The sequence below is a fragment of the Stegastes partitus genome, unplaced genomic scaffold (assembly GCF_000690725.1).
Source record: "Stegastes partitus isolate 25-593 unplaced genomic scaffold, Stegastes_partitus-1.0.2 Scaffold62, whole genome shotgun sequence".
In the NCBI taxonomy this organism is placed as follows: Eukaryota; Metazoa; Chordata; class Actinopteri; family Pomacentridae; genus Stegastes; species Stegastes partitus.
The window spans coordinates 396,395-468,483 of NW_007577793.1; the positions used below are offsets into that span (position 1 = coordinate 396,395).

Below are 72,089 nucleotides of genomic sequence, written 5' to 3' on the forward strand. Positions count from 1 at the left end.
AACGATATAATTGCACACCTCCTCCGGTGTGGTATTTCTTTTGTGCATGCTTTTGTGCGTCTTGATTTTACACCCTTTCTTTTGAGGAAATGAAAGTCGTCAGAGAATCACCCTTTCTCCAAGAAACACTGAGCTGACAGACTTTCTCTGCTCTGTTTTTTTTTAAACTTTCTGTCCTCAAGCAGCGTGAAAAAGCTGCACTAAGTCAAACAGAATCTTTGTTTACCTCCAAATGGAACTCTCTGATGTGTCACCGCACTGTCTGAGTTTACCTGACATTTTCAGACTCACAGCTTTTTGTTATGTAACTATTCTCGTACCAAAATTGCCTGCTCTCTGTTATTTCTGTTTCTGGTTTCCAGCAGCATGAGGCAACAAAACACTTTCACATAATGGAACATCTGCTTTAATAGGTCCATAAATGTAGTTTTGGTAATGTAAGAGCTGTTTAAACATTCCTGGCGTGACAAGAAGGAATTTTACATTTTGTGGAAGCTGACATTGCTTCTTCTCTATAGCAGCAGAACTCTCTCTTTGATGCTTTTATGTAATTCTTGCACAAGATGATGATAAATATCGCAATAACCCTCATTTTTCTACTAAAAGCCACAAACATCTCCTCCCATCCTACTTTGTGCTCACCACTGGCCTGGGTATTTAAAAAAAAATTGCAATGAAGCCAAAACAGAGAAAAACAAAACATCAAATACTGACCAATTTATGTGTCTGAAATATTGTAGATAAAATATTATTTTGGATTTGTAGCACATTTAAATCCTGTGGATCCAGCTAAAATAGTAGGATTCTGGCCAAAATGGATGGAATAATAGAGAAGCCAATGCATTTGTTAAAGTGCATTTGAAAGCAACAAAGGCTGAACAAAGGGCTTTTAGAAAAACACAGTTGAACTGAAAAAACAAACAATATAAATAATAATGATGATATTAAATAATATAAATAATTGTAACAGACAAAATACAGCATGTTAGGTTTGTAGCAGACTCACATGTGCTCAAATTGCCTCAGTAATATAGGAATGCATGATGATATGAGTGTCATTATTGGTATTGTACAATATACCGGTAAATAGGTTTCAAAAGGAAATAGCAGCATCAGTCCTGAACAGTGATTTGGAAGAAATGCTTCTCAGGCTTAAAGTTTACAGTTTAGTTTAAAAATGTTAGATGCAAATAAATATGGTATATTTTTCATGTAGGCTAATTAGTTTTCTTATTTTGCTCATTGAAGGTGAGCATTAGAAAAACATTGTAAATCACTATGTGCCAGTGGTCGGTGGGACATAATAATATTTTAATTCTATCACACTGGTTAAACAAAAATGAAAAAAAATCATGAAAAAAAATGACAAACAACTAGCTGACAAAATATCCTGGTTCAAATTATGTGCAAAAACAGTTATTTTCCATTTTCATTAGATGCTTTACAAAGAAACACTGTAATTTCACAGATATGGCCTCAAATATTACACTCATAAAACAAAAAGGGATCAACACATGCTCAAGATAGTTGAATATGTTAGAAGACACATAAAGTGCATGCCACTACAACTTCCAAAACACTTTGTTTATTTCATTGAGATTAAAATGTACACGATCAGAACAGTTGTGCAGAACCCCCCAGAGGAATTGAAAAATTAAAAATGGCATTTGTCTGTGTTATGACTCTGCTTGTGGGCTGCAACATAAAGTGAAGACCAGAGATTAAAAAAACGAGTGTTAGTTCAGTGAATAAATACATGAAGCAGCCATGAGAGCATGTTGAGCTCCAGCAGCAGAAATGTGGTGACATGACAAGACTCCTGAGGCCAGCCTGAAATCCACACATTGTAAGGTGTGGACAGTAAAAACAATTAAGCCCATGTAGCACCCAAAGACACTGCCACTGCAAGACCTGTGGGGCTGTGGGGGTGCAAATGAGTGCAACATGTCAGAAAGATTCAACCTGGAGAGCAGTTCATCTTTGTACTGTAGACTCTATGCATTGTGTTGGATTTAATGATTGTTATGATTTTATTTTATTTTTTTTACAGTGAATAGAGGAGATATTCTCTTATGAAGAGACGATATGTGCATATAATTATACAATTATGTAATATATTTGTTTAACTGTTACATAGCAACCCAGTCTCACACCAAATCGTGTAATACCTACGTTTGTCAACAGCGCAAAACGTAGCCATGTCACAATAAGGGCTCTGAAATTGTAGCATATGTTTCATTTTCCGAGTCATTTCTATTCATAAAAACATGAAGGAATATTAATTTACAAGTCACCAGTCAGACTTACAGATCATATGACATTTGTGTCAAAATATCAGTCTGGCTCACTTGTGATTGGTCAGAGGCCATAGCGACTGTGTTGTGATGTAGCCTGCCACTGTTGATTGGCTGGAGGAAGTCATGTGATTCTGTCCCCTGCCAGTTTTAAAGCCTGTGGAGGTTACCATATACGTTTCCTTGCCCATTAAAGGGTTAACTCATTCTAACTAGCAAACTCTAAGTCCAAAGTTGACACTACTTCATGGAATTGTTAATCAAACTATAATGTCATTCCCAACATTCGAGCCCATTTTGTATGACATCATTCAAACCAACCCAGTCTCACACCAAATTGTTTTATACCTACGTTTGTCCACAGTGCAAAACGTAGCCATTTCACAATAAGGGCTCTGAAACTGTAGTATGGCTACATTTCATTTTTTTTGCTCACACTGGTTCCGTGATGGGCTGTAGGGTGGCGCAGTTGGTAGCACTGTTGCCTCGCAGCAAGAAGGTTGCCGGTTCGCGTCCCGGTGGAGACACCAGAATCTTTCTGCGTGGAGTTTGCATGTTCTCCCCGTGCAGCGTGGGTTCTCTCTGGGTTCTCCGGCTTCCTCCCACAAGGTCCAAAAACATGTTGAGGTTAATTGATGATTCTAAATTGTCTATAGGTGTGAGTGTGAGTGTGCTTGGTTGTCTGTCTCTAAGTGTAGCCCTGTGATAGACTGGTGACCTGTCCAGGGTGTCCCCTGCCTTCGCCCTAAGTCGGCTGGGATAGGCTCCAGCCCCCCGTGACCCCATTGAGGATTTAGCGGTGTATAGATAATGGATGGATGGATGGTTCCGTGATTTGTTTATAAAGCCGTAAAAACCAATAAAAATAATAATAGAAATGTAAAGAAGACAGAAAAACAACTGAATCAACTGACCACAAAATTGTGTAATATAACAGAAAATTGTATTAAATACTACAGGTGATAAAAAGAATAAGTTAAAGTTTAAAAAAAGTATGCCTATTCACATTTATGCAGAACAGGATTGATACCAGACCCCCTTAATTTGTAAACTAAATGAGACACTTAGCATAAAGACTGGAAAGTAGAGGAAACAGACAGACAAATAAAATCTGACTACCAGCACCTCTTAACTAAAGTAATTACCACATTATGCCTTGTTTATTTAAGTCTTAAAACACTGATTATATGGAGTCTGAGCTCAGACTTGAAGAAAACTAACCATCCCCTGACTGCAGATTTGACAGACAGATGAGTGTTATTATCTTCTTGTCGATATCGCTGCAAGAAAACAAATAGTTCTCATTAAGTCAAAGCATTCCTGTGAGGATCTGTGCTTTTGCATTTCTTCAAGCTATATTTTAGTTACATTTTTTCCACATGCATCTACTCCAGATTCGTCCTCCGTGAGTCACAGAACTCCCCCCGATTCTCAAATTGACTTTGAGATCAAGTGACAATACAGTTATCCTTAATTTGCTATTGATATACACGATGAGAAGGATTGGTTTAAGATGGATTCAGTTACCATCAATGTGGTTCTCCCTGTTATGAATAAACAGTACTATTGCCAATATTCCCACACCAATCCATCTGTGTGCAGGTGCTGACAGTGCACATTGGTCTGGCTCTGCTCCACTTGTAATACAATTGGTATTGATCAGCAGCACAGACAAGGCAAGACAAATTGAGTCCAGATCCCACCAGTAGGCAAAGATCGAGCGCTCAGGACATCAAGTCGAGGGGTTCCACTTTATTCATCGCTGTCTCTCCCTGTCAGGCAGGCATTCAACTGGCGCCTGACATGTAGACAGCCTATCATAACTTTCCTTTGACTGGCAACGTTCCTAGTAATTAGGCACTAATAAGTGCAGTGTGCAGAGCTGAGACATGAAATGAACTGTCTGTACTCTGCTGGAGATCCCCACTGGGCATGGCAGCTGGAGAGCTGCACAGTTGGAAAATTGCATGTGTAGAGGGTGTAAGTAAAGTCGGTGTGTTGATGGGAAAAGGAATCAGATGGGGAGGGAGCATGTGCACATGGACTGTATGTACATGCAGGAATGTTCATCTTTCTGAGATTCACATGACTTACGATCCACATTGTAGGCTAGGTATGAATTAATCTGACTCACTGGATGTAGGTTGTGGGTATAAACTGGCCATTGGCTTTTTGGCTGCTTTCTCCTCCCCTTCTGCTGTCTACATGTTACTGTTTTCAAATTCCCTTCACGATGCAAAACAACACCTAGCACACTGAAAATCATAAATATTGCCAGAGATCTGGATCATGCAGTAAGGCAGTCCTGCTACTTTTTTTTTTTAATTTATTTTTTTTGTTGTTGTTTTTAGTGATTTGGCCATGTAAGTGCCAGTGCTGCACCAAAACAATTTCCCCCTTCATTTTTGTGAAGGGACACCATTGCTGCATCCTGGGCTTTGCGCCACCTAAGACAGCTGTGATTGCTTTAAAGAAATACAAACAAGCCAAAGCATTTATTCCCCCAATAGCAGAATGAAAATGAGGTGCCTATGTAAAACTAGGTATGAGTAGACTTTTATTTTCCAAATACTACTAAAATGGCCAACCTTTAAATAAATAAATATCGTGAGAAATAAAGTATGCTTAATGGCTTTCTTGACAAAAATTTGATAAGAAGATTGCTCCCACTCTCATATGTATCCATTAAATATCACGTGACTACTGAGAGGACAGTCAGCTTAGTTTAGCATAAAGACTGGAAACAAGAGAAAACTTTAAATAACTTCAAATATTGTTTACTTATGCATAAAGGGAGTAGCATATAGGGACTACTTTTGTAATTTTATTACATAATCTTGTGTTGCATAATGATAATTCAACTAGATCTTGAATCTTGAAAGCATTCTTCTATGAATCAAAGCCTTGGCTGGTTGCCTGGCAACCGCACAATGATGACAAAGCTCTAGTAAAACATGGCTCCTGGATTGGAAATATTCAGGCATATGACTTTTTTTAAACTTTAACTTGTCCCTTGCCCAAAGTCAGACTTGCTGTTTTATAATGTTTCACTTTATTTGTATGGACTCATGCACTGGACAGTTATCTAAGTTTGTGGAAGCTACTTGCATAAAACAGTCAAATTTCTAGTTTTTGGTGGCTGAGTTGCCCTGTGAGTAATGTAGGCACTGGGTTTTGACAAGGAAATATAACAAAAAATATTTCTGCAGTATTGATTTTGATGCTTTTTAAAAATTTATCTCATGGGTCCACCAACCTGATAAGAGTGCTCCTCTCCCACATCAATACATGGTTTCTGTGCTTGAATTTCAATTAAACCGTATTGTGATATGCAGTAGATCACATTGGCTCCTATCATCTTTCTGCACTGAGCAAGTGTATCTGTGTTTTTCCTCTCCTCTCACAAACACACAGCATACATCTCATTAGCTGTACCTTACTCTGTCTTCAGCGAGCTGTGTGCTAATAAAAGCTGATTGGCTCTGTGGCTTTCAGTGCCCAGCAGCTAGCACTTATTATAAAAATGGCTCTGCACACTCGGATGAGGAGGAGTGTTTCACCACGCAAAGGTCCTGGTCACAGCGGACGACCGTCACCGAGACGTGGAGCATCACAGGAATGGACAGTGACGAGGTGTATGACAGTAGGCCTGCATAGGAGGGGACGTGAAGGGGAAGACAAAAGAAAAGTGTGGAAGGAGAGAAGGACAATAGCTGTAGATCATGTAGAAGGCAGGCGGAGCTGTCAGGTTTTCCCTCTGAGAGATTTCATTATGCAGCTGTCTCTAGTAGCCCTGCTTGCTGTGCTCATAGGATTAGATTAAGTTGCCAACCACAGTCATGAAAACAAGGAGAATGTCTCTAGGCTCTTTTGACACAATGCTTGTTTGGAGAGTGTGAGGAGGTGCACACACTTTCATACAAATCAGTGATGGTGGGCAACATGTAAGAGCTGCAGAATGTAATAAAGCTTGCATGTAGAGAGGAAGCAGTTATGGCCAAAGAACTAGGTGTTAATTCTGCTTTGTGTTGGTTTTATCATTATAAAATACCAAATTCTGTCAAAAAAAAAACAAAAAAACACTGCTACATAGAACAGTAGGTTTTTCCCTCAATTACTTCAAAACATTACATATTTGCCCAGATAAAATGTCATTGTTGCATACAGCAGCTGACCTTTTATTTCAATTAAAAGAGCACAGAGAAGGAATGTTCGACAGGTTCATTAAGGATGGCGAAGATGTAAGGAATTCTTCTTGGGCTGCAGTGTACTTTAAATAAATTATATGCATGCTAGTTATGAGCCACATAAATTGATTATATGAGCGCGCCGCAAAGCTGTCTGTGCTATTCCAGCAGAAACAGCACAATTTTAACATTACATTGCACTCACACATCCCAGCATCCCTGACCAGAATTCTAAGAGCTGCACTTGTAATGTGCCAGTGTTGAGCGCCGTGTGGTTGAACTTTAATCAAATGTGTGGAGACAAGAGATACAGAGCTGATACAATGGCCTGAGGCTTACAAACAGAACCACCTTATACATGAGAAACGGGGCTGTCTCTCTATACCTTCTGTCTTTGTATTGGGAACTGGCCTGCAGTCAAACAGAACAAACTCTTTTCATATCAGGCAGGTCAAAAATTCACCAGTCCTGAAATCCACTATTGATGGAATTAGCTGTATGTTATTGAATGTCCAGGTGGGAATCGTGTTTGTACATGTGAAAAATCATAGTAAGTACTGAGAGGTGTTTTTTAACCTGTATGTAACACTTAAGGTTAAAATTTGGTCAGAACACAGAGTTTCAGTGCTAAAGAATGCGATTAAATAAACTTTTTTGTGAGAAACTACATTGTGGAACAAAGGTTAATGGACAGAAACTTAACAGGACTGTCACTACAGACAAGCAGAAATCTGAAAAAAGGTATGCAATAGCAGATTTGTCAGATGTGTGGAAGCATTGATATTGGACGGTGCTGAAAAATCCCAGTTTAATTAATACATTTGTACATCTGGTTGCAAAGAAAGTCTTGTTGCTGTGACGGAAACTAAAACTAATGGTTAAGGCATATAGAAAATAAACTAAAACACGTAGGCAGGCTTGGGGACAAATTGTAAAATAATTAATTACAAATGTGAATATTTCTTTCAGATCTGTGACAGGGAGCACAGCCTGATCCACCTCCTCACCTGCACACCAAAATCCAAGAGATCTATTCCCACCGCTTCATTAAATGGAGAATTGCATGACAAAAATCCTGAAACAATAACTGTGATAAAGCTTTTAAGTTGCAGATTTTGTTTTATTGGTGTGGGTTGACATAATAATATTGATAAATGCACCAACCTAATATTGTGTGTAATTTAAACTCCAACTTTTAAGTTGTAATGTGACCAACAGTGAAGTTTCGGCTACACTTATTCATACAGTGGATGGAATATGTTGTAATATTGCACAGAACTAACAGTTGTGGGCCGTTCTACCATTCTGCAAACTAGTGGAAAAGAATGGTGGCGTTTCATTCGACAAATCTACTCAGAGAGAGAATGTTTTTCGTACTTATTTTTAACTTGTGGGGCAAGATTGAATTTGTGTTTGCCCTCACGATGTAAATATCAAGTGTTAAAATACAGAATTGCAGGTTAAAATTAAAAAGCTAAATTGCATTTTTGTTGTTGTTGTTATTGAATTAGTCAAACTACATTTTTATTTGTTTATTTTATTTTGAACCAAAAATTTAAAACAAAGTCAACATCTGATACAAAAAAATCTAAGTTTCAAGTTCGAAAAGGGTTTTGGAAGAAGTTGAACACTTATGTAAACCAAAACCCTTATGACAATAATAACTTAAATATGAACACTTTCACAGTGTCTCACCAGAATTAAGCAAACTACACAACACACATTGATAATACCTTCTCAAAATAAATCATAATACACAATATACACAATGATAACACTGTCTCAGAACAAATCATAATTACATTGATTTTTAATAAGTCTCATGAATAGCAGCATATTTTTAAATTATATCATCTATCATTTGTTTAAATGTCCCTATTGTTAGACATGTTTTTATGTTCTCACTGCAGCTGCTTCATTAACATGAAGGAGCAAAAGACGACTGAGAAAAACTTATTTGGAAATTTTGAAAAATGTTTTGCAACTTTAAACCTTGTGTTTTGTGTGGACAACACACAAAATTCCTTTTCAATAATGCTGAAAAACTAGCTGGAACAGTTTAAATTTGTGTTTATGCCATCAATCATTAAGTAATGCAGTAATTTAAAATACATTTGATTGTAGAGGAAACAGTAATTCCCCTAACGCAATGTAGTTTGTTGGTTAAACATAATTTCATCAGAAGAAAGACTGATATAAACTGTTGTATTATTTTGTTGTTGTTGTTGTTGTTTATTAGTGTTTATCAGCCTCGCTATATTCAGGGAACCTTATTTCCTGGATTGGTCGTGAGCATTGGCATTCCACATCGATGCTAATGCATAACATCGTCCAATAGGGAAGCATTTCATCTGGGCTGTGTTTGAGGGAAAAGATGATCTTTTGCTCAGCTGAAGCTACACAAGCAAAAGCTTCCTAAATAAGCCGAAAGGAGAAAAATAACATATATATATATATATATTTCATTTATTCTGAAGTGATTGGACATTTCGATCTGAAGAGTGAGGTGCCGAGGAAACTTATCTGAAGATGAATGCGCTGAACGATCAGGAGTTTGATTTCCACCATTTAACTCAGCGCTGCTTCTCTTTTCATCTTCCGTTGCAAGCTACATCAGCTCCAGTTTGTGCTTCTCTTTCTCCGCCTCCTCCATGTTCCCTTTTAAGTTATTCTCATCTTCTGTCTGCTCTTTCCTCAAGCTCTTCTCCAGAACATCGCCTTAATTTTTCCACTCTCTGCTCTAAATCAGCCCAGCCTGCCGTCCCAGTTTAAACAGGATCGGTGCATGCAGATCTTGTTCAAGGCTCCCGTTCTTCACAGCTTAGCTTTTTCTAGTTTCCTATTCATTTTATTGTGTTCCTTTAAGTATAATCTGTAGCTCAGTATCCTCTTATTCCCCTCACCAGTTCTCCCAATTTACCTTTGCTTCTTTTCACTCTTTCTGAAAAGGCACCTTTGATCCTTTCAGGCAGCTCTGATCTGGTTCTTCTTCTCCTTCTGAGCACTGAGACTCTCCTGAAGGGAGGTGATTTCCTTTCCTTTGTTTTTCATCTCATCCATTTCCTCCAATCCTTTCCCTTCTGTTGACTCTGCACGTCTTTGGCAGATGAATTTATTTCATTTATTTATCCTTTCATTAGCGGCACAAATTAAAACCCTTGTTAGAAGATGATGAAAATGGACCAGCATCTCATTTCTCAAGATCCAATTTGAGCAGCAACATTTACACAACTGGAGAGAGAAGATGTGCTGAAAGAACCATCCATTTTAAATGAACTAGCTGCCAGTCAGTGCAAACAGTATCTCTGTACACTATCTTTGTGTAACTGAAAGTCACAGGCATGTTCTTCTTCACGGTGGGAGTGATACACATCTGGGGTCAGGTTAACTGCAAGCAGCAGTCTACAAGTGAAGTTCAGCTTCCTTCTGCGGACTGTGAAATCACATATTGATGAAGATAAATCACCTTCTTCTGCAGATACAATCGTATCTTATGGCACACTGGGTGAGAACACACAGTGCGATACAGCGCAATGCCGCAGGGTGGTTGTGTCTGTGAGGACTGATTTGCACTGCGTCCTCAGCTGTGTATCGTATATCTGGTGATGTCCCCTGCAGTGCACAGTGACTGCGAATTATACTTTACACTTTGCTTCTGTTGTCCTGTGGAACTCTGAGAACTGTCACCAAGACAAATCTGTATGCGTCTGTGGTACTCAGTGATCCAAGGGACTGTAAATCTTATTGAATGTGAATAATCCAAAACAGACTTTCACTTCAACAAGCTTTTGAAATTTAGTTTTTAAACTGCAATGTTGAAATCGCTGCATTGCTAGAATAAACAACCCACCTCGCCCCAGTACAGCATTAGGGCTTATTAGATCTTCAGGTTGTATTTCTGTGCTGAAAATGTAAATGTTCCTCCCAGTAAGTTGCCACAGACCTTCCTAACTCAGCATTTCACGTGTAGTTTCACCTGATTTGACTTTGCTATAAACTGCAGGTGACCTGAGGGACTAATTCCCACTGCAGGTGGACAAGGCTCTCACAATACTGATGGTGCACACAAAAAGTCTTTTAGTGCTAAAGCAAAGATTTGCAGGTTCTCTGCACTTGTACAATTCAGACAGTAAAGACCAACAATACTTTCTGAAGCAATTTATAGTGTAAATATGTCCTTGCTAACTGGCCAGCTCTCTCAGTCTGCGCTCACAGACTGTTGGATCTGTTCTGTATTTTTCCTTTTGTCAAATACAACTCAAACACCAGAACAATTTTTGTTTGTCCATCTCTCAATATTTTCTGCCCTCCTTAACTGGTTGTGACACTCAGCCTCGCGGGGCAAACTGGTCACAGATGTCTATTGTTACTTTTTAAAAAGCTATAAAATCATTTAATAGCAGGACACTGCAGTTTAAGTGAACATTAGTCAAATAGGAGCAAACTGTGCATTAGCTGATGACTGTTTTCTGCAGATTGATGCATATTTGGTGTTCTTGAGAGAATTCACACCAGAATCTGTTCTGCTCATGATATCAAACTTGATTTTCATGTGGTAAAATTGTAATAACAATGAATGTCAATGTAATAACTGTATTTATAATTCCAATAGCTGCTGAACAGGCTTGATAGCTAAATGACCTAAAGCCAACTCAGATTTTAAAAACTGTAAGATTTCAGTCAATAGCTTGTACAATCATGGCAGCTCTACATATCATTCACACAGTTTGATGTAAGTCTGTGAAGGTGTTTATTTTTATCCACAGCATCACCCTGCAGCAAGAAGGGCACTGAGGTCACTCCCTTTGTTCCTGTGTACCAAACCTGCTGGGCTGAGATTGGCTTCTTCAGACACACAGATGAAAGCAAAAAATCTGTCTGTGGTCCAAATGCTTCTCTGTGTCTCCTTTAATAAAGATGAGATTGATTTTGCGTGTGAGTGAAAGCCCGTACATGTTTTATGGAGGAGATATGGAAGAACACAACATGGTCGAACACACAGAAGGCTTGTTATTCGTCACGTGTTTGGTGTAAGATAACGCACTTTCAGGATCCGTCTCATTCGTGTTGTTTCAACCAAGTGGAAAACTGCAGCCATGAAACAAAGACAGTGTAAATGCACATTTTTATAGCAGCTCAAGTGTTGCTTTTTGAATTATAAAAATTAAGATCAATCCATAAACACAGACATAATAAGACTTTGATCAAATTCTTATGATTTTAATGCCAGACAATTTTGTACTTGAAGCACAAATGAGATTCTACACCACATAAAAATAAAGAATAACAAAGAAGTAGTTTTGTCTCCAGGCCAAATGACAGACAGCACAGGCTTTCTGTGTGTATTTAGGGCTTCCAGACAAAACAGCAAACTAAATTTAATCTTGGAGAAATCCATGCAAACTTCTACAAAAGGTCTAGTTAACATACATTTACATATATATGCACACTGCATCATCCGTGCACACAGACACAATGTAGAGTACAAAAATAGGTTCTGTGCAACTCTCTGAGGGAGGAGAATCTACAACAACACAAAGCAGAATAATAATTCTGTTTCATCAGAATGATTTATCAGTCAAATCCCTGATGGAAAACATAGCAAAACAGCATCAAAAACCAACATTGAATAACGTAACATAAGGCAGAAAAGATATCACAGAAAGTCACAGTGACACGTGCTTCATCACATCCCAGAACTGCTTACATCTCCAGTGTCCTGTGGATGACGTTTGACCTCAGATTACATGTGCTTTAAAGAGACAATTCACTGAATCTAAGCCGGCAAAAGTAGACTCTATAGTAAACCTGCAAGATATTTCACATGATCAGAAACAGATTCCACATTTTACACTGTAGCAATCTCCAGAGTCCTAAGAACTCAGATCAGATATTGCCTAAATGATAAACTGTACCAGTCTACAGAGAAATGGCTACGAATCCTGGATGTTTGTTACATTACAACCAGTTAACGAGAAACTGTTTTATTCAGGAAGCTTAATCGGCTGGGATAGAAAACCAATCACACACAAACACACACACACACACACACACACACACACACACACACACTGGACATACTGTCAGTACAGTCTGACTTAAACATAATTTCTTGCCTCCAGGTGGTGTTCCTGTTCTCCCGTGGGACTGCCAGCTGTTTCCCAAAATGTTCATCTGATGTCTTTTCGCCACTAGCTGACCAACAATATGTCCCTGCTCATAAACATTACACTCCTGTCTTCCCGGTGGACAAAATTAGTTATATTCTTCTTTTTCCTTTCTATCCTCCTGGTCTCAGCTTCAATCACTTGCCTTTTAACTGCTGCAGTTAGACACTTCAACATTTGGTTGTGTTGTTAGGCGCATTGTTCTCAAGCGGAAATAGATTGACATCCGGAGGAGGAATCTGGCGGAACCGGAGTGCACAGAGACATGATTCCGATTTTATTTGGCAATGTCCTCATCGAGCCTAATTGTTTTTCTCAGGCCGTGTAAGAGTTTCCACATTTTTTCACATTTTGAAACAACATTGATTGAAAAAGGAAGTTCGCTAATGCATAGAGGTTATCCAGTAATCTTTATATGTCTAAACACTCTGACTGGTGTTTTATTTGTTAAGCTTTTTGTAGAGCTACAAGGCTACTCAAAAAAATCCTCGTCCTCACCAGAAAATGCCACAGGAGAAAGATTGTTCTTGCATTATTTTTTAACATAGTCTCCTTTTTATTTAAATGCACTTGGTCCATTGATGTTCATGCCTCACTATGCCTTTGTGGAAGAAGGTCACATCTTGAGCCTCCAGATATCAACAGCATGCATGACTTTATCATCACTCTGAAAATGGGAACCACATAAGTGAATTTCCAATTGGGAAAACAGATAGAGGTCAGACGGTGCAGGTCAGATGAGTCAGGTGCATGGAATTGCACTTCAAAGCTGCATTTGGTGTCTTCTGCCACCTTTGCTTTGTGGACATGTGCATTATCCTGCAGCAACAGTAGCCAACTCAAAGCTTTCCTCTTTTATTTTTTTTGATTTCTTTGATTTCAGACATTTGAGTTTTTGTGAACAGTGACAAAAGGCTTTACAGTATACAGTCATGCCCCTAAACGGAAGTTACATCCCTTGTTTCCGGGTGAGGCCGAGAACTATTTGAAGTATCATATACACAAGAAGAGTGTTGTGAGTAACTGTGGGTTGCAGATACTCACGCAGTAGCTGATATGCAAACCTGCCAAATCTATGAAACTATAAATAAAGTCACAAAAATATCAAATCTGTCTTCATGCATGTTTGTTTTTGTGCAGCTGAGAGAAGTCCAGTCATTGCTTCGTGTGTGGGTCGGTCTGCTTACCTAACTTCTCTGCAGGTGACTGTACAGTGGGTGTCCTGCACACTGTGAAGGGCAACATTAGCTCAGCACCTCACAGATTGCTCTGTGTCTTGCTAACTTCCCTAAAAACTTCCACACCATCTGCTGCACTTGGCAAAACAAAGCGACTTCATTCCCTAGAACTATCTTAAGCAGAGAATTTGAAGGACTGCAAAACAAAAGACCCCAAAGACATTTTCAGTACAAATCCACTCCAGCTTGTCAGATGCTTTGACAGTTACCCAGAGACACACAGGTCATGTCAGAGCAGCAGAGATGTTAGGGTTCATTTGTAATCGGTTTCCTCTTTTACCGTCCATCAAAACTGCACTGGGACCTCATCGTGCTCCGATAATAATCCAAAAGAAAGCTGAACAAACTTCAGCTTGCATCCACATCAGAGCTTTGTAAACACTGGTCCTGTTCCTCTTAGTCTGAAACTATTTCCATTAAGATGTGCAGGAACCAGAGAAAGATTACCTTCCAGATTTTGGATTGAAGTGCTGCTTGCGATTTAAATGCTCAATTTGAATAAACATTGTCTGTATCAAATTTTACAAATGGATCTATGGATTGAGGACAAATAATAATTAGCTACAACAATTTAAAATTGACATTAAAGGGAATGAAAGGAGGGGAACGGATAGGGTCTGGGATGAAGAAAAAGGATTACACAACTACAAATAGGCACCATTCATTCTGAGAAATCACTTTTACTTTCAGCTGAGAAATGTAATAAACTTAAAACACAAAGCTCCTACTCTCTGATGCAATAAATTCAGCATGCTGTTGTTTGGGAATGCACCAGAGAAAATCTAATTAGCTTATTATGCCACAGTAAACCTTTACTAGACATAATTAATCCTATAACAAATGTGAGAGGAATGTCAGGCGAATATCACAGCAGAGTGTTGTGAAGAACTCCTCTGAATATTACGGTGGTGTAACACTGGTTTGTTTCAGTAAATGACGGCATATAAAATGTAAAATGTAGTTTTTTTTTAAAGGGAGGATGGAAAAAGACAGTGAATTATTTGATTTTAGAGCTTATTGCTATGAAGCACACCCACACATATGTGCACACACTCAGGTGGAACTGACAGTGGGACAGCTTGTGGTGGTGAAATAACAATTTCTCCCGATGACATGATGACTGGTGCATGAAAATGCCTCCCAAAGCTCATATTTGTAAGTGGGTGTTGATCACCAGGAGAGAGCCGCTCCGTTTGGCTGATCATCATGAAAAGGGCTTACACAGCGTATGGATGCTCGAAGAAGTTGGGTGGTGACTTGGGAGACACATTTGCCCACGGCATTCCTATTGGTTTATTAGTGACGTGATGACACGGAGGAGTTGGGCTTAACACTTTATAAAGCTTCTCTGTCCGCGGCGAGCCACTCTTTTAAAGACCACTGTGGCTGAAACTTCCTCATTCCGCAACTCACCTCCGGGAGAAGCAGGCGAGAAAAACCCCCTCGACGTCCATCATGAGCGAGGTAGGATTATTTTTTTAAAATGTTTTTTAAAGCAAAAGAAGCGTCGGGATTAACCCAATTTTTACGCACGCTCCGTACGCTTGCGCGCAAATGGAGGCATCGTTAACGGGAGGTTTAGCAGCCAGGAGAGCTGCTGTTGGCGACGGATTTATGTTAGCTGATGAGATGTTTTTTTCTTCTACATTTACTGTCTGTTGCGGCGCGAATATGATTCATCAGTGAGTGTCAGATGCTGCACAGCTGCGCTGCCAAAGTGCGCCGAGCGGCAGCAGTGTAGGGAACACCAGGGCGCATCAGTGTGCCGAGGGCTACTCCCCCCGAAGTGACGGTGGATTTACGAGAGATGTCTGTGGTTTTCACTACAGTGGTTCAGAATTATGATTTCAACCTTACAGCAATTACACCTGAATGCAGTGTGGCCAAATTTGAGCAGCTTTAGGAGCCGTATTGAACCAAAAGTGAACAGTTTTTACTTTGCCACTCTGATCTTATATTGTAGGGATGTAGTGAGCCTGTTGAAAAAAATATATATATACATTTTAGAGATGATTTATTTTACAGTGTGTGGTTGGTAATGCAGTGTGAATGATTCTGCCAACCACACTGTAGGTTTATCTCTTAGTATAAAACAGCCAGCAGTGCTGTGTATAAAGCATCACGGGGGGTTCAGCTTGCAATGGAAAACCGCTGTTAGGTTTTCCCACAGGGCACTTTCTTCAATCTGATACAACCACATATGTTTCAGCTCCTTTCCTTTGAAAGTGGACAAAAATTGTCACCACTAGTGTTTTGGTAGTTTGGTTTTTAATATGTGGCAGTTTATTATAGAAAATGACTCTAATGCAGCGATGACATGAAGCTGATCACATCTTAAAAGAGCTGATGCTGATGACAACTCTCTTCAGAATGCTTTTGATCTGCTTTCTGCTCGTCAGTTGAGTGACACTGTCATAAGACTAATGTGCATCCCAGTGATGCCTTCAGTTGTTGTCAGTTTTTTGAAATGTCCCGACCTGTCAGCAGATTGTGGGACATCAGAAAAATATTCAGCAAGCACCTCAGTTCAGAGACAGAAATGAATGACAATCAGCTTTTGGAATAAAAAAATCTGTCTTCTTAATTTGTTTCTTCTTTTACAAAAATCTTATTTGTAATGTTTGAAAATACTGGAGCTTGAGTTTAAATAACTGCAGTTTCTGTTCTTAAAACCTGTAACAGTGTAATATTGTATTCTGCTGCACATCTTAGGGTAGAGAATAGAATTGAGTGAAGCATTTCACAGAGATATTTAAGTGCATTTGGAGATGTTGGAATATTCTTGTTTGTGCAAGGTATATATTTGCTTTTGAAAAGCTTACTTATACATCGTGTTTGTGTTTCACTGTGCATGTGATAAAGTTGGAAAAACAGAAGCATACATGTTTGCACAAAGGATAAGTTGGAAGCCTGAGACCTTTGTCTTCAGAGTGTGTAACTTAAAGAGGTTGTGATGTTTCACACTCAAAAGTACCTCTGTAAAAAATGTCCAAACACCTCAACAGCAGCTTTCAGGCAGAGAAGGCAGCAGTTCTATCAGAGTTCAATCCTGCAGTCTAGTGGGTATGCAGTTTGTCATCCTCTCAAATAGATTGGTGGTAGACAGCATCTTTACTTTCCCGCAAGCTGTTTATAGGAAGTCATTCACTAGCTGCCTCAATAAAAAATGAATTCAGGGTGCACACACAACGCAAGCTATAACAGCTTTTGAATAATTGAATCCGTCGCCGGCATTGAAATCACCTGAGCCTTTTGTTTGGCAATAATGTGCAAAGTAAAGAGAAATTGCCCTGTTGATTGAAGGGTTGTAAGTTTAGGGAGAACAGGACCCTGGTGAGGACTCGGACGAGGGTAGGGTCTGTGGCAAAGGGATTTTTGTGCTTCGCTGATATGTTTCGTGAAACACTGTGCAGAGTGAAGTTGTTCTCAATCAAAGTCATAAACGTATTCAGTCTCCAAAGTTGACTTGACGCCAGAAACGCCAAGCAGAGCAGCTCAGCATGTTCTGGATGGTTGAGTCTCGCAGTGGTCAGCACTGCAGTGGTCCCTCCCTCACCCTCCCTGCCCTTGTTCTCTCCACCTCCCTCTTTCTGCCTTCGTCCACCCACACCTGCTCCAGAGTACAATACTCTAAAGTAATACTATTTCACACTTTTTACCTTTTGCCCCTTCTCTCATAGTCTCCAGGTAAATCAACGACTTATACATAAAACATTTAAAAAAAGCTTTAAAGTTCCAGTGGAACAAGCTATTGTAAGTTCCCAAAGCTTTCTTACTTCTGTCACTGTGTTCATGTCAGGAGGAAAGAACAAGCTGACAAGAGAGACTGAAAACTGTCAGGTGCTCCAGATGGTGGAAAATGGCTGACTCAGAGGCTGTAATACTTTACTGTTGGATACAGAGTAAAATCGAAGCTACTGACATGGCCACTAACCATCACGGCAGTTTGTCTTCCACATTCTCAGGTCTTCTGCTCTTGTTCACTTTCTGAGTGGTTTTCTGTTCACCAGTTTGACATTGTTCCAACTTTCCCTGATAACACAGTAACATTCTGATATCCAGATGAGATATATGAAGCACACTCAAGATATGGCTTTTGAAAACAGTTTCTTTGTCCTAAAAGCAAAAGCACTTAATCATTGTGCTGTCTGACTAATGCTGCATTAGGTTATTCTTAGAAAGGTTCATGGGGTTACATGTTTGCAGTGGTTCATTTACATGTGAAACCAAATACAAACTGTGTATGGCTCCTTTTAAATGAACTAAATCACCCATTTTACTCGTTTACTTTGATGCAACTGCCAGCTATGGTGGCTTTGCAGATATTTTCCTGTTTTTTGACACCTCTTGTAGTTTTTTTTTAAATAAATGTATTTATTTTTTATCAAGTCGGGTATCTCGTCATCATTCTGAATTTCTCTGACTCAGAACTTAGAGGCAGATGCGTGCAGTTTTTTCTAAATCATTTGCTTGTGAGTAGGACTTAATAATATGATGCGGATGCTGCATAAGCCTGACCAGTAAGCCAGTCCTCAAAATGTCACACCTAAATGTAAGCAGCCATCAAACCCTTAAATACATGAGCAGTTTTTCAACCACTATTACACACCACTTATATAAGGCAGACAAAGCCATTTATTAAAATCCTGCTGCTTATAACACTTTAAGGACATGGTACTAACAACACAGAATAAATGTTTGTGATTGATGAAAAGTTTACATTAATTTATAATGTCACAACGTTTCCCCCCCCCCCCAAAATTTGTTAGTATTTCTTAGTGTAGACAGATATACAGTTGGGTCCATAAGTATTTGGAGAGTGACACAATTTTTCTGATTTTGCCTCTGTACACCACCATGATAAGACACTCAGCTTAAATTTAAAGAGTTAAGCAGTTTCACAGTCTGGTGTGGCCTGTTTCCTCATTATTTCCTGACAAATTAAGGAGATAAAATATCTGGAATTGATAGAGTGTTGAAGTTGCATTTGACCAGTGTTTAACTCTTAAAATGCTCTCAGATGAGGTGATAATGCAAGCAAAGGAGACCATCATTCAAAAAAAACCAGAACAGACCAAATTAGAGAGATAGCAGAAACTTTAAGGGTGACCACTTTAATAATTTTGGATATTCTTAAAAAGAATGACTGAACTGGCCAGCTCAACAGCACCAAAAGGCCTACAAGACCTTGGAAGACAGCTAAAGAGGATGGTCACTGAATTCTCACCTTGGTGAAGAAAAACCCCTTCAGAACATCTAGCCAAGTCAAAAACACTGTCGAGGAGGTAGGTGTATCATTGCCAAAGTCTACAATCAAGGTATGCTTTTATGAATGTGACTGCAGAGGTTTCATCTCAAGATAAAGAACAAAGAGACTGTACTTGGTTGAAATCATATTTTTAAAAAGCCTGATTAGCTCTGAAAGAAGATTTTTTGGATCTAAGAAAAAAAGATGAACTTGTTCCAGATTGATGAGCAGAGGACAGTATGGTAGAAAAGTAGGGCTCATGATCCACAGCACCACGTCATCTGTCAAACATGGTGGAGGAAGTGTTATGGGATGCATATGTATGGCTGCCAATAGAACTGGGTCACTGGTGTTTATTGATTATTCTGAAGAGAGATTATTCTGGCCAGACTTAGTCAAATGCAGAAAAACTGGTAGGACAAAGCTTCACAGCTCACATGAATAATGACTGAAAACATCCAGCAAAAGCAGCGAAGGAGCTTTGTAAGGAAAAAGAAATGGCATGTTCTTAAATGGCAGTCAGTCACCCAACTGAGCTGCTTCATACTAACTGAAGATAAAACAGAAGGCAGAAAGACCCACAAACAGACAGAGCCTGAAGGGAGCTGCAGTAAGGGCCTTTTAAAAACATCTCAAAGGAAGAAACTCAGCAGTTGGTGGTGTCCACAGGTTGCAGACTTCTGACTCTCTGCAACATTAACTGCAACGGATTTGCATTCAAGAAAAAAAATAATCCTTATATTTATACAAAGATGAGGAAAGCATAAACATTTCAAGCTTCTATCAGCTTTTGTAAGTCGGCACCTTTTTTCTGTTATCCAGCTGCAGCCATAGCTGCCAACATTTCTAATTTGCTCTCTGCATAGCTTTGTCATTTTCATCCTCCTGATTTGTTTTGAAATGATCATTTTCATGAATGTCACAAAAACTTCCTAAAAAACCCCCAAAAACCTAATTATTGGCTTCACCTTCGGAGCTGCTCAAACATGAAAGTAAACGCTGTTTTGAACTAAACCTGCAACCAGCTGCAGCTCTATCATGGTACTACGACAACAAGTCAAATAGTCCGATTTTTGTGCCAGTGTGTCTGAATTGAAGCGTTGTGACACTAAGACAACACTGCCCCCATGAGATCAAAGTGGAAATTACAGCATTGTCTACTCTAAATCATCCAGCATACTAAACAATAAAAAACAATATTTATAACATACTTACTCTTTGAAAATCAATTGGACACCAAAACTTGGTTAAAGACAAATAGTTTGAGCAATACCAGGTCGTTGAATGCTGGATAATGATAAAAAAAAAAAAAAGAATGAATTGCCCAAGGGTAGCTAATGACTCGATGTGTTGATATCAGGGTAAATGATACTGGGATACTGGAACAGGTCCTTTAGCTGACCACTGTTCAATCCTTGCTTCACCCAGAGGTTGTCCATCATCATGAAGGCCATTCCAATGTGCTTATTTTTGCACTGAGGAATCCCTGAGGACGCTTGAGTAACGATACAGGAACTAAGCCTTTATGGAAGCGATTTTTCAAACAGAGACACACCTTAATTGGAAATCTGTTGGTGATTGGACGCTGATCTGAATCAACATCCCAACCTTGCTGCAGATTTATTTAAAAATGGACTAACAATAGCAACAACTCAAGAGTTTTAACACCAAGATTTTGACTGTATTTTGATTTTATTTCACCATCTTATGAAAAACAGAAAATCTGTAGAGGAAAGAACCAAACTGAAGAAATATTTTTCTTTTCATGATGTCTTATTTCCCTTTTGGGTTTGTATCATGAATAATAACATAGTCAGGGAGAGAAAGAGAGTCAAACATGTTTTAATCGTCTATCTATATTTTCATTCAGTTACATGAGGCTGAATATCCCAGTGTGTTATGTAGAACTATAGCCTGTCTAAAGCATTTAGGCAAAAAAAGAAAAAATAGTGTCTAACTATGACCTGAAAATATATATGAATTTATAAACCAAACATCAATAAATGCACATGCAAATAATTATGACATTTAGAAAATGCGCTGCTGCCAGTAGAAACATGCTTCATGTGTGTTCAGTGTCTGAACGGTGAAGATCATTTACACACTGTGGTTTGACTGATCTGAGCTGTATAAATACAGAAGGATGCAGTAATTGTGAAGATGTTTGTCAAGCTGTTTAAACATATTCAAATACACAAAGACTTAAAAAGAAATTGCTGTGGTACAGTGTTAGGATAGAATCCTGATTAATATTTGGACAGTGTGTATAAGTAAATATAAACTACACTATAAAAAAAAACAAACAAACATTAAGAAATAGTAAAATTCTGTTAAGGGGGTGCCAGATTTAAAATCTACAAATAAGATTGACAATAACGGCAAACATCTGTAAAATAGCTATATTTATTCAAATTTAAATTCACTGTAAAGTGTAATTTTACACTCAAACACACACACAAAAAACTAGTTACCATTTGTAAATTGTCTTTTTAGCTAGTTATTTAGTTAACATGTAAATTTATAGTTATTTTGTAATACTTTTTGTCTGTGCTTTTACCAAACTGAGAAAATCTGTAAAATAAAAATATATGGCTCAAAAAGTTACTCTTAAAAACAGTTAAGTTGTTGCTGCTTTGTTTTGTTTTTCTACCGTGTAAACCAACAGCAGTCACTACAGACTTGACAGCTGATCGAGCTGCTCTGCGACTATCAGAAAAGGTTCAGAGGTAGGAAAGGAAATATTTTCTTGTTTTTTTGGGGTTTTTTTCCCACTCCTCTCCTCATGTCTGTAGCGGGAGGGACTAAGATGCAAAGGTAGGATGTGGATGCAGTTAAGGGAAATATGAGGTGACCTTTGATTACACCTGTGCTTCTTCTGATATGTTCCGCTGCTTAAAAGACCCTTTGCATTCAAGAAATCATTGAAAGTCACTACAAAAAAGTAAGCTATGGATAAACCTTTTGCAATAAAACAAATTAAACTAAAGGTTAATGTACAGACAGCGGAATGCGTCCACATCGAATGTTTCACAGAAGTTTATGGATCCCAACGTGTTTCTGTGGAAAAAGCCACTTTAACAAGTTAATGCACATTTCATGGAACAATTTTCAAGGGTGCTTGAACTCATATTGACACACAAGTATTTTTGAACTACATAATGTTGTTACATTCCTGCAAAACTGACTCATAACTAAGCCGTCTTCAAGCCAAAGCAGCCCATACAGTAACAGACAGTCTGTGGTTTCTTTGGCTTTCTGTCACCGTCACATCAGCTCCATCAGTTCCGGTGAGGGCTGCCGAGGCTCAGTTCACACTTTGGAGACGGTGTCTAAATTAAGTCAAGATATTCTTAGATGTTATTGATCTTACTTTGGCACCTCCCATCCGTATTCTGCTGGGCTAATTAACACCAAAGGAGTTTTGTTAAGTACGGCTATTTAAAGTACCAACACAGATGTGGTGGGTGTGTTCATAAGCAAGTACAAGCAAAGTTGTATTAACAGTGTATACATTTAAAAAGTTTTTTTTCCACTATTAATTTTTGCGACGTGCAGCATTTTTGAACAAGTTGGCCCAGCTGGGGATGGACAGAAATACTAATTAGCTTGATTAGAAATTAGCATAAACTTACCCTTGATTGGCTGCCAGATCATTACTACAAGTACCGGCTTCTTTGGAAGGCTTTGAGCTTTTAATGATACGAAAAGCAATCGTTCAGTGACTGCAGTGAGAAATCATTTACAGTATTCAGGCTGCTCTAAATTAGCCCTGTCTTACTTTGGAGTTGGCTAAATTCAACAGTCCATGGACAGGAAACATAAATATGACAGAAAAAGCTGTTTAATCCACTTTAAGCAGAGATTGGAATTTCTCTAAGTACTTGGACTGAAATAACCCCAAACCAGGGATGGAGGGATGATGTCATTACTTTAATAGCCATCACAATTAAAGCATTTCTCCACAGCTTTTCAGTTTTTAGCAAACTTAAGACTTGCTTACTTAAGCACTCATCTAGAGTAGACTTCCCTTTGGCCTTTCTGCTCTTGATCAAAGTATTTCCTCCAAATGCAACACTTAGTGTAGTTTTTATGTGGAAAGCAACTGTAATGGTGTCTCACAATTGGACAATATGTGTTTTGAAGCAATGTCTCCACATCTTCCATTGTCTCCTGTAATGCTGGACTAACATCTTATCACGTCATCACTCTTTCACTCCTCAGATTGGATTGTTTAATGCGATTCCCGAGGCTCAACACTGAGCTTTAGGTAGGAATGGCAACAGGAGTTGTAATAAATCCACCGCGTTTATGTCTCCAGACAAAATTAAATGCATTATCCGCCACAGCTTGATGCGTTGTGTTTATTAAAGCAGCCGCAGTAATGGCATCCATTTTCATCTTTGGTCATTATCCAGGGTAGATATGAGGAATACTTTCGACAGTGTTTTTTCCCCCTCCCTCTCTTTTGTTGCACTCAACACTTTTCATCTCTGTGTTCAAGCGTTTGCGTTCCATCTCATTTGAAAACCGACATCAGCAGCTTTTACCATGAATTGCATGAAATGCTTAAAAGTTGAAATGTATCCTGTATCTGGGGCTGGAAATCTGCATCAATGCTTTGCAAAAGCCAAGTAACTCTGTCCTGGTCACTCCAGATTGGTAAACCGACAACAGGAACTGGTCTGTCACTACGTTCAGATATTAAGCAGCTTTAGAGCATGTACTGCTGGATTAGGGGACTTTTGGGGATTGCGCAGAGCTGCAGTGTTGTGGCCTCCAGTGTTGTTGGCCAGATTTTTGTCCAATAGGCAGAAGGACACTTGGAAAGATTGTTTTTCATCCTGATGGTACACACTGTCAAATTGGCTTGGCTTTGTAAATGGAGTAAAATGTAAACTTTGAAAGCTAAATACTCTCCCAGCTGGGCGTTGTGTTGTCAGTCTGTCCAGATGTTTGTCCTGCAAATATAATTTTATGCATTTAAATATCTTTAGTAAATAAGTTAGGTCTAGCAACTTTCAGAGAGATTTCCATGGCCTTTTTGCCATGTCCTCACACATTCATACTACCCAGAGTCTGGGTCCCAGAGGATGAATCTGACTGACTTTGGTAAACCTCTAACTTTTCCCCTATCTTTCTGAATTTTTCGTGTGTGAGGTATTTTTGTGCTTTTTTGTATGAAATGTCTGTCCTGTGCAAGGAGAGATGAAGAACTTCTGAAACGCTCCCTCAAAGTCCAGTTCTGTAGGCATGTCAACAACCATTGACAATATGCATCACTGTGTCAAAGCTAGCGGTCGAATGATATGTTTTCAAAATACCATTATCAATTATTAGCAAATTTAGAAATCCATAAAATAACATAACCCATAAATTTGGAACGCAGACATTTGTTGTAAAAATTAGAATCTTCACGTCAAAATTCAGACCAACACTAACTACAGACAAGACTTTTTTCGCAACCTAACTTTTATCCTTCAGTGTTAACAGGCCATTATATGAAGTTGCAGGGAACCAGATTTGGCAAGTAAGGAGACGTGGAAACCATTGAGCTGGTGAAGCCAAAAAACTCACAGATAGTCATGGTTCTATGAGTAGGAGCACGCAATCAGACAGAATGTTCTCCCTCAGACACCTCAGGATATTAGAACTTGGCATTAACAGTCTGATCCTGGGTAATGAATTCATATTGCAAAATGTCAAAGAAAACGCAGATCATTGTCTTGATGCACTTCTGACCTGACATGCTGTCCCACGTCCTGGAGACTGCAGGCTCTTCCATTGTGAAGACTGCTCTCTGTGTCGTAGCTGTTGATCCAACTCCTGTCACTAATGATGATCCTGGGGCTCGTTGATCGAGACCCTTACAGACTTCGACATGAAATGCAGACAATCAAGTGGTTACAAAAATGTGTGACAGATTTCAGTCAGAAAACAGAATTGTTACATACACATGACCAGACTTTGATTTTTTTTTATTGTACCTGTATATGTTTATGTGTATATCCTAAAGCAAAGCTATATCCGTAGATTTGTAGTCGTGCTAAGAAGAACTTTGAAGAAGCTAAAATCCATTAATTCAAAGAAAAGAGAAGGTACCCAAAATGGTCTCGTTGTGTGTTCTCTTTGTCTTTATTTAATGAAAGCATTCATTTTTAGCATTTCATTGTGTAACTTGTAACTTAATCAACCAAACTGAAGCAACAAGTATTTAATTTAAACCATCTTAGGTCACAAGTGTAGCAGTTACTACGCAAGAGGGCTGTTTTTTTTTTTTAACCTTATTTTCCAATATAAAACTTTAGAACCATCTTTAAACAGTCATTTTAATTCTATTATTTCCATTGTCGCATCCTCAAGCTAATACTATTAGTGTGTTTATTATCTGCATGTTGATTCATATCAGGCTTAGCTTCCCTTGTGGGTCTAATCAACAAACACTCTATCAATCAACACAATCTTTATCAACAGCAAAGAAGATATGAATGGCAATTTACTCACCCGCAACATCGTAAATCATTTGGACTGGTGCCGAACGCACACTGAAACTGTTACACACTGGGTGGATAAGTGGCTGGGATGAAAACAGTTTTTGTAATGTATGTGCACTTGTTGTCTGATTAGTATGCAGCCATAAATTCACCAGCTGTGTACACAAGGCTGATAGGCCACTGTTTGTCGGCTTCATGGGCTGCGTCTTGCCCAGCCAATACACAATGCAAAGTGAATCAATAAAATAAATTGACATCTTTATTAAGCTTGGTGCTTTGGAAGGTGTTTACAGAGGTTCTTTGATCCTGACGCTGATGGATGAGTTGCTGTCATATTATGTGCACGTAAAAAAAAAACAAAAAAAAAAACACATCCTCTTATGCTCATCTACTGTTGACGTAAAAGAAAAATGATCACATTTAAAGTGGTGGGAAACTTTCAAACATTTAACATTGCATGTATTTGTTAAGCATTACCACAGGAGCTCTCTATATTCACGTTGTAACACAACAGATCGGAATGTGAAAGGACAGTTTGACAACCATAAAATGTGTTAATGTATGATAATAGGTGTCGCTGCTGTGCGGAAAAAGAAAGACCACAGTCATCTTTGCTCTTGGTGCGCACCGCAGTCATGTAAATCACACATTTCAGCAGCCTCAGCAATAGTGCGCCATGCGTGCATGCTGGTGTCTATATTTCAGTCATTCACCTTACGCGTTGAGCGCGTGGGAAGGGCTGAATTAGCAGAGCGACATTACTGCTGCAAGCTGCAAATTTTCCTCCCACAAAATCATTAAAGCATCACACTCCACAGATGTGAGACCGAAAGGAACACTTCAGGGACTGCAGGGGTCTGCAGGCCAATCTAATAAGTGAGGAGGTAACAGAAATAGGTTTGACTGCGGGGCCTCCGGTTTAGATATCTGGACAAAAGCTGACTGGAGGCACATAATGACGCAAGCTGTTTTAAACTCTAAGTCATTGCTATTGGTGTGCTTTTGAGCAAGTCAGTGAAACCTCAAATTCTGGATTCCCCATCCCACCAACTCCTCCAGCTTTACAAGAACCTGTGTTCTCATTCAGCTTGAAATCTGGCACTTTACTGCGGTTATCTCACTGTTTAACCTCGTAGTGTTTTGAAAAGTCCTTGAGGGGATGGGATATAACATTTGCTATAAACACAATGAAACTTGCCCTGGATAGCTGTTTTTAGTTTATTGATGCGTACTGTAACTGACCCAAAAAACATGCAAAAAGCATAAAAAATGCTTTCTTAAATAGGATTTGACAGTGGTATACATGGTGTTAGATGCTGCCGCAGTAGGGGTTATCTCTCTGTTCGTGTCTCTGGTATCTGCTTTTCCTTTTTTAATGCTCTTCAGTTTTGTGATGACAACCACAACCAGACACTTGTGTTGTAAAATGGCTTGTGAGGTTTCTGAAACCAGCTGGTTCTCTGATGAACAGTGGAGTAGTTTGATCTCCAGATTGAACCTTTCACCACATTTAGTGCCTAAACTGAGGTCATGCCAATGTAGATGTTATTGGGTGTTTTTATCATAAAGGAAAAAAAAAAAAAAAGAAAAGGCCTACCGAAGGGTACACTTGATTGTGAGGCGTGAAATCAGCAAACTCCACAGAATATTTTGAACGTTGCTTTTTTGCTCTTGTTGCTTAATGTCCTGTGTCTTTGTTCTCAGTGATTATTATGAGCTGCTGGGCGTAGAAGTACAAGTAGCTACAACAGAAAGAAGATATATTTTGATGATGTATAAAGAACATGAAATGGGCCATTTGCCTTTTCTTTAATGCATTCTTTTGTTTTGTTTTAACCAACATGACCGATCATTCACAAGAAATGCTCAAAGTGAATGCTTTCATTAAATAAAAGAAGAAAAGAAGACATTAAGAGACCATTTTGGGTACCTTCCCCTGGTTTAAGTTGTTTAAACACAATTTAAACTCATTATCTGCTTACTGAAAATGCTTAAAGCTGCTGAACTACGGAACTGATCTTAATGTTTTCCTCAGTAAATACTATATCTCAGTAATGACATCACAGAGAAGGTCAGGACAGCTGCTGGTTAAAGTTCCAGAGCTGTAACTTTATTGATGGTATTTTTAAACTTCCCATTATGGACTAAATGGAGCCTAACTTGCGTGCTTATTTCTAAAACAGCTCATGGGGAATAAAACCTGCTGCTCAAAGTTAACATTATGTCTCTTTGGATTTAACAGTAACAGCCAAAGATAGAGACAAACTAGCGGTGTGAGAGGAGATTTGCAGCAGTTGGCTCTGAGGTGAAATATGGATTTACTTGACAAGCAGACATAAATCATGAGCTGACAGTGAAAGTCTGCCATCCTGCATCTCAACACTTAATTAAATTGGGATTGACCTGCCTCCTGAATGCCCGGTAGAGCCATATGCTACTGTTTATGCTCCTGGATATAGATGCCAAAATATAAACACAGGTTCTGGATTCATTCCTGATAAACTAAAGAAGCAAGCAGTGAAATAAACAGCATAATATCATCGGCTGTGCCCAATAAACAAACAAAATTAAACACATTATTGCTCTCAGAGGGTGTTAGATGGAGGTAGTGAAATTCTGTTTTCACCGTATATCCCATGAGCCTTTTCTTTGACTGTCTTTGCTCAAAGCAAATCTGTCCGAGACCCCTCTCATCTGAGCAGACACAAGCCAACACTCGCTAGAAAACTCACTGCAGCTTTTGAGGGATTTTTTTAATAATCCAAAAAGAGAAACGATGTAAGACAGTTCAAGCAGTTGGTTCTGCTGGCATCCTGCAGCTTTTTATTCTGGTCGTGATCTTGGGTTGGTGGTTTCTGCAGCTTCTCCTCTCACTGGAAGACCAATCTGTTTCTGCCCTCAAGTTGAAGAACTGAAAGAAGAAGAGCCGCATTGGCCTTATGTTCTTTCTGCTTGAATTGTCTGTGGCCTACTTTTGCTTTTTTAAATTCTTAATGTCCATTGAGTGTGGCAGAGAACTCTTGGACAGAGCAAGCTGCCAAGTCTGAAAATAACCCCAGAAACAAATGAACACTGTCATTTAATTATTTCCCCAATTCCTCAGCCTTCATTTTTATCCACTGCTCTGCTTTGATTATAATTACTAAGCAATACACTTCAAAATGAGTGTTGGTGTTTCGGGATCCACTGGGCATGGAGAAAAGATCTGACTGAATGGTATCCAAACTATGAATTGATTCAACACATTATTATCACATCAAATACCACCACTTCCCTGGGAAGTTGTTCTGTGCAATGTTTCTATCTGGCAGTGTCTGATGGGACAGCACAAGCAGAGGACAGATTCGTCATTCCACATAATTAGAGTCTTAATTTGAACACCTTGCTCAGTTCATTTGCAAAGCTACTCTCCTGCTGCCTGGCCCACAAAGGCAGACTGGAGCGCTATCTGGGTCGCCTGGATATGTAGTGAGCTCTCACAATGTCACGTGGACCCCCCTACCAGCTTCACAGCTGATGGCTTGGATCGGAACAACAGTCACCCGCCAACAGGTTGGCCCGCCTCTGAACAAGCCAGTCTCTGTGGGTCTTAGCTCTTCAGCCCAAAGTGGTCAGTGTTGCTGAGCCAGATGAAGCAGCTGAAGCCAAAACATCAATCATCGCATTATGCCAGCCATGCTTTTGAATCAACTATCACAGATTAGCAAACTAAGAAGCTTCCAGGATGCACAATATTGATTTTCTCATTCTCATCTCATCTGCCACAAAGAGAGAGATGCTTCAGTTTTCCACACAACACAGTTAATCTGGGATAACTCCAGGTTAAACTTATTTATAAAATTATTTTGCATGAAGAAGACAAACCAAGACTTAAGTTTTCTGAGCATAGAGACAAGAAATGGTGATGATGGATGACAACTGTCTGACAGGACTACAATAAAATTCAAGATGTGATGCACCAGAGTCTTTTGGACTCAATCCTGGCAAGGCTAACGTGTCGTAATCGTAGTAGTTATAGTTGTGGTATTAAATACAAGAACTGTTTTGCTGACAAAACAATTTCAACTCCAGGTCCACTTATACCAATCATCCACAAACCCCTGACAAGTGAAGTAAAGAACCTGCTTTACAATGCAAAGCTCTGATGGAAAACCTTGAGTCCTGGCATTTGTGTGGACGTTACTGTGGTCCATACCACCCAACCTAGACATTGCTGCAGACCAATCCAACACCCGCCACGGCAAAGGCAACAATCCCCCGCACCACACTGCAAAAACCATTCAAGAACAAAGCCCAAGGCATTCACTTGAGCTTCAGTCTCTTCAGATCCCAATTTGATTAAACAGAGGACGCAACAGAATGGTGGCCTCACCCAGCAACCCACCAGACTCAAAGAATTCGGCAGAAATGTTCTGGTACCAAATGCTGCAGGACACCTCTAGAGGTTCTCTGTCAATGGCATGTCAGGTCAGAGCTGTTTTGGCAGCACAAGATGGACCTACAAAATATTAGGCAGGCAGTTTTAATGTTGTGGAGAAGGTGGCGATTGCACCTTTCTGTTTTTGTGAACACCTCTTGGAGCTACCTAAAGCAGGAAAGTTAGTGAAAAGCTCTGAAACTGTTGAACAATTTTGAGGTGAGATTGTTTTGTCAACTTGTGTCCAAGGTCAGGAATGGATAGAGAACCTGAAAATACCTTTGGGTCACAATCCATATCGGTGAAGTGGTGGAATCAGGCAAATCTCTGATTAGTTTTGAAATGTAGTTTTCACTCAGCTTCCCGCAGGAGTCATGAATAATGAAGTTCTAAATTCATCAACACCTAAAACTAAAAGATAGAGGCTGTTTTCTCATAGCAAGGCCTTCCTCTTCTACTCATAAAGGAACCATTTGATACAATCCATCTTTACACTTCGAATGTGTGGTTTGAAGAGACTCAGCAAGATGTAACATGTTGATTAGCTTTAGAGGTGCTGAGGGGAACCTTGCTGGGAAAACAAGTGTTGCCACTTCACCTCATTGGCAGATTGTTTCTATTGCGATTTAAGTAGAAAACAGATTTTCATTCTCTCGCTGCACAGCTTTGGTAAATCAGCTGGCTGATTGAACCGAGCATCCAGCTGATCACAGGGAACTCCCTCATTTATTTACCGCCTTACTGGTTAGTTCGTTGCCGCTTCCATCATTTCAGTGTGCTCTGTGGCGGCGCGCTGCACAATCCCAAAGTGAGGAAACCAATCCCCCTGAGATTGGCGACACCCACACTAATGAAATAAACACAGAAAGATGTAATCTCGCCAATTTCAAGGCTCATTAAGTTGTGTAACAGACGGGAGTTTGAAAAAATAATTTGAAGAGGGGTTGTAATGTATTTCTCCCCTCCTTCCCACACGCTCCGTCCCTCATCTCTTCTACCCGTTGTAGGTGCTATGAATCAAAGTTTTTTTTTTTTTTTTTTGCCGCAGCACCAGCTGTATTAAAATGAAAACAAATTATTTTTTATTCTAGAGGTTATGTATAGTTTTGTGATTCCAGGATTTTTTTCTGGGCACTAAGGCGTTATCACTTCTTGGCTTGGTGTCGATTGCATTATGTGAGCCGAGAGTTTTACTGCTGCAAAGTGAAAATCCTCCGAAATAATGTTAGATTTGAAAAAAAAAGAAGAAAGAAAAGGAAGTTAGCGAGTCAGTGAGAGGTTTGATCAGAGCTTTTCTGTCTGCGGATGGCTCCTTGGTTGCATGACAGCTGGCCTGCTTTTTGCTTAGACTGGTAATTTTTCCAAAAGCCCTCCTCAGCTTGAACCTCGGAGGAATACGCATAACAACCGAATGTGTGTCTCACCACTGGCAGGCGTTTGCACCATGTTGAGGTGGCTTGACAGTGACGGCGGTTGTGTGCACAGGAAAAAGAGCAGCTAGTTCATTAGTAAATGGACTAAAAGGGGGAGATTAACTAAACATCATCACCCCTACTGATGAAATGGGACGTGAGCTGCTGAGTTTGTGTGCCCCGTGGTTCACCAGGCTGACCATGCAGACGTCGCCAGGATTGCCGCTCACCGTCAAGCAGCTTATGCCTGTGACAAGCAAATCAGCAGCTCTTCCTCCCCCGCTGACTCGTTCTACCCCAAGGCTCTGCTGAGGAGAAAAAAACATCTTCACACTTTACTTGTAGATAGTAAAAGATACCCCCCTGCCTTCATCTTAGTGTCATTCCCACTCCCACACTCAGCACAAGGATTAACAGCAGCCATTGTGGTGAAAAATGGTCTCACTCTTCCAAAAAACTGCTGTAGGTAAACTCCCTGAAGGCATCAGAGCAGAACACATGGCAATCAAATAGTTTAATGAGTAATAGAAATGAGTGATTTCACCGTTGAATATTTTCTCAGCGCCGTGTGCTGCAGAGGTGGATTTGAGCATAAGCGCCGCGTGCATTTAGATACATTTCAACCTTAATTTATGCTTCTCTGTGGCCCACAAATGCCTTTTTCTGTATATGTTCTAATTACTGTGGTCAAACTACTTGCAGAGAAAAAAGTTCCCAGGGAAACTCAGTAATTATGTTTCATGGTAATTACTGACCTCTGTGGTGCACTGCAACAGTAAGAACCCACCCACTTCCTCCTCACTTTCAACCAGACGTGTTCTGGCTGTGCAACAAAGGAAAGAAAATCCCAAAAATCTGCAGTGGGGAGTTATTGACCCAGCACTGATTTGGCAATGCTTCACTATGCCCTGTAGCTTTTATGACAGTATGGTTTATGTAACTGCCAATGGAGCTCATACAGATGAGTGGTCTGTAACACACAACTGCACACACACACACACACACACACACAAAACACTCGTAGTAAAGAGCACACACAGACACCCACTCCCACTGCCTTCACGGTGAGGACGAACAGACTCATTTCTGAAGAGCTGAAGAGGCGGGAGGAGAGTGAGGTTAGAGGATCAAAAGGGAAACAGTGTTCAGGCTTTCAGCAGAGCAGCATCCTCCATACACTGAACGCGTCGCCTCGAAGGCAGCAGAATCACACATCTATGCCTTCATGGATGATATGGACTTGTCACTGTCATGGAAACAGGGCAAAATCTGCACCCCCACATGTATTCCTCCATGTTACTGTGCTAAATTTGTGTTGATGTGTTGCTATGTGTCAGTGAAACACATTTAGTCAACATGGAGACTTTGGAATTTAAAACTAGAGCAACACAGGAATAGTGTATTACATTCCTCCATATAGCCTTTTGTGACATTTGTTCCTTGTTTTGGGAAAAAAGCTCATTGATGTTTTTCTAGATTAATTAGAGCAGAAGATTGACACCACCGTCAATTCTGCATGCTAAATTTGCAGGAACAGCAGCACAGCAGTTCAGCTTAACATCAAGGCAGCACCAGAATCCCTGAAGCTCACCATAACAAATGATTTTCCAAACCGCATCTTTTTCCTTTCAGTATGTACTGCTTACATACAAAGCATGTACTGTTGCATACAGTGTGCATACAATTGGGTCATACTACTTGGGTTGTCTTCCTCATATATCCGTTGCAGTCTGTAGTGCAAAATGAGCTGTCATCTGTCTGTGTGCTCGGCAGCTCAAGCTTGTTTATACTCATGTGAGACACTGTGACGTATGTGATGCATCTGCTGTTGCGCAAAGGATTGTGGGTTAGAATGGTTAGAAAAGCATGCTGGCTTTCATACTGCAAAAGAGCATCCTGATATTTTTGGCATTTAGCATGCTATATATTGGGACATACTAAGTCTTTTTCTGGCTAACTATATATATATTTGAGAGTCTGGGTGTTGGAACGTATCTTGTATCTTGTTCATTTAATTTGTAATTTGCAAATCAACACTTATAAATTACTTGTCATAGTTAGAAACCAGTATAAACTGCAGAAAGCCACTGTTCCTATCCAAGATAACAAAATGCCATAAGAACATAACTTGTCAGTTACGCTAACGTTACACTAACCGGCTGTTTCTGTCCTCTGCTAACTCCACAAGAATGCTAATTAAGCATATTTCCGAAAATGTTGAACTATTCCTTTTAAGTCTAAAATAAGCTTTGGAAAAACACGAGCTTTTCATTTAAGCTGTTAACTTGCACGAGTATAAATTGTGGAATAAACACACTAATTTAAGGCCGCATGCCTGCTTGGATCTGTTCTATTAAGACGCAACAACATGCAGATTAAATCGGAGAGCTCAGGCTTGATTTTTGGCATGAATGCTTATTAATCTTGACGTCCACTGGAAAAAAAAAAATTGTTTGGAAACTGCGAGTTTAATGACTTTCATTTCCACTCAAATTTGCCACACATGAACTGAAAACATGATGGAGGAAGAAAAATCGCACAAAAATTGGGTTCAAAGTGGCAGCTTCCGCCGGCATCCTATTCTGCTGGGCAGAAATCTCAGTTTGGCTCAGAGCGAGGAGAATAAAGGCTCGCTCTCAGCAAAATGAAAGGAGAAGAATGTTTTAAAGGATTCTATGTGAAAACCTCCTTGCTCTCTCTCCGTCGCCCGATGAATGCCCAGAGATGAAACATATTTACATTTCTCTGATGTGCAATGTGCTTACAGTATATGCTTCTGGATCTTCTGTTATTCTGCTTGACTTACCATGTGTTTAGAAGAGTGTGTGTGTGTTCATGTCTGTACTGTATGTGTGTGTGTGTGTGTGTGTGTGTGTTTTCCCCTTATAGTATCCTAATTGAAAGCCTGGAGGCACAAATTCTGATGCAGCCACTGTGGAGTTTGCTACAGTACATTACAGTCTGTGCACACAAAAACACACACATGAAAACATTGTTTGCTGACCTTGTGTCCCTCTGAGTCTGTTAATGATTAATGAGAAGCACAATATGTATCTCTCTGCGCTCCATCTCCCTTGTCAGCGTCATGTAATTACTGTTCTTTTTTTTTTTTTTTTTTCCTGCTTGATTGGTTTCTCATTTACTTGCTTCTCCTTTTCGCAGTCCTGGAAATTGTGTATCTCTGCATAAGCCGACGTGTCTACAGGTGTACTGATTTGTTCACCAGTGTGAGTGTGTTTTTCCCTCGTTGGCTTTATCTGCAGAGTGAGGATAGCCCCCTTTCCCCTCTCAGTAATCTCACTCATCGAGCTGCTGTTATTGCAATTTACACTTGGCTCAGCTCCAGAGCTGCTCAGCCGTAATGGTTCCTCCTCTCTCTCGCTGCCCTCGGGACTGTTATAGTTTCTCATCACCCCTGTGCTGCGCTGAGCACACTCGCCATAAACACAATGACCTCAAAGTCGCATCTTGAATTTTAGCTAAATCGTAACCTGTTAAACTCAGCAGAGCCTGTTGTGAGTATAACTTGATTATCATATCCGAGCAGCGTTTACGTCTGCAGCGATGATATCTGAGAGGAGAGATTCAGAGGGTTTCTAATGGTGCCGCAGAGCATCACCTTCATGTTAAAACCTCATAAAAGCAGTTTTGTTGGCCATCATGTTTTTACTGAGTGACTAAAACTTAACAGAGAACACTTTTCTAAAACATTTCAGGCATTCTCAACAGCAATTTTGTGTATTAACTATTGATTTTTAACACACATTCTCAAGCTGAACAGAGTGTATTAATTTATAAGTGTTGATTACTGAATCAATGACTTTTTCCACATGAGCCCCTCTCATTCTGAGTATATAGTTTTTTTTAAATGGCGTTTTTGGGTTATTGCATTTGCTATTAGTGCTTATAGGCAAGCAGCAACAGACCAATCAATAAATAGAAAAAATGTGATAGTATTGCCTCTTTCAGACATTAACTCTTTTTCATTAATCTGACAGTGTCTGAATTTGTCGGCTTTATGTCTGAATGAGCAGCCTGGTAACTTTTGTGCAAGAGTTGCAATGTCAATCTCATTAGGTTGGATCAGATAAAATTTTTGCATTGATTTTAACATATGGCGCAAGTCTGAACTGCACTTCCAGTCATAAAAGGAATTTGGGAAAGACTTTGTCCACATTTGAACACCACAATTGGTCCAAAACATCACAGAGAGTGCCAGAATCACAAAACACATTTTTTCATTCCTGCTACTCTACAATTTTACATCTATTACAACGTGAAATATCCATAAAAATGAAGCTTTCCTTCGATGAAGAACGAATCTAACTAATGAGACTGAGCGATAGTGATGTAATCTGGGTTTTCCTAGTGTTTCCTCCAAGTTGATGAAATATCTGCAGCATCAAACTGGAACAGGATCCATACAAGTATCTCCAACGTAAGAAAGTTGCTGTGACATGAAGAGTCACAGTTTACAAGGTGAAGGTAAATAATTTGTCCACAGGTTGAGTCCTGAGCTCCATCACAGCTGTCGGAATATTTTTTAAAATTTTAGTCTGGGTAAAGTAGTCAGATTATCATCACATGGATGGAATTTTCAGTGTTTTAGAAATCAGAAATAAACTGAGGTAATAGTTATGCCAGTTTTACAGGCTTGCTTTAAGCTCAGTCCTTTGTTTATTAGGGCGCTATTTTGAATTATACACCACTTGATGTTCTATCTCAAATGTAAGACAAGTACTACATGCATACGTTGGCTCTCTCCATCGCTGTCTGAATGAAGCCATGAGGAACATGAACAACAAAGTGTCTGAATGACAGAATGCTGCAACTTTAACAAACCGACAAAGCCACAATATTACATATCACATATCTGAGAAGGGCTTATTTTAATAAGCAGTCATTTCTAATTTTCAAACAAAAATACCAAACAGGGGCGGCAGGGTGGCGCAGTTGTTGCCTCGCAACAAGAAGGTTGCCAGTTCGCGTCCCAGTGGGGGCACCGGAATCTTTCTGCGTGAAGTTTGCATGTTCTCCCCGTGCAGAGTGGGTTCTCTCCGGGTTCTCCAGCTTCCTCCCACAAAGTCCAAAAACATGTTGAGGTTAATTGGTGATTCTAAATTGTCCGTAGGTGTGAATGTGAGTGTGCTTGGTTGTCTGTCTCTAAGTGTAGCCCTGTGATATACTGGTGACCTGTCCAGGGTGTCCATGTCTTCACCCTAAGTCAGCTGGGATAGACTCCAGCCCCCCATGACCCTAGTGAGGATTAGGCGGTGTATAGATAATGGAAATACCAAACATTACCTAGATGCACCCTAGATATTATGATGATTTACGGTATTTCTTTGTCTTGTGTGAAAGTAAACTAATTATCATTTAGGATAGGAAAAAAACAAGGATATTGACACTGTTTGGGACATTGTGACGAGAATTTGTCATTTTAATTTTAATTTTAATTTTAATGATAATGGTCCCCGTATGGGGCTTGAATTGGGAATGTGTTGCTCAGGGCATATGTGCCTTTATGGTTTACCTTTACCCTAACCACTCGACCACTGGTTTGATCCAGCATTTTGTTATTTAGTCCAAACAATGCTTATAATGAAAATAATTAGTAGAATCTAAAACTAAACTGGAACTGCAATGCATCTTTGTACTAAACCGATCCAAAGCATATAAATAAGCAATATTGATTTGCAGTTTGTCACAGAAGTTTGCTGTTTAGCAACACTAAAATGAAAGGAGGTGAGTCCGATGTAAATATAACTTCACTTATAATAACTCCAATGGACTGCATGAATCTCAGGATGAAGGACATCAGTCTGTAAAATATGGATAAAGCTGGTTTTTCATGCCATTGATTCTCACTGTTGGCCGGTGGGAATATTTCAATGATGCAAAAGAAAAACTGTCCAGAATGTGCAATTGGTCTTGTTTGCAATACAGCTGCAATGTTACATCAACATTGAAGCACTAAAAGCAGACATGAACAACGAAATGAGCTTGAGGGCAGTTTTGTTTGTGGAGAGCTCCGTTGCAGCGCAGTCTGACTGGTCTCCTCTCGCTCAGTCATCTGGTGCCACAGCAATTTTTTGGGAGCCACATTAGTGTTTTGTGAAACGGCAGCTATGAAGGAAGCAGTTAATTTCATGGCCATTACTAAAGGCTGCTGGAGAGACTCAGTTTCTCTCTTTGAACTGGGATTAGTAACAGGGAAGAACAAAACAGCGCTCTTATCTGGTTCTGATGTTTGTGTTGGAGCTGCAGGGGGGCTGGAAGAGAGCTCAACTTGGCTACTGTGAACCACCACAAAGCAATTTGATAAGTCGCTTCACTTCAGGTTTTTCCTGACAGACAAATGAAAAGAGAGAACGGGTATCATTCTGATAGGCATGACAGGTAAATATCACCTGCAGTGTTGTATGCACATATCTCCACACTTCAAGTTATGAGTTGTTTTTTTGTGTTTTTTTTTTTTTAAATGCAGAATTGCATCAAAGACCAACCTCAAATTAGACATTTCTTCCCAAAAGGCGCAGGAGTGTTGTGCTCTGAGCTAGCGAGGATGCCTCATGCCCTCTCACCACCCGTGCCTCTCCCCAGCATCAAAGCGCAGCACACGCTGTTTGAAATTCATTGAAAGCAATGGATTAATAATGCAGAGAGAGAGGCTCAGAAAAAGAGGACACATAACACGATGCCTTCTCGACTCCTCAGCTATTAAAGCACGGAAACCCTTCTGACATGACCAAATGGGAAACCTTTGAACGAGCAGGGGAATAACCGTGAAAAGGTTGCGGTGAAAGTAGCTGGAGCTAAATCCCCCAGGAGGCAGCCAGATACATGCTACCTAAATGAAACCATTTCCCTTTCTATGTTTTGTTGCCGGGCCTGTACTCCCCGGTGCTTCCATCTGAATTTGTTCAAGGGTGAGTGAAAAAAAAATAGCAACCAATATTAAATGATTGATTGAAATTCAATACAATGATAACAAATCTCACTTACATAGTGCGTTTCATCCATTAGCTCTACCTGCTTATCTTGTTAAGGGTCATGTGGGACCCCAGCTTGTACCATTTGTGACTGGACGAGACGTGGTGGACGCCCTGCACAGGTTGGCAGCACATCGTAGTGCTAACACAAAAAGACAGACAAGCATGTAGCCCAGATTTTCAACATGCTGTGCATTAAGTCCACTTAGATAATGTGCAGGTCCGATCATAAGAACAATAGGATGTGTTACTGCTGTAAATGAAGCCCCTATTTTATCTCCTGCAGTCTTCTCTGGCTTTCTGTCCTCTCTATATAAGTGTTATCGTGTATCCAGATTATTAAAGCCATACTTCTACATACTGTGAAATGACAGGTTACTCTTGTCTAGAGTTAGATGAAAAGATGGATAACACTCTCAGGTCTGTATGTTGAATATGTAGCTAGAACCACACTGTAAAAAAAAGCTAAAAAAAAAATCAAAAATTAAAAAATTTTTAATTTTTCACCTTTTAATTTGACATGATCATGATCAGGCTCATTTAAATAATGCAGGTGATGGAGCCCAACCTCTGAAAAATCATGTTTCCACACAGCTAAATAATAAGCAAAAATATTTTCTCCCCGATTACATTTATGACACAACAGTTGCTGTAACACTGTCTTTTTAGCATTGCTTCCACAGAGACAATAAGAACTCTTCTCTTCTCTTCTCTTCTCTTCTCTTCTCTTCTCTTCTCTTCTCTTCTCTTCTCTTCTAACAGAAATATGTTTCTTGTTGACATATCTTTGCCATTTATTATTTTGCTTCTTTTCAGTTGACCATTCATACAGTAAATGGGGTGAGACTCGTCACCCAGAAAATGGAAGAGAAGCTTCAAGCATGTTGTGAATGAGTGTATCTTTGTAGCATACTGCCAAATTCTAAATTTGGACTTTTGTGATTCTTTGAGAATGAGAAGGAGAAGATGTGTTTCTTTTAAATCAGAATTGAAGATGCAATTAAGCCATGTAGTAGAATATATTTTCGGAGGAAGTTTTAACATAACTTGTAACTTGATTATGTTTAAAGGTAAAGCAAAGAATCACCTGCAGTACACATGCACCGGTACAGTTGTGACCTCCTGCTACAATACCACAAACAGACACTTTCATACACATGGTCAGTGCATCCATTTCCAATGAATTTCCAGCTAATTTGTTTCAGTGAATGCTTGTGGTGGAGCAACACAGGCTGCACAGACAGCAAAAAAATTGTTCTTTTTTCTGTATTTCTGTCCTACTATACACTAATATGAGCCCAACAACAGCAGACCTGGACCTCTGTGCTTATGCAGGTAACCAAAGCCATGCTAGCTGCAGGCTGCCGCAGACATGTCCGCTTGTTAAATGTGAAGCATCGAGGTATCGATATTTCTCCTGGCAAGAAAGCGAATAAGAACATTTCTCAAAATGTCGAACTATTCCCTTAAAGTTGAGAAGCATTTCAAGGTTGGATAATTTAGCTTCTGGTCACTACCACAGGGCTCCAGAAACACATTTAACTCCAAAGACTGAAAGTCTAACTCTCCCTCTCTACCCCATTTACTTTTTTTTTTTCTTTCTTTTTTTTTTTTTTTCCTGCAGACCAGAGGAGGCAGTCAGAGAGTTGATTCTGGTCATTTATCTTCCCTGTGCCAATGTTTGTATAGTACATCTTAACTGCAGAGGGAGGTATTGATCCTGCTCTCCTCACTTCATCCCCCTCCTCTTCACTACAGAGAGAAAAATCATCGCAGCTCCCACTCCGGCTGCGCATATGAAAACACAAGCTGAGAAATGGTATGCCGGCTGGTAATAAATCGTGCAAGTTGATGATAAGGTGGCACTGTAATTCCTGCAATAATTTCATAGGAGAGATATTTTTCCCTGCACAAACGTGGTCAAAGCTTAAACTGACTCACACTGATTGCACAGGGACTCGGAAGCCTCTGACTATTGTGTGTGTTTCCAGACAGAAAACACATTGCGAAAAATTGTTATTAGCAACATCAATTTCAACTTACTCTAGTGTTTGGACAGTTTTGGGGAGTTTCTGTAGAGAAGCATTTCCTCCAGGGTGTCTACTTTGTAAAATTTATGTACGTACTGAATGTTTTTGTGGCAGTGACGGAGTGTTGGAGTTTAGAGTTTTTGCACTCTTTCTCTCCACGTTGGTTGTGGCTGTGAAGATAAATGGGCCACCAAGGCGGTCCCAAACACAGGCCTAGGGACAGGGATAACTAATACTGAATTAATTAGCATGGGCTGATATGGAGGAGCAGCAAACAAGAGGATCATTTGATGCTATCAGGTTTCTAGCTGCATTAATCTGAACACTGTGGTGAACGCTTTTCTTGTCAGTAATTGAGGGCTAAAAATGGGCTTTTCTTTAAACAAGTAAAAGTACAGTCAGATTGTTTTGACTTGTTGAAACAAAAATGATCTGTGAGCTTTAGAGGTGCTAAATGTTGGAGGATGTTTCCTGTGGACAGAGTAAGATTAGCTGGTAAACCTTAAGTCTACACTGTAAAACACCATAAAGGAAATTTAGTCAAATCATCTCATCGGTTCTGTTTTGCTACATTACTTTTCTAGTTTCAAAATGGGTTTGAACAATTCTCAATGTTAAATAAAGAAGAAACTCTTTATGACACGTCTGTCTTAAACCATTGCTTTTGTGACAAATTGAGTCAACTTAATATCTTAAGTTCACTGAACTTGTTGTCTTAAGTTCCGTGAATTTAACAGCTCACAAATCACAAAATCAGTTCAATCTAATTAAGCAGAGTGAAATTAGCTCACATTTTAAAGGCAGCAGGGGGACTTAAGTTTCTAAACCTAATGAATCTAAAATGATTGACATACATATTGACTTGTCACCAATTTCTTTGCCCTAAATGGTTCCTTTAGAGAGAGAGAGAGAGAGAGAGAGAAAACAGGATTTCGGGGGTCTAAATTACAGATAAAATATGTTCGTTTGTCATCATATCAACTGCAGTATGTGTAAAAACACTGAATAGTTGTGTTCCTAAGTAAGCCATGTAATGGTTTCTGTATACAAGCATAAGTAAACTGAAGAGTACTACAGTAGAAACCTGCACCTTTTCAGGAAAACTCCTCCAGCACCATGTGTGATTAATGAGAAGCTTGTGAAGGAACTCCTCACCACAACACTTCCTCCTTACTTCCTTCCCTCAATCCATCCTCGCTCCTTTTACTCGCCATGCTTCCTCAGGTTCCTTTATCATTCCCTCTGATATCCCTTCTCTTTCTTTCTCCACTGCATATTAAAAGCAGGACTATAATATGGTTCTAAGAATAGCTTTTCCTAATCTGCTCACTGTGATGGAGTGTCACTCCTGTACTCTTCTCTAATGCAATATCTGCTTTACCCTTTTCACACCTCTAATGCTGCTCGTATCTGACTCAACCCAAAAGACCTGAGCATACAAATACAGGGATTTTATTTTAAAGTGCTATGTAGCATTTTCTTTTTAACTGAACTTTGAAATGTATGTCTTAGCGGAGGTACGAAAGGAATTCTCACCATAAATTCATAGTCAGGCAGTGGCTATCTCATTATCAGGTGAAACTTTTCAAACTCCCTCGTGTTTACTCTCATTTTAAGTACAAATTGACAAAATTACATGTCATATTAGAAGAAATGGGGAACACATATATTATCACAGCCAGTCTCTGTGTTATTTCTCTGGAGATCTGTGGCTATTTGCAATCTAATAAAAGGAAAGCGGGTGTGTACACAGAGGCAATACAAATAAATGGCTGTAGGGTAATGAAAGATGGCATTTAGAGAAACGTTGCTGCTAGCAGTATGTAAGGATACAATGATTATATCAGCTACGTGTGGCTATGTACAGTTACGCAACATCACATCTGAAAAGTCATTTGTTAAGCAAGAGAGGACACGTACATGTACCTGACAGTGTCCTTCAGGCTGTTGAAGACAACATGTTTGATTCTTTTGTACAGCCTGTGGTTTTCTTGTTTACATCCATCAGTCCATTTTAACACCTCTGTATCTTGTGGTGTGGAGTGAATTTAAATGAGAATGCAAGTGTAATTATTATCATATGACCAAGAAGAACCAGCATTGTATAATCAGTATGAAACACCCTATTTTTGGATTCATCTCTTCACACATGGAGACTATTAAACTTATATAAATGCATTATATATACTTTTAGTAATGCAGAATGGTAGTCTATTGTCATATAAATGTTAAAGAAATACAGTGTAAAAATATTGGATTTTATTACCCTGTTAGGTGTCAAAACTTGAACCATTTATTAGATTCAAAAAATTCAAAAACAGAAAGAATCTTTGGATTTTCAATTCTCCAACGACCCTTGAGCTACTCAGCTGTGACAAGCTGTTCTATCAGAAGAATGTAACCAAATCAAAGCCTGAAAATGTGATGTTGTATCAAAATGACTTTATTTTTCATGATTCATTGTTCTTTATTCCACACACACACACACACACACACACACACACACACACACACACACACACACACGTATATATATATATATATGTATATGTTTTCATGTCAAAAATATAGTGTTTGCTCTAATTGGGTTCTGTGAAGAGAGATTCTGTGCACCGTGGCACATCCAAAAAGCTATTAATGAGTCAGCTACAACCAAGTATTGCATGACAGAAATTTAGCGACTTTCCAGCTGAACTGGGCTGAACTGCAGGCTGTGTTTACACCGTGCAGATAGGAGACAAATATGGAAACAAATTAGAAATATAATATCTTGTAAAGTCACCAGTGTTTTCCAGTTGGTAAAGCCTGGTAGCACTTGGTTAACTGTTGACAGGTTATTTCCAGTTTTGTTCATTTGGTAGAATTTTACACTCTTATTCAAAGCTGAAGTTAAGATGTTCATCCAGCAGTGTGGATGGTATAAGGAACCCTCACATCATTGCTTGGCAAATTGGTTGCCAAGCTGAGTAACAAAAACAAAGCAAAACAAAAACACTCGTAAAGCATTATTTATGAAAACACACGTGATGATACATGATGCAGCTTGCGTAGCTCTGGTTTTGGATTTTACCCTTTCTTTCCTGTGAAATGAAGCATAAAAAAACATACAGCAAAGTGGAAACTAGGTCATTTGTTCTGATTCATGTCAGTTCCCTTGTGACCTCTGTAGTGTCACAGCACCAAGTCACAGTAAAGAACAACACCTCGGGTGCTGCGACCCTTCTGGTCATACTGTACGTTGTGTTTAGGCCTTTTTACTTTCACAGGAAGGCTCAGACTGCAGGGCTTCCTCTGCTCCGCCACTGTGGTCAGAAAAAGGACCCTGCCGGCTGAAATCCTCCAGAGTGGAGGCTTTAGAGTGCGTGCTATCTCCATTAGATGTCAGAGTGATCATAAGGACAAGGCTTAATTACTGAAGGACACAGAGCAGTGGCACGCAGTCAACTCTTTTGGTGACTCCTTTGGATGACAGGACTGAGGAAAGTCATCTGTTGCCGTGCTGAGGATTTTATTTTGAAGAAAACATCCTAACTCCTCTGTTTTGTTGTTTTTGCATTGCAGAGACAAGGATCTGGAGCAGCCGCTGGCAACAACAAGACCTCTGGAGGACAAGGTACAAAAAAAAACAAAAACAAAAAAAACACATCGATTTTAGTGTTTTAGTGGCTTGTGAACCATTTTTCAAAAATAAAACCAACACGTGGACAGCTTATGTTAGGGAAGGCATAGACAGAATGATTGAAGTGAAGAGAAGATGGGTGAGAGGGAGGATAATGGCACATGAATCTAAAATGAGCTTGAAAAGGCACATGTCATATGATTGACAGTAACAGGAGCTGACGGCCACGCATACACACCCGCACACAATAACCTCAGGGCTTTGTGTCAGATCTAATCATGGTTGTACAAGAGTTCAGGGTGTCATGTCATCATTTACGTGACATGGAGAACATTTCATACAGCATCTGAATTTGTACATGTGTCATTTTTGATCAAATTATCAGCATCATATTTGATACCCTCGGGTCACGACCGTGTGAACGTGAATGCGTGACCTCAAGGATATTACAGGTTATCCTTAATGACTCACTTTTTAAAACAAAACACACCAGTGCATTACAAGACAGTTTTGGCACATGTCCTGGTGACAACAAATCAACTTGCACTTTGTTAACCTTCTGAACTCCAAAGCTTGCCAGCAAGTATGAAATGCTTTTCTTTTTTTTTTAAATCCCCCAGAAGTGCACCATTCATCAGAGTCAGAAACTGTAAAAAAAACATAGTAATCACCAGATTTTCAACTTTCTGACCGTCTTTAACCTTATCATATGTGACTTATGGTTTTATTGAAAAATGTAATTAAAAAATTGTGATATTTTCTAAAAACTAACTGTATTACACTTGTCTCATTTAAAATACACCAAAAACAAATGATGTGCTCTAACTAGATTCTGTAAAAAACAAAAAAGGTCTAAGCTCCCCATCACAACCATGTAGCCATTAATCCCTTGACTACAACCAGTAGTCACATGACAATAAATCAGGGACTTTTCAGCTGAACTGAGCTGAACTGCTGGTTGTGTATACGCAGAGCAGACAGGCATGTAAACAAAGTAAAAATGTTAGTAGTAAATTATCTATAGTATGTAGAATCACCTTTATCACTTTTACCCCTTTATCAGTAACATTTGTGGGCACTTGATAAAATGTTGTACATGTTATGCCAGGTTTTACAGTTAGGTTGAAAAAGAAGAATTTCAACTTTTGTTTTTCCTTTTTCTTTTTAAAAAAGATTTATGATATTGTAGCTGTACCATACTGAACACAAGACATTTCAGAATTCCCTCTACACCAGCCATGGTTGTACTGTTTCCATAGAGGTGAAGAACTTTACATTGAAGCGAAAAATGAGCCCACAGTGACTAAAAATATAACAGGATCAAAAATGTACAAAAACTGCTTGGAAGTTCAGAGGGTTGATGAGGTTAAGGGGTTAAGGCATCATCGTTTTCTCATCAATCTCCCTGCAAAGCTGAGGCTTGTTCCCAGCTTTAATGTCCTGACTCAGTTTGGTAAAACAATATGGACACCGCGACATGACCATCAGCTTCTGTAAATGCATCTCTCCGATGATCTCCCTGAACGGAGATAGATCGCCTGTATCAGTTTAGTCCTGGAGGAAATAAAGATCAGCTCCATGCACCAAGTGCATTACAAATCATGTTTATTGTTGAGCATTCTGTCATTAAACTTATCACAGTGAAGCAAATAAAGGCTTCAACGAGAAAACTAATATCCTCCCTGCTTTCACCTCCTCTAAATCATGGCAGTGATTTGATGTGTCGTCCTGACTCAGCACCAGATTGCTGTTTAAGATGGAAGTGAGTACAATGAGCCATTTTGATGTTGTGAAACAGTGAGTTCTTTACTTTACCAATAAATCTGTAGAAAATTATGGAAAGAGAAAAATTTGGCAGTAGTGCAAGCATTAAATTGAGACTGCTCCAAAATAACAGATGTTTACTTCAATAGAAAAAAAAGAAAACAAGCAAAAAAACCCACTAAACTTTGGTTGATACCATATTTTTCCTGCACCAACAGCTACACTACATTTTTGTGCATAGCAGTGAAATAATCCTCTGTTTTAACATTCTCTTTGGTACTCAGCCATGATAAGTTTAGGTGAGGTTGGAGGGAGTCAAAAAGAGAAAGCTGTCTGACTGACTGTTCAGCCCAGTGAGGCCATCATTTCAAATACTTCATGCATTTTTTATTGACTTTTTCCCAACATCTCCCAGTTACTTTGTTATGAACATGTAAAAACAGCAGGCTGAACTTCACAGGGCCAACTGCAACTTTTTGTCAGTCAGATTCCTGATCATTTTTTAAAAAGATACTTTTTCATCAGTATCTCACCATAAAGTGTTGGCAGTAGAGGTATCTTTTCAGAACTGTGAAGGGTAGATTGTATGGAACCTGGAAATATCAGAACCATGATGATGTGATACTCTATGACCCAGAAATTGGGGGGAAAAAATGTGCAAAGTGCCTAATGGAAATAACTTGTTAGTGTTATTCACTACATTCACAAACACTAGCCTACTGCAGCGGTGCATCATCAGAAGAAGAAAATCTTTGCCTGGTGTTTTCCTCATCTGCAGACCACAACTTTTAAATGATTGCAATTAAATCTAATCAGTTATTTATTGTTTGTTTTATATTAAGTGTAATATAATGTCATCAATATGTTAGACATAACGCCAAAAATACTGCAAGGTTAGCAGTTGGTAGCACTGTTGCCTCGCACCAAGAAGGTTGCCGGTTCGCGTCCCGGTGGGGGCACCGGAATCTTTCTGTGTGGAGTTTTCATGTTCTCCCCGTGCAGCGTGGGTTCTCTCCAGGTTCTCCGGCTTCCTCCCACACAGTCCAAAAACATGTTGAGGTTAATTGGTGATTCTAAATTGTCCGTAGGTGTGAATGTGAGTGTGCTTGGTTGTCTGTCTCTAAGTGTAGCCCTGTGATAGACTGGTGACCTGTCCAGGGTGTCCCCTGCCTTCACCCTAAGTCAGCTGGGATAGACTCCAGCCCCCCCACGACCCTAATGAGGATTAAGCGGTGTATAGATAATGGATGGATAACGCCGAAAATAGCTGTAAAATTCAAAAGCAGATTACACCTTTGATGTGCAGAGAAGGTTCTGCTGTTTATTTTATACTTGGCACACTGTGAAACAACAGGGACTTCATGAGTTAGTAGCAAGAGGGTGAAAATGGGTAAAAATAATAAAAATTTTAAAAAAGTAGAGATATTACTTTGCAGAAGTTTGATCTTTCCTCATAAATACTTTGGTATGAAATTCAGCCAAGAAAAAGGGGTGTGAATTTGGATGCAAAGTGCACCAGTCGTGTTCTAAAGGTTAAAGCAGCCAAATACAAAGTTATGAGTGTGAGAAACCTTGAACACACAGGACAGCAACCTGCATGCTGAATAACTGCCTTCCTAACTTGTCTTCCTTTTTAAAGTTGTGGTTTGTCAGGAGATGACAACAACTTTAGAAACGCAAATTCTCAAGCTGAAGAAATTTCAAAAAGGCAACAATGACCACCCTACTGCCATCTTGTTGTGTGTAAGTGACAGGCAGACTGATATTTGTATATATAAGTGTAAAAATATCAGATAAAGAGATAAATTAAAGCATGGCTTTATCAAACAATTACAGGAATCTTCAATATTCAGTTTGATTTTAAATGTACTTAATAGTCCACCTCAGAGCATTACAATCACAGTAAGCTTTAGATGTGTCTGCAATAGCCACTAACCTGCCTGGAAAGCATGTTAGAAAAAAAAATCTGCATTATTTGTGATTGAAAGAAGTGTTAAACCGGGACTCATGCAGCAACTGACCCTGTTTAATAGTGCAATTTAAATATTTTTTCCAGAACAGAGTCACCGTTCAGCTACATTATTCACCAACAGCAATTAATGGGATTCAGAGCAGTCGAAACGTGGCGATGCAGGAGAGTAATTTTTCACTGCCTGTAAAATCCAGGTTCTACCTTTCCACTCGCTTAATAAAGAGAGAAGTGAAGGAAACCACATAGCCCGCAGTACACACAAACACAAAAGTGCTCCTTTGTTGTCTGACCTTGAAAATTAATTTGAAGCCTGTAAAAACTGCTTTCCCAGCGTGTCTGAAGTGTGTCTCTTAATACAGAAAGACATGGAGAGAGAGAGAGAGCGAGAGAGAGAGAGAGAGAGAGAGAGAGAGAGAGAGAGAGAGTGCTCTGAGAGTGGGCGAGGAGGGAGTAACACTGCTATTGACTCTCGCCCACTCTACATCCCCCAGCACACAGCAAGAGCACAGTCTTTAGAGACAACCTCTCACAGGCTCAAGGACAGCAGCAAACAGATGTATTCCTATTCACTGGAACTCGTTCTGAGCCGGGTTGGTATAAGTGCACGCAGCTGTGATGCACCTCAGTGACGCAGCAACTCAGGCTGTTTACCTGATATCAGCAGTGACAAGGAAGCTGCGGGATGGAAGTGTTTATTGCAAAGATAACGGCACAACTTTGAATGCTTATCAGGTAGATACAATTGAATCAAGCTTTTTCTTCTTTGCTGCATCCCATCATTGGTTACCCGGAGACACAAAATACAGACTTATACCGGAGACATTCAGAGGCAGGAGACAGTTGCTGCTGATGTTCATGATGTTTAGTGTTGATGAGAAATGACAGAAAGGGAGTGAGAAAGTAAGAAAACAGGTAGAAGTATTCAGCTTCTTGTTTTAATACCTCAGTTTAAAAAAAGGCAAATGTCCTGCATTTAACAGTAAAAGAACAACAAACGTGACAAAAACGTCCTCTTTCCCATCACTATTTTGTGATAAGCCTTATATTATACGGCTTGTCATTACTTATATGTTATAGCTGGATGAAATGGAGCAAATGACTACTACTTTGGAGTACATTCGGAAATAGCAGCAGCGCCTTTGTTTATCTAAACTGCAGAGGCAACAGGGCCCTCATTTGAAACAGGCTTATACAAGAGACAGGCTTATTTTTGGTGTGTCAAAAGCATATTTAATCCTATTTTAGTTAAAGGTCCCCTCATTTCCTCATCTGCCCCTGCTTTAATTTGCTGTTTTGCTGTTAATGCAGCTGGCTCAAACTGGCCTCTATATTTGCCTGGATTGGGTTCTTTTTATAAATTCAGAATAATGCCTGTTTCCACGGCACTAATTCTAGCGGCACAACATCATAAACATGTCTACTGCAATGAGCATCTCTTTCCTAATAGCAACAATGTTTTAAATGACTCATTTCTACCCACTTTCTTTTCTTTCTTTTTTTTTTTTTTTACTTACTGTGAAGCGACCATCACTGAAACTCAACAGTTTCTGCACAGAAAATGCAAATAAATACATGTTTCACATTACAAGTTCTCCAGCTACTCAGAGGGTACAATCTCTACCATTCTGCGCAGGCATCAAAGTGCTGCATTTTACTGTTAATTAATTAACAATGCTTAAAAGACTGAAGGCAAGCAACTGTGAATGTGGATGAGTGGATGTAAAACTCACAGCAGGACGTTGGTGAACATTATATTTAATCTACTAAGTGAGTCACCTGAACTCATGTTTTTGCACATTTGTCCTTTTTTTGTAGCAGCTTTAGAGTCTTTCATTTTTTATTCATTTTTTAAAAATTTCTGATTAGATGTGCTATGAATGAGTGCTTAGTTGTCAACTATTACATTATTTCCCACCTTTTTTGATAATCGATTAATCAGTTTGAGCAAATATTTTGAGGTCAAAATTCTCTGATTCCAACTTCTTAAATGTGAATTATTATTATTATTATTATTATTATTATTATATTAATTTATGGACATTTTGTAGACTAACATTTAATCAATTGTTCAGGAAAATAATACACAGAATAATCAACAATGACAATATTTGGTATTTACAGGCTGTCACAGGCTCTAACATGATCTGAATACTGCTTTTAACCATGCATCATATTACGCCTGATTACATTTACTAACTATCAGATAAGGTGCAATATTGTTCTCTGAAATGTTGTGGAGTAAAATCCTAAAAAGCAAATGCTCAAGAAGCATACAAACATGTACTGTACTTTGTTGCTTTCCACCACTATTAAAACCTCTCAGTGGTCTTCCGTGACATGGGTTGACGCGATTGGAGTCCAGATGTCGTGTATTTGTGCCATATGCTCCATTTCTTCACTGACCTCATGAGTCCAAGTACAACACAGACTGTCCCTGTCGCTGCAGCAGCTGTTACTACAGCTTTACATCATACGGTACCAACAAAATACACTGACAACAACATTAAAGAGCAGAGTAAGATGCTGTCATACGGGGAGCACCGTGTTTACCTGCTTATTCCTGTGGGACAGAACACATGAAAACTGTTCCGTTTCTAAATGTAACAGCTAAACTTGCAAAGGATTGTTAAAGAATGATGTAGAAGCTGCTTCACCAACAGCACCTCCCCCCCTCGTTTCAAACAGGCCCAGGCGTAATTTCAAATGGGCTCACCTTAGAGATCAAAGTCATCCTTTTATAATTAGCTTGTGACAAGCTCTCAAAGTGAAGATGACCCATTTAAGACACACTTTTTTAATTAGCTTTACTGTACTAAATTATAGCCATAATGAATTCATCTTATTCTGTCAGATATTGTTAGTAAATGCACAGCATATTGCTGTTTCCAAAGCCTTCGGTGCTAGAAAGAGCTAAAACCATGTTTCCTCTGCAGGTCTTTGAACAGCCCACGTGTTCTTGTTTCTGTTTTCAAATCTTACACCATGCCCAAGTAGGTTATTTAGACGTTTCCTTTCCAAAGCAGAATAAAAGTTGAAACACAGTAAAAAAAACCAAACACATGGTGCCAATCAATACACAACCCGTCCTTTATGTGTATTTCTGTATTGATCGCTGTAGTCGTTCTCACGCTTTGCTGCCCGTCTGGCGTTTCAAGGCCTCAGAGGTCAAGGATACCTCCCTGACTTTCACACATTCCTTTCAACTATAGACACACAGATACTGGGACACACACACGTTCATGCATACAAAAATATACACACAAACTCAGCTTATTTGTACACATACATGCAAAAACACTCATTTGTCTTTTAATACTTGCAAGATGCTTTTAAAATCTACAAAAATAACAAGAAACTGAGTTGCAGAGAATAAAAAAAAACTAAAGAATGTGTGCTTTCTGTGAAATTTAGAGATGTATCGTAAAAGCACAAGTATCAAAGCAATAAAAGCTGTCAAAATCCCCCAGTCCCATTGCTCTACTCAGTGAATACATCAACAATCCTGCACACATACATCTGAAGTATTGATGTAAGAGGTCAGTCCATCAGTGATGTATGAGATGCGTGCTTTGTCCTTTATGTGTGGAGGTTTAGTTTCAGAGAGTAAAACTTTGCAGGAACAGAGGTCACGTCTTTGTATGACAGAATCCACTAATGTAATTGTTTACTTTCATTTCCATTTATGTGCACGAGACAAACATGCTGATGTCCGGAGCACCTCTGTTTTCTTTCAGTTAATGTGGGAACATTTGTATCAGGTTTTCCATAAGCTCGTCAACTAATGTGTGTTACCAAACAACAAACTGCAGTATTATTTGTGGTGTCTAAAGACAAAAAATAAATAAAAGGCTGATTCTATCAGTACATGAAGCAGTATTTCACCATTTTAGAGGATTTCTGTTTCTTTGCAAGTTTACAATAACAACTGTCAGGGAGCTGTGAGTCCGCAACAAGAGCTGTCGGATATTTTAGTGTCAACCTTGGCATTCAGGCACTAGTTCCGCCAACTATAATTACATTACAAACTGCTGCAACAATTGGTTTCTGAAAAAAGACAGAGCACAGAAAACAAAAAAATGTAATTCACTTTTTCCTTATTTGTTGATAGTGAAATGAGTTTTTCTTTGTTTTCTCTCTCAGCCACAAATATAGTGCTAACTTTGGGTCTTCAGAGTTGTAGAGTTAACTTTGCAACATTGAAATGCAAATGTGCAGCACACTGGACATTTTTTGTCACAGGTGTATCACAAAGTACAGCACAAAGTACTTCACTTTACTTTCCACAATTTGTCTCCAGGTCTGTAAGTCCTTCTTTCACGTGTCTCGTCCCCGCTCGCACAAATCCCACTCATGGCTCAACTGGTTTTAAGCAGTAAAATCAATAAGACGTTCCAGCTTTCACTGGGTATCAAAGCAGCTTTTAAAAGGCATTTTGAAAGACAGCCAACCAAAGATGGTCTTACCATGTCACTTATGAATCCATTCCATCTAAACTACACTGAAGATAAAGTTGGCAATGGGCAGTGAAGTTATGTGAAAAAAGTAAATCCCCTGAGCCTCACACCAAGTAGTATATGAGTTTCTATTTCAGCAGCTACCACACACCAACACCGTAAACACATTTTTGTTCTCCTTGCTGAAAGCACAGTCAAGATGATCCAGAATGGCACACTGACAGCCGATATTACACACCCATTAGGTGAAGACAGGGACACTGAAAGTGCTGCCAGATGTAATAGGCTTGAAAATCCGTTGTGTGTGTGTTGAGGAGATGGATCCTCACGCTAAGGAGAATGATCCGTCATTGTCACATCCAGCCGCTGCCTCCTGTCTCACCAAAACTGATGAAAATCTGCCCTCAAAGCCTTCATCAAGATGATGATGTGCTTCTTTTAGATTGATGCAATTGATTCCCCACAAATATTAAACTGAAGTTAATTAGTTTGCAGTGGTTACAAAAACATGTGCAGCACATGCATAATTGAGGTTTAAAATGAAACTGCTGACAGTGTGACATGACTTGTGCAGCATCAAAGTGATGGTTTTTATTGTTAATTGGTTTTGTTGTCGAGTAAATTGCACTGCGGTGGCAGATTGAAAGAAGAATAGTGTAGAAAACTATGAAATGTTTAAAATAATGTGTCACGGTTGCTGCATGGAGGTCAACATAGAGGATGCAAGTGCAGATTGATGAGGAAGGTGGTAAAGTAGAAGACTTCAGCTACTCATGAGAGTCAGAAATCTAAACATAGTGTCTGTAAAGCTTTGATAAAAGAGACATATTCATTATTGCTGTTTGATTCTCTTGACTCTTATAGTGTTCCCTGAAGACAGACAGAGATGTAGCACAAGGTTACTTCAGGCAGCTCAGCTAATGAAACTGTGCTTGCATTAACCAACCCGACCATCCATCCATCCATCCATTATCTATACACCATCCAATCCTCACTAGGGTCGTGGGGGGCTGGAACCTATCTCAGTCGACTCAGGGCGAAGGAAGGGAACACCCTGGACAGGCCACCACAGGACTACACTTAGAGACAGACAACCAAGCACACTCACATTCACACCTACGGACAATTTAGAATCACCAATTAACCTCAACCCATGCTACACGTGGAGAACATGCAAAAGCCACGCAGAATGATACTGGGTGTCCTAACTAGGATGCAAACTGGGGACCTTCTAGCTGCGAGGCAACAGTGCAGTGCTAACCACCTTGCAGCTCCCACCTTGACAGGTAACATCGAACCATATCCATGCAGGTGTATAACATGTCCATAATAACACTTGTCATACTAAAGGTGCTGCATTACACTTGTCAAAAATTGGGTTTGTCGCATTCTTGTGTGATGATATACTGAATTTAGTGATGAAACAGTCTTTTTTTTAAAAAAACAGGGTGAACTTTTCCCACCACCTCAACCTCCACTTTCAACCTCCTATGTTTTTGTAAAAGGTGATATAAATAAGATTCAATCTTCATTTATGATTTGACAAGGGGAAAGAGTCATTTTTGTTTGGATCCTGTGTTTGTAGAGCCCTTTTCCATCACATCTAGTTTGAACAACATATTGCTTGAACGTTTTTAACAAAGATAAACAGATTTTATTGTTTATCCGCTTGATAAGACGTGAGGTATTGACCTTCCGATAATAGTGTTTCCGGGTCCAAGCTTCTGCTCACGTACTGGCTCCTGTCTTTTCAACATGCTGGCTGCGCTGTGTCCTTTGTTGTTTGCATAGCACTTAGTCCAGGAAAAATACTTAATTCCCTTAAAATGCGTGCAGATTTCTCTCCATCCAGGCTGCCATATGCTGGAACTTGGAACTCACAGGTGCTGTCCCTCACAGAATGACCCTCAGTATGCACTGAAATTATAAACTATTTAACCCTCTTTACACTACTTTGCCAGTGCCATGGTTTTATTAAGCCAAATATATTTCTGTAGTCAGCCGGGGAGTGGCTGATCATTATTTGTTAACGACTCTAAATTCACTAACCCTAGAGCTGGCTGGTACGGTTTTTCATCCTCGTTTATGACAGTGGTCCTACACATTTTCATATTTTTGTCTCTTGTGCCTCGCTAAAGAAGGAAAGGTTTGGAGGTTCTAAAGGAGCATTTGAATCTGAAAATGACTGTTATATCATGCTTGGACACTTTTTATGAATAAAAAAAAGGGAGGATACTAATCAGAACTTGATTAAAGCATAATGATACATTAACAGTAAAACCATTTGACCTTTATGGCCACTTCCTTGGCTGAAATACAGAAAACTAAACTCATTTTTCATTACTTTGTTAAGCCTAACATGTTCTCAGTCACAATATTCCTTCCAGCACTTGAAGGCAGCACCACATCACATCCATCCTCTGCCTTCACTCTGCACTCCAACAATCCAGACGTCTTTCAGACATCACCCGCTTGTCGTACAAAGATTATGAACATGTCTGGTGTTGACACGGCAGAGGGCACAACTCAATAGCTTGTGCTGCAGGGATGAAAACAGCAGGCATTAGAGCATTGGAAAATTCAATATCAATTAATGCAGGATTCAAAGCTCGGCTTGACACAGCAGTTAGTGTTTCCTCCTTGAACAGCGAGGGAGAGGTACTCAAGCTCAGCCCCGAGGGAACCTAAGGATTAGCTGCGCAGTCAATACATGAGTCGCCTCTCTGCTATTCTGCTTGTCTGTCGTGTGTTTCTCTACAGTGAGCTCTGCTGATCAAACTCAAGCAGATCAATCCTCTGCAGGAGCGTTGTAAGGCAGAGAAATGGAATAAACTCCGTGTCGAGAATCATTAGTTACACTGAAAAGTAAAAAGGTTAAAACAGCCAGCTGATGATTGGGTTTCATTTCACTCTGAGAATGATTGATCTGGTGAATGTAGATTTGTAAAAGAGTAACAGTTATCCCATATATTGCAAAAGCAGTGCTGAGATCACAGTTTTCAGGGGGCCAGAGGAACATGTTCTTCTTGACTGTTATTCTTGGTGGCATAAGCCGTTGCTGACAGACGTTAGAGCCACAGAGAAACCTGCTTGGGTAAATGTTAGCTTGTCATGGCCTCTCAAAGTCCTGAATATCCCTGCTGCAATAAAGCTGAAATCCCCATAATGCTTGCCTCTCAGGCAAAAAAAAGTAACAACAGATGACACATTTTTAATCAATAAAACTCTTATCCGCAACACCGTGACTGATTAGTCTGATTAGTCTAATCCTTTACTCCTGAATTTACTATTTTTCATGTGTAGCACCATTTGACAAGTAGTTAACACTTTTTACTACTACACTATGCTGAAATATGTAACATCTGTACGAATGCTTGTAGTCCCTATTGGGGAATTATTAAAGAGCTGTGACATTAACCTTTAAAATACAAATATTCTGTCACCAGATTTTTAAAGTTATGTAGGTCTTTACAAGCTTTCACAGTTTGCATATTTAAGCATGCTGTAAAATTCAGTCCATATATGCATATTTAAAGAATACAATTATCTGCCATGTACTTTCAACTTACATAAAAAATTCAGATTTGATGATCCATCATTTATCATATAAAGATTTCCGGTATCTGGGGGTTCTGCGCTGCATGCGGCCTCATTGACCAGAAGATACAAAGCTGCTCAAACCAGCTTGAATCAGTATTTACTGGGATTACAGTTGTGTCCTCTTTGTCGATGTTGGCTAAGCTTCAGAGAGGATTAAGAACTGGAGATCAATTTATGCTTTGCCCTCTGACCTGAGAAACAACTGTCCAGACTCCCCCATAGGAACTGAGCTCTGCTGCAACGAGGAGGAATGAGGTTTATGAGGAGCACTTGTGGACATTTTACAAGTCTAACACGACATTTTATTACTGTTTTCCCAACTCCCAAAACAAAGCAGGCCATTTACTGTGACCGTACTGAAAAAGATATCTTAAAGTATCAGCAAATCAGGGGATGAAAATTAGTAAATAAAGTTTAGTCTGGAACAGTATTGCAGTATTACTCCTGTCTCTTATGTATTTAAAGTATCTTTACTTCAGTTAATGCCAGATTTCTGTTTTTGTTAGATAAAATATGATCTCTTTTATTTAAAAAAAAAAAAAAAAACAAGTCTTAAAAATACATTTACAGGAGGGCTACTTAAACTACATGATATCATGCTAAACTGCTGAAGTATCCCCACATGCCAAAATGTTGCATCTTCACCAATCATGTATCCATGTAGAAGACACTGAAATAAAGAAGCTGCTATGTTTTTGTATTGCAGTCCAGGTACAGTTAGGCCTAATCGTAATCCCCCCCTTGACCCTTCTCCTCCTTCTTGTGTGTTGTTACGTCAGGTAGGGTTTTACCATTTCTTTTGGGGATTGGGGGGGTTAGAGGTCATCTAGTCCTTTGGAGGGCTGTTTAGAGGGATAGATGACCACTACTCCTCATTTCCAACAGAAATGCAATACTCATTGATAGCACCAGAGACACTATAAAGTAAAGACTTGCAACTTAAAGAATCCTGAATAGAAATCTATGGTTAAGTTTTGGTAACACCAAAGATTAAAGGACACGTGTCCTGCCTTTCTAACCAAAAAGCCAAACATCTGCTTTATAACAGTTGAACTGGGAAATGTCCAGCCAATTGTTTTTGGTTTAGGAAAGAAAGAAAGAAAGAAAGAAAGAAAGAAAGAAAGAAAGAAAGAAAGAAAGAAAGAAAGAAAGAAAGAACGTTTAAAGTTTTCCAAAAAATAGTGAAGTTCAAAGCTTGACCTGTCTATTTATGACTGCTAAGCTAAGGTTTGGCAGTCACTGTTTCGGGAAGTGGTTTCATTAATGTCAGCTCATCTGACTTGACTACGTCAATCACAACACCTCTCTGAGTCACCTCCTTCTTTTCCCTTTTCCTTCCAGATGCGTCCAAGACGGACGTCCCAGAGGACTTTGACATCGACATGGAAGCCCCAGAGACCGAAAAGGCAGCGGTCGCCATCCAGTCCCAGTTCAGGAAGTTCCAGAAGAAGAAGCGTGATGAGAAGTCGTAGTGAGCACCATGTTGCTCAGCCACTGTGTGTAGGGACGGCAGGCGGAAGTGACGGCACAGTGAAGATGGTGTGACATTTGCATGTAAACAAATTCATACCTGTTGGAACTCCAAGGGTTGTGATGGGATGCGGGAGGGGGGGAGAGAATGCAATAGCCTGTTAATCATATGACATGTCTGTGAATTTTCATTATTATAATTCCAATTATTTATTATTTGACTGCTGTATCAATAAATAAGTAACAGAAAGAGTTAAAAAGATATGGTTTCTGTCCTGCCATATATGTTCCATAGATCATACAGTCTAGCTGGTGTTTGTGTTAGAATATGTTTTTGTACTCATCCTCGTAGTTCCTCCTGTACCATCCCTTTCTGTACTGCTTAGGACAATGTTTCCCAAAAGCATCTGTATTTTGTGAGTAGATGGAGCGAAAGCTGGTGTTAGAGTGAAGGTTGTTTTCAGGAAACTTAATCTGGAGCTTTTCATCCTGACCAGAATATATCACCCAGAGGCATTTTTTCTTACCTGCATGGTACTATCAAACTGTGTATCAATGTACATTGAATAAATAAAAAGTCTGTGTGGAAGCTGTGTACAGAGCATGTGAATACCAAAAAATCTGTCCAACACTTCAAGGTACATGTAGCTGCAGAATTGCTGCACTATGTATGCGGAGGGAATTATATTCTGATGACAAACTATATATAGAAACTCTTCTGAATGAGCTTGGCTGGATCTATTCCCTTCTCAGCTTGATGACCTTCTCTGTGTAGAGCCAGGCTAACTGAGAGACTGATTCCCACTGAGCTTTTCTCAGCTTCAGGCGCTTTAAAACAACCACCTAACAACACATACCTGATTAAAATATTGCATCTTTTAGTTGAGGATTGCGTGATGATATTTCATCATGAAGTACATGATAATTAGAAAGTTTTACTCCTGCATTTATTGTGTTTCCAATAAAAGCTTGTGCTAAAAAAAAAAAAAAAGAGAAAAAAAAGGATTTGAAGGAACATTGGCATCTGATTAGTTGCCTGGCTGCTGCTCCACACTTTGTTTGACTTTCTTTCAGCTCTGTGTAAATGATTGGGTGGCCAAGATTTCAGCTGCAAGCAGCTGTCACAAACAAGCTTTCATTCTTTTAAAGTCGATCACAGAACAGCACAAAGCTTCCATCATTACACAGGACAGCTCAGGCACATTATGTGGTCTCCCTCATTAGTCTGCAGGAGGAAACATGTGAGCCAACACTGGCAAAAATACTGTGTGTGAAAGCCCAAAGTCCTGTTTCAAAAGAATGGAAGAATGAAAGAATATTACACAAAAACACGCAATTAGCAAGTCTTCAAGAAAGCAAGTTGTCAACACTTGATATATTGAACAACAGTTGTTTTTTTTGCCATGTTAGTGGGTTTTGCTGGACGGAATGTCACTGAGCTGGTCAGGAGTCAAGGATTCAAGGATTCAAGGCCTTTATTGGTCACAAACACAGGTCTACATGGTATAACGCGCAGTGAAATGCTTTGTGCACCTGTTCCACACTGAAACAATGTTAAAAAGATGAATAAGAATAAAGAGTAAAACACAAAGGAAATATATATATATATATATTGAGAGAAAGAAAGAGAGAGGATAAAAAATAAGCAAAAATAAATAAATAAAACAATCAAACTGCAAAAGGAGATCAAATAAAGAAAATAATATATATATCTGTATATATACAAGGTGGAAAGTGACTGGTTGGATTGTTTATTGATTCTATTGTTTCAAGTTGAGCAGGCAGACAGCCTGAGAGAAGACACTCCTCCTCATCCTCTCTGTGTTTGCCTCCAGGCAGCGGTAACGCCGCCCTGACGGCAGCAGAGAGAACAGTCCATAGCTGGGGTGGGTGGGTTCGCTCACAATCTTCCTGGCTTTTAACCCGCATCGTTTGTTGTAAATGTCCTGCAGGTTGGGGAGGGTGGTTCTGATGGTGCGCTCAGCTGAGCGGACCACCCTCCTGAGAGCCAGGAAGTCCTGCTGGGTGCTGCTGCCCATCCAGGTGGTGACACTCCCAGCCAGAACACTCTCAGTGGTGCAGGTGTAGAAGTTCCTGAGCACCATGAGAAGGAGATTAAAGTCCCTCAGGTGTCTGAGGAGGTAGAGACGCTGTCGAGCCTTCTTCACCAGGGTGTTGATGTGACAGGACCACATCAGGTCCTGCATGATGTTGACACCCAGGTATTTGAAGCCCTCCATTTGCTCGACCTCAGGCCGCCACTTTGGTCCAGACTAAAATATCCAAAAAACTATTAGCTTGTTCACTATAAAAATTTGTATAGACATTCATGATTCTCTGGAAGATTCCTGTTTTTTTTTTTTCCTGTAGTGCCACTATGAGGTTGACCCATGAGTATTTGAGTTCAATACTTGGATGGATTGCTATGAAATTTAAGAAACACCTTCATGTCCCTCACAGGATGAACCAAAAAGCTTTTGTGTTTCACCACATCATGAAGTCAAAATTACAATTTGTACCAATTAGCAAGATTACCAAGACAAGAGGACCATGGCATATATATAAAAACACATGTTAGCTTGTCATTGAGAGTGTGCTAGGATCCTAACATGCACATGCTCAAAGCACCATTGTGACTGCAAAATTTTGTTTTTTTGGAGTCAGAAGTGAACTGGAGGACACTAGCACCCCCATGCAGTAGTGACTTAGTAATCACAAGGTAGCCACACCCTTAAACATACTCTAGTCTACCCTCTCCTTTACTCTAAATGGGACCATGATTTACAAAAATAAACATCATGATGTATTGAAAAAGACTTGAAACTAGCGACTGACACCACAAACTTCTTAAAAAAATGTTTTACTAAGCTGAAAATTCCCATAGAATTCAACTTTATTTTTACAACCAGAGGAGAAATAATGCAGGTTTAAGATGCTTCCAATTTGGCTTCAGTTTTCAGCAGTGGCGGCTGGTTAATACAGGGCACAAGGGCGCCGCCCCACGACTAATGGCCAGATAAAAAGTAGTTCTCAAATACAATATTAAATTTGAATTAACTATAACAAAATAATAATAAAATTAATAATACTGTTCATATTCTTTTGCCATATTAACAATATTTGTATTATTAACTGATCTAAAATTAGTCACTACTGTATGTTGATTGTGTACTGATTGCACTTCCTGCATGCGGGGCGCCGGCCGCATGAGTGTGTATGTAGCTTGAAAAACTTTTTGTGATCATGTGACCTTGGCCCAGGCTCTGATTGGCAGCTGCAGATTTTCTCACGGGGTGCAGCTCGGTGCGTCCCGGACTCGTCCACTTTTGCTGTAAGCTAATTAATTTTGTCTTTATTTGCTTTTGTCTTCTGTGGTTGGACATCAAAACTGTCCTTTGACGTTCTTACGACTGCGCTTTCTGACACGTCACACGGCCTTTCCCCTCGTATTCTGCTGGATGACAGCTGCTGTCATGACGGCTTAATGCATTGGCCATGCTGCCAATGGAGAAAAGATTGGTCACAGAGATGAGTGACTTCAACCAAAAAGTAATAAATAAGTTTGCAGAGCAGAAAGAGAGAAGAGCCCATTTTTTGTTCAAATAGCAGGGCTTCAGGCTGCATTTCAAATTCAAATTCAAATTCAAATTCAAATTCAAATTCAAATCAAATTTATTGTCATTTTGCTGTACATTCACAGTCGTACAGGCAAGATGAGAGAGCGTTTCTTCAGGATTATTCAACCAGCAAGTTTTGCAGAATGCACGTCTTGGATAAGACACTAAATGTGTCTCCTGAAGGGGGCGCTGCATCCATGCGTGCCACCATTCGTTGAACATGGTGAACCTCTTCAGGTCTGGTAGGTCTTCAGGAACACAAAGACACACACGATGGTGTGACGATGGTGAAGCTGCAGATGCTGCCCAGAGCTCGCTGCCTGTCTGTCCGCCCAGAATAATGTCGTCCCCTCCAGCTGTATGTCCGTCTGGGATGTCGTCATGGAGCCATGTTTCTGTTAAAGCAAACACACAGCAGTCTCTCCACTCTCTGAGGGCTTCTCCCAGCAAACGTAGCTCGTCCAGCTTGTTGTTGAGGGAGCAGGAGAGTAGGAGTGACGGTCCTGCTGGTCTGGAGGGGTTAGCCTTTAGCCTAGCATGGATCCTGCTGGTCTGGAGGGGTTAGCCTTTAGCCTAGCATGGATCCCGGCTCTCTTCCTCAACCTTTTTTTGAGAGTGTGTGAATTGATGAGCATAATGATCATGAAGCTGTATTAGTGTTGCTGTAACCGGCACAGGAAACTGTTGTGTTAACCACAGTGGTGGAAAGTAGTACTTCTATAACTTTGGTGTATTGCAGTATTTACGCTAAAAAATGAGGTCTTCTCGTGAAAAACAGAGTGCACCTGCATTCGCTGTTTTTCCGCTCATAGAAGAGGCTGCATGTAGAATACATGTAACTCGGTTTCATCTCAGACAAATCTGACATGAGAACGCCCTAGTTTATTATTTTTAAAGTCATTTTGGTCACACCTGTCAGAGCACCCCACAGCCACCAAACAGCAGCTACCACAGCTTGCTGTGTGGGGCGTTCAGGGAGCATCAGTAAATCATAGCATCTATCAATAAGAAAATGTTCAGCAGGACATATGTTTTGCCTTTGACCAGGTGGGAGGTGCAACAAAATGAGAAAGTGGCTCGTACCGGTGCTACCAGTGAAAAAGTTGGTCTGGAGCCCTGAATAGTGTTTTTTCATTATTTCCATTGTGTGTTTTGAGTTGTACAGGTCCTGTAAATTTTGATGAAAGTTTGATGCATGCTTTTGAAATTTAGTTCTGGTAAGTCTTGATAATGTTAAATTAGACTATGATTAGAATATCCTCCAAAGGCAGAAAATTTGCATTCCTGTAAATAGCTGTTCCTGATGTTACTCATATTCTAATTTCTGATTTTAAATAAAAGGTCATTTGCAGACTGTGCCCCCCCACCAAAAATGTTCACCAGCCGCCGCTGGTTTCCAAACCTAAACCACATCTACTTCTTTTATTCATCTTTAGGTGGGACCCTTTCTAATAACAAGTTCATTCTGCTCCAATGAAAACTTTGCTCCAGCTCTTAAACAACATACACATCACTATAGTTTAATGTAGAAAAAGCCTCCTTGTGCTCTGGAAGATGGTAAAGATATAAGCTTAAGGTATAAGCCCGCCTGGAGTTAAACCATCAAAGCTTAAGAAGACGTTCCACAGATTTTCTTACAATCAGCTCATAGCACTGCAGAGTGGTGCTTCACTGAACTGTATTATATCAAGGTCAGCGATGACCTTTGCACCCCAGGGAAACGATCCTCACTGTTGATCAGCTTTGTCAGTAAAAGAGGATTAAACTGCTGAGACATGTCCACCCAGTTTCTTGATACCCACAGCCAGATGGTTTGCAGAGGAAAATAAACACTAAAAGACATACATCTTGCTATCCACACAAGACTGTCAAATGTCTCAGTGGCATTATTGTGCCATGTTCTCAGTATATCTTGTTTTCCTTCTAACAAATCAACACAAAGCAGGTTTAGTGAAATAGCGTAGCTCTCTTAAAAGCAACAGTGAAGCAACCTTTGGATTTCCACTGAAGGTCACTGTCTTGTGGAAATAAAAGCCTCCCTGCAGTTTCTCTTGTTTGTTTGCTTGCTTGTTTTATTTTCCACCCTGATGACTACTAAAAAGCATCCTGCCAAGTCATCCAAAGGCCCACAGAGAATAACAGTCCTCCCATGGCTCTGCCACACTCCTTTTTTGGGTTTGTGTGAATGTGCGAGAATTTCAATCGTTACATTAACATATGGAGATTTTGTTCTGCTCTTGGATCGTGATAAACCATCACTCTCCTCTTGTCTATTCTCCTCTCCTTTCTCACCCTCCTCACCTCCCAGCTGATAGCGGACAGGATGACAGTGAATTGTGTCATCACTTCTGGTGCTCGCTTCGTCCCTGGAGTGTGGCTGGAAGGTGCACTGCTCTCACCTAGAAATTGGAGATAGATTACAGCTCTGCGGTCTCAGGACAGAGTTGTACTATTTTGAAGTTAATGTTTGGAAGGGCGGCTTTTAAAGTCAACAGAGGCACCTTTCTTTATGCTTTACAAACAGCAGAGAGTAAATACAGGAGGGACGCACTGTAGACCAATTTTGGGACATTGCTCCAATAATGATATGGTGATACATGCGCTGAAAGTGTACCATGGTGAAAATTTCCACACGCACTGAGAATGGGGACTGTGAAATTCCTCGCATGCCTTCTGTTCTGCCTATAGAGATGAACAGCATTCCAGCAGAATAAATCTTTAATATCCAGAGATGGTGAGTGGAGCATTTTCTATACCCCTTGGAGTGAGTAAAAATAACAGAAAATGTATATGCACTGTAAATATACCTTTGCCCTATTCCACTATACTGTTTAAAAAGAAAAGATAAATCCAGTATTTATGGCATATTGTTGTTTTCTTTGCTTATGTCCCGACAGCTACAGAAATCAATTTCACACTACGCGGTTAGTGATAATAATTAATCATCCATGTTCTTATGAAAACTGACATTTTTATGATTGGTTCACACACTGCTGCACTTATTCACTCGCACATGCATCTGAATATACTTCCATAAAAATATAAAACCAAATCATATTGCCTTTTTCCTATGAATATAATATATAGGTTTTCACAGTATTGTGGAGACCTACCATCTTGTACATTCGTCTTGCGTGATTTGATTCATTGTTTAGAGACAAGGGTATTTCCTGCACTGTGGGCTCGTGGTCCCTGTAGATGTGGAGATGGATGATTCCACTAAGTTTGATTCATTAAAATTACATTAGTCATTAGTAGCCTGTCACACTAACAGTCACATGAATTTGATCTAATCAGCCAGTGTGTGTGCCTGTGAGCGTGGTGTGAGGAATTTCATTGTCAGAAATAACAGCCCTGTGTGTATAAATGACTGATGCTTCCCCCTGAATTAGTATAATTAGAACTTTCGCTTCTTACACTCCACTAACCGGACTTTATTAGTACATAAAATATCAGCAAATATCTCCAATCTCAGTTGGCTGCATTACAGTATTTTCTATCTAAAGTTGATTTCTTTTGCAAAACAATGTTTTTTAAATAACAAATCTCCTGCAGTGAGGCGACAGGAGATTGAGCATTGATGGATGAAATCAAAACTTACTTCTCACAGTGCGGAACAAAGCAAAGAAAATCCTGCAGTAACTGTAAAAGCTGATTAGAACTTTACATTTGCATTTTTGTTGTCAGAAACACAGACAGGCGCCTGAGGAATTGGATTGAATGCTTTTACATAAAACGCCCCTTTGTGCTGTTCTTTCGCTCTTCATAAACCAAATTATATGTAACAGCTTTAGTTATGTTTTTAAGTACTGAATGACAATACAAAGGTTCTAATTTTGATCACTTTAAAAGTTTTAATTTAGGGCACAAAGTTGCTCAAAGTTTCTCTTTAGTTTGATCAAACCACTCACTGATGGAAATATTCCTTTAACTTGCTGTCTAATATCTTATATCCCTACATCATAAGGTTCACGCTGTCATTTTCCCTGAGGTAGTAAATATACGGTCATTGATTCTAACTATTCAGAGTCTCCACTATAGTCAACATCAAATTTAAGATTAAAAAAAAATGTAGCACTTTCCCTGTCTGCTTTCCTGTTACCTGTCAGCAGCAGCATTTGTGATCTCTTTGTACTGCAACTTTCTGGTTGTCAGTTAGCTGACAGCAGCCCCAAACTGTTTTATTGAGAGTAATCCTGTACAGCATAACAGAACACAATTATGACCTTTTTAAGAGTGATGTCTTCCACAGAAACAGGATTGTGCAACAGATACTACGAATTATATTAATCGTGTTTTATATTACAACATGATGAGTAACATCTGGCATTACTGTGACATATCTGCAGCAATACCATCAGTCATCAAAGTGCTTTGCCTGCCCATTATTAATAGTTAATAACCAGGTTTGCTGCATTAATATTTAATTCTATAGTAATTAATTCAACAGCAGCACTATTTACTGATTACAGCTCTTGTATATGGTTTGCATTCCTGTGGATTAAAAGGTGTTTCTCAGGAGTAACTATAACATCAAAGATACAGCTATAGTATAAGCTTAATAGTTGACTCAGAAGAGACTTAATTATCAACTTCTATGTGTCACTTTCAGCAGTGTCGGGGAGAAAACAAACTGATGTTTCATACTCTATCACTTTTACTAAAGCAGACTTTGGTGGATTAGCAGCACAGACATGTGGCATGTTTGGCATATTGGAGGCTTCACCACCCACCCATAAGTTTACATACACTTGTAAAGACCATATATATCACAGCAGTCTAGAGTTTGCAGTCAAAAATCTTAATTCTCACCCGATTTAGCCATTTCTTTACCACTTTTGATGTGTATTTGGAGTCACTGTCGTGTTGGAACACCGACCTGCATCTGAGACTCAACCTTCTGGCTGATGTTTTTAGGTTTTCCCATATAATGTAAAAGTAATTCTCCTTCTTCATCATTCCATTTACTTGGTGTAAAGCACCAGTTCCACTGGCAGCGAAACAGCCCCAGAGCACAATACTGCCACCACCATGCTTGGTAGTAGGCATGTTGTTCTTGGGCTTAAAGGCCTCACTGTCCCTCTTACAAACATATTTGTGGACATCTTGGTAAAATAGCTACATTTTTGTTTCATCTGACCACAGAACTTTCCCTCACAAGGCCTTTTCTTTGTTCCTGTGGTCAGCAGCAAACTTCAGTCAAGCTCTAAGTTGTCCTTTCATACTTGATTGTGGACACTGTCAACATCTATATTCCAGCAGCTTCTAAATCATTGCAGACCTGTTTTTTAGGGGGCGGGGGTTTATTGTTAATTGACGCTGGACCTTCATGACCAGTTCTCTCTGAGCAGCAGGTGATAGCTTGTGTTTTCTACAGCTGGGGCATGCACTTTATATTTACAAACATTTGTTTGCACAGATGATTTTGGGATCTGCTTTAAAATGGGTCCAACTGACTTTCCAATGACTTGCTTTTTCAGATCTTTGCTGAGCTTCTCACACTTTCCCACTGTTGCACTTGTAGCTGAGTCTGATGACTGTATCAAATGGGCCCTAACTGAACTGGCACAGAGGAGTTACCCGCTGTAGTCAGTCCTAATCACTCATGAAAAGGTAAGAGATCCTGCTATAAAAATGTGCTTAACACAACTTGCTGCATAACCAAAACTGATCATTCTAGTTGCTGTATGTATATTTTTGACCAGTGACGTTCAGTGAGGTTCATGGCTGGTGAGGCGCTGACTTCATCAGAATCTGATTTACAAATATATGCACTCTACACAGCAGCATATTTGCCATTTGATTGGCAGCAGTGTACGGGTTATGTTTCATATCTGTATTTTTTACACATGCAAACTGTAGCCCACAAAACGCATGTTTCTTCTTTTTTTTTTCAAGTTATTGTGGTCTTACCTTTACTTTTAAATGAAGTCCATGCGTCGCTCCTTCTGGACAAAACATCCGTTGCTTTTTTGTAAAAGTCTCCTTATCTTCCTTCGCTGCACTTGACTTGCTAAATGTATATCCTACCTAGTCTAGTTTGCTGTCACTCTGCAGCCACTGAGTCACAAGAAGCATGTCTGGGATCAGAGCGCCCCCTGTCATGAGGCAAGACAACTGCCTGCCTCACCTGGAAGCTCTTCTTAGCTGCTTTTTGATCGCTCAGCACACGAAAAACGTTGGTAACAAAACACACTGAACATTATTATATACATCAGTTGAACTATGGAAAATCAGTTCATATATTAAATGTTATTGGCGACATCCAGACAGCAGCAGCCTGTCACTGCCTGGCATCCAGCGCAGTGAGGGATTGCGCAATCCAAGGTGAGGCTCAGCTCACCGCTGCCTCACCTGCTTCTCTTCCAAGCACTTGAATGGAAAATTGCGAAAATTTAGCGATTTTGAATTTAAAAATCGTCAAAACTGACGAGGCTAAATGAAAAAATAATTACTTTATAGTACAAATCACTGGATAACTATATTTTTATAATAATTTTATCATCATATATTTTTTTCTTTACGTGATGTCAGGTGAGGCTCTTCCTCCCCTGACTGCACGTCACTGTTCTTGACCCACAAGATTTAGTCATATTTTTAGAAGACCTAGTATAAATCTATGAAAGAACCAAAATGCATGGCTGTTTTTGTGTAACAAAGACAAGTGTTTCTATGATTCCATCACAGAAAATTCAAAGTTAGGAGTCACAGGAAGCTCAAGACTGACATGATATAAACAGTCTTTTTGTTCACAGCTATATATGAACATCATGTGCAAAAGACAAACTGTCCAAAACAAACTACAGGCTGTATGTAATTAAACTGAGCAAACACCCATCTAATAAATAGAATATTTTACAATTTTCATTATATTATTGGTTCAGCGATTAAACCTGGGTTACTGTGTACAGAAGGCTTACTGGGCCAAAAATAGTATAGGCAAAGTTTATGAGCCCAGCAGCAATTACAGACAGTTTTCTATGTTGTCTCAGCCAGCTACTGAGCAGTAATGGCATTTTCATCAGTAGGAATATCTTCATCCTGAGGGTGAAGGTAATGTTCAGAAGCAGCTGATAACCAATGAGCCATGGCTTTAAGCGTAGATACTGCACTGGGGTGACAGTTGCTGCAGCTGTGGGTGATCCAAGACGTAATGTGTGAGCAGTGTAAAGTCTCTGAACTGAGCAGGACCGGCAGATGATACAGAAGGGGAGGAAACAAAGATCCCCCTCACTTCAAAGGTGATCCGAATAGAATAGAATAGAATAGAATAGAATAGAATAGAATAGAATAGAATAGAATTTTATTGATCCCTTTGGTGCAAACCTCAGGGAAATTGTCAGTATTGTCACTTGCCAGATTTTGAATGTTAAAGGGAGATGCTCTAAATGCCCGTTGTGGGCCAGTTTGTTAAATGTGAAAGATCCCTGCTGTCTAAAATCATTGCTCTTCCTGTATCTCCTTCTTTCTGCCATCTCACTCTGTCTCTCTAAATGCATAGTGGAGCATATTTCCTCATCTTCATATTTGAACGCTGTCCTAGAAACCTTATCCTCCGGCAGTACAGCTGCTCCACTGACCTTGTGATTGTGAATCAACCCCAGAAACCAGGTGCTATTTATACCTGGTTTCCTCGCTCACTAATGAGACGTCACCTTTTGTTGCTGCAAATACCACTTCGACGGATTATTTGGCGAATGATACATTCACTGACTACTATACTTTACTGCACCATAATCTTTCTCAAAATAGGCTTTCAGCATCCGTTTACTTAGGTAAGGAGGAGATACAAGGTGCCTATTAGAGTAAACATATAGGCTAGCTAATCCAAACAAACAAACAAATCCCTCTCTATATGAATTATAATTTGATGTACAAGATGTTTTACTAAGCAGCTTAGACCATGATGGACAACATGTGAGCTGAGGATTCTCACGGGTCCTGAAAGTTACAGCTGACCACAAAATGTCCTACAAATATGTCTGTTTGGATTCTTAGTCGTACAGGTCATGATAATCCTAAGTGGTCCAGCTGAAGGCAAATGTTTTAGTTTTTTTTTTTTTTTTTTTCTCTAAGACATTTCACCTCCCATTCCAGAGGCTTCCTCAGTTCTGCTGGTTTTAAGAAAGCACTTAAAAACCTGTGGGAAAGCCACCGGGACTCTCATTAGAACAGCTAAAAGATCTGGGAGAAAAAAACAAAACAAAGAACACTACATCAAACAGAAAAGAGAAGAAGAACATGTGTAACAACATTGTTATCCCTTACATGGCTCAAATGTCCGAGAAATTTAGAAGGATTGTCTATTTCGTACCTACCAACACCCTTGAACAAACCTGGTTCAGTCTGTGGATAAAACACCCAAACACAAGCTGAGCAATATCTCTCTCTGTCTATATATATATATATCACATCCGGAACGGAAAGGGAAAGAAAAACATCAACGAAAACCACAATAAAACATTTCAAATATATATAATGTTTCAGTAATTTGGGTGCCAAAAAAACCCCCGTTAATTATTAGAAACTGACACGTCCTAAAAATACAGTAATTACCAAAAACAGTAAATTATCTGAAAATATCTGGGTTGTTTTTTGTTTTTGTTTTTTTATTTTTGATGTTTAATGAAGGACATAAATGAAATCATCGGTTAGAGTAAATACTTTTTGTTTGTAATTATACAAGATTTTAACGACAAATGCAAAATTACATAACCACAAATAGTAAATTTTATCAATTGTATCTGTTAAAAAAATGAAAATAAAATGCTGTATATGGTTTTAAACCTGAAGTTCAACCTGAATTTAATCTATTAAATACAAATTAAATATCTGTAAAATGACAAATAAAAAAATAAAATAAATAAATAAAAAGAAAGAAAATGAAATGTTTATGATTATTCACAGTCAGAGGTTTTTATTGCTATATGACATAAGATGTAAATTTACAATCAATTTTTGTAATTTTAGTGATTTTTAAAATACTTTTTAGATATTAAAAAAAGGAGAAAGAAATATTAAAATAAATGAATAAGGACAAATTCAATAAAATTACAGATTTGTTGTAAAGTGTACATAAAAGAGGTCCTTGGGCTTAAAGTCATGTTAAGCTTTGAGCCACTGTGGAACAAAATCCCAAAGAAGTACATCTAGCACAATGTTCAATGCTTTTAAAGGAAAAATACAGTGTGGATCCAAAGCTGGCTCTGTACTATTTTTTGTATTTGTAGTGCAATATAATCTGTATTTATCCCTCTAATCTAATTTTCCCTTCAACCTTTGTCAACAACACAATACAAAGTCAGAATAAAGTTTAATAGATCAGAACAATAACTACACGTCTAAATAAGCAAGAAATGACAAATCAATCAAGTCTGAAACACAACTATTAGTTCTTAATTTGATAAGTATTTTTTGTAGGAAATACAAATGCTTCCTTAACTGTGGGAATCAGTCAAAATACTACATCAACACTGCAATAGTAATCTAACAGGTATAACTGCACATTGATGCCTAACAACTACCTGGGTATAATGCTGTACTTTGATCAGTTAGAACCAAACTAGTAAGGTACAAAGTAGGAACATTTATAGACACTGAACTCCTGCTACTGAAGTGTGATGGCTGTGGGAAAGTTTTGCTGTAGGTCTGGTTTGTTTATTTTTGGTAGGTGTTATCTTGATGTATTTCTGCTACATTCTTCTGTAGAATTTTTGCAAACACTTTTCTGTTGAAAGGACAGTAAAAAGTGAATCTTTGCTATCATTTACTTGTCACTGACTCAAGCAGATGAGGTGACTCTCCAGAGTCGAGTCATGAGACACAGTGAGCACACAAGCAGATCACGAAGGAGACACTGTTCCTCTCTTCAGTCCATCAATGTTGAATGATGAAACATGATGCAATACTCTGAAAGATTTACTGTAATTTGCTTTACCACTGTGACAATCTGGCTGAAAAGTCCCCAAAACAGCAGTGGAGTGAGTTTTGCTTTGAGATGTGAGCTACAGCGGTCATTTTCTGATAGGTCCATGTTGACGTCTAGAGCTCAAATTCGATGTGAGCAAAACATAAATTGAGGCAGTTGGTGGAAGTTTATCTGAAGCACATCACAACAGCAGGAGTAAATGTGGCCGCCCCAGCAGGAATCAGACCCCTGACACTACTGTTGTTACTGCACCGCTCGACACAGCTTTACTGAAGATCAAACAAACCTCTGATTATGTCACACACTACAATAGGTTATCCCTCTGTGATGCAATGCATTCAGCAGACTGCTGGTCTGTGTGCAATTAACTGTGACCAATTACAAGTATAATTAAGAGCCCCTTGGCTGTCGACCCTCTCCAGGCCATCCATCATTTAGCTGTAGCCAAGAAAATGGTAAATCTGTCCATCAGACAGATCAATACTATCCATACATCGAACATTTAATCTGTAATGTATTTCACTGCAATTAGATCAGCTCAGCAAAAGTTACTTTTCAACATAGTAAGAACCTTCATGTTTTAAAGGGTTCTAGTTGTTAACTCAAGAAAAACACACTGTTAAAAAAAAACACAGTTTTGAACTTGAATTTGTTTTTTTTTAAACAAATAGTATTTATTTTTTTTTACAGTTTGATTGTAAAGATACATTATTTTCACTGTATTTAAATCAGCAAAAAATATAATTTTACAGATATTTGCCATTATTTAAAAGAAAAACAATGTCTATAAAGGATGAAACATTGGTAAATTCTTTTCAGGCAGTTAGCCTACAGATTTTCCCTCTTTTAATAAATTACACATATCTACAACAATCACAAAAAAGACATCAATTTACATGTTGACTATAAAAAGGAGGGCTAAAACTGTACATGTCAATATCAAAAATTGGTATTTTGTACATATAGTGATTCGTACTTTTACAACGTGTGACCATAAAATCAGTTATAAAAACAGTTTTACTGAATTTAAATCAGCTTAAATAATAAACTATATTACAGATATTTGCCATTATTTTCCACATTTTTTTCTTTTACAGTTTTAAAAATGCAAGCAAACTATTAAAAAGAAAAGAAAAGAAAAAGAAAATAATTTTTTTTTTTTCTATTTTTAAAAATGTATTGATTTGTT

At 39.3% G+C, this 72,089-nt stretch overlaps 1 protein-coding gene across 1 annotated transcript; it reads left to right on the plus strand.

The window, feature by feature from the left end:
* Positions 1-29,984: 29,984 nt before the first annotated feature.
* On the plus strand, positions 29,985-57,357 carry pcp4b (Purkinje cell protein 4b). Its single transcript, XM_008275976.1, has 3 exons — positions 29,985-30,092; positions 44,038-44,089; positions 57,227-57,357. Exons 1-3 carry the CDS (start codon positions 29,985-29,987, stop codon positions 57,355-57,357), a joined length of 291 nt encoding a protein of 96 aa, XP_008274198.1.
* The last annotated feature ends 14,732 nt before the right edge of the window (positions 57,358-72,089 follow it).

Bases quoted from the DNA above. Each gene is read 5' to 3' on its own strand.
- pcp4b (XM_008275976.1), top strand. From the start codon at position 29,985: ATGGTGGCCTCACCCAGCAACCCACCAGACTCAAAGAATTCGGCAGAA. The intron at 30,093-44,037 runs GTCAGAGCTGTT...TTTGCATTGCAG, and splicing joins CTCTGTCAATGGCATGTCAG to AGACAAGGATCTGGAGCAGC. The intron at 44,090-57,226 runs GTACAAAAAAAA...TTTTCCTTCCAG, and splicing joins CAAGACCTCTGGAGGACAAG to ATGCGTCCAAGACGGACGTC.